Source organism: Cyclopterus lumpus, chromosome 4 (genome assembly GCF_009769545.1).
Source record: "Cyclopterus lumpus isolate fCycLum1 chromosome 4, fCycLum1.pri, whole genome shotgun sequence".
NCBI classification, from domain to species: domain Eukaryota; kingdom Metazoa; phylum Chordata; class Actinopteri; order Perciformes; family Cyclopteridae; genus Cyclopterus; species Cyclopterus lumpus.
In genome coordinates, this window is record NC_046969.1 from 18916761 (window position 1) to 18977708 (window position 60948).

The 60948-nt window shown below is 40.2% G+C and overlaps 6 protein-coding genes across 17 annotated transcripts in view; 2 read left to right on the forward strand and 4 right to left on the reverse strand.

Moving 5' to 3' along the window:
- mydgf (myeloid-derived growth factor) overlaps positions 1-357 on the reverse strand; it is a 7092-nt gene extending 6735 nt beyond the window's left edge. Inside the window, exon 1 of the mRNA XM_034531484.1 lies at positions 123-357. Coding sequence (XP_034387375.1) covers positions 123-284 — 162 coding nt within the window. The 5' untranslated portion in view covers positions 285-357. The remainder of the gene's footprint in view (positions 1-122) is intronic.
- Positions 358-5085: 4728 nt separating this feature from the next.
- Positions 5086-8792, reverse strand: loxl5a (lysyl oxidase-like 5a). Its single transcript, XM_034531130.1, has 6 exons — positions 7796-8792; positions 6971-7079; positions 6197-6334; positions 5611-5767; positions 5330-5425; positions 5086-5205 (listed from the first exon to the last, which is right to left on the reverse strand). Exons 1-6 carry the CDS (start codon positions 8790-8792, stop codon positions 5086-5088), a joined length of 1617 nt encoding a protein of 538 aa, XP_034387021.1.
- Positions 8793-13907: 5115 nt separating this feature from the next.
- On the reverse strand, positions 13908-17363 carry mibp (muscle-specific beta 1 integrin binding protein). 3 transcript variants are annotated; one of them, XM_034531098.1, is made up of 8 exons: positions 17118-17363; positions 16266-16356; positions 15888-15936; positions 15444-15618; positions 14878-14949; positions 14619-14725; positions 14423-14508; positions 13908-14182 (listed from the first exon to the last, which is right to left on the reverse strand). In XM_034531098.1, the coding sequence occupies exons 1-7, from the start codon at positions 17141-17143 to the stop codon at positions 14423-14425; spliced, it is 606 nt and encodes a 201-aa protein (XP_034386989.1). In that variant the 5' UTR covers positions 17144-17363; the 3' UTR covers positions 13908-14182. The 3 variants fall into 3 exon arrangements, with proteins under 3 accessions (XP_034386989.1, XP_034386988.1, XP_034386990.1); XM_034531097.1 differs by having other exon boundaries at positions 13908-14185; positions 17118-17362; XM_034531099.1 differs by lacking the exon at positions 15888-15936 and having other exon boundaries at positions 13908-14185; positions 17118-17144.
- A 1360-nt stretch (positions 17364-18723) lies between these two features.
- Positions 18724-27509, reverse strand: atcaya (ATCAY kinesin light chain interacting caytaxin a). The gene is made up of 12 exons (XM_034531096.1): positions 27416-27509; positions 25247-25305; positions 24666-24914; positions 23678-23851; positions 23447-23549; positions 23045-23176; positions 22658-22744; positions 22309-22407; positions 22110-22145; positions 21822-21878; positions 21643-21699; positions 18724-20834 (listed from the first exon to the last, which is right to left on the reverse strand). Exons 1-11 carry the CDS (start codon positions 27490-27492, stop codon positions 21669-21671), a joined length of 1104 nt encoding a protein of 367 aa, XP_034386987.1. The 5' UTR covers positions 27493-27509; the 3' UTR covers positions 18724-20834; positions 21643-21668.
- Positions 27510-30923: 3414 nt separating this feature from the next.
- On the forward strand, positions 30924-50076 carry zfr2 (zinc finger RNA binding protein 2). Of its 8 annotated transcripts, none has more exons than XM_034529975.1 (19): positions 30929-31050; positions 34925-35180; positions 35473-35590; positions 36422-36640; positions 37305-37630; positions 37856-38044; positions 38231-38468; positions 38872-39062; positions 39432-39551; positions 40406-40569; positions 41187-41313; positions 41454-41659; positions 42552-42720; positions 44005-44179; positions 46479-46567; positions 47139-47234; positions 47622-47733; positions 47994-48091; positions 48556-50076. In XM_034529975.1, the coding sequence occupies exons 1-19, from the start codon at positions 30998-31000 to the stop codon at positions 48739-48741; spliced, it is 3132 nt and encodes a 1043-aa protein (XP_034385866.1). In that variant the 5' UTR covers positions 30929-30997; the 3' UTR covers positions 48742-50076. The 8 variants fall into 8 exon arrangements, 7 of the variants coding, with proteins under 7 accessions (XP_034385872.1, XP_034385866.1, XP_034385873.1 ...); XM_034529982.1 differs by having other exon boundaries at positions 35476-35590; positions 40406-40551; XM_034529980.1 differs by having other exon boundaries at positions 40406-40551; positions 48556-50075.
- A 122-nt stretch (positions 50077-50198) lies between these two features.
- Positions 50199-60635, forward strand: matk (megakaryocyte-associated tyrosine kinase). 3 transcript variants are annotated; one of them, XM_034529983.1, is made up of 13 exons: positions 50199-50420; positions 50633-50668; positions 52612-52725; positions 52821-52936; positions 53377-53596; positions 54790-54883; positions 55000-55065; positions 55212-55311; positions 55536-55620; positions 56583-56656; positions 56832-57027; positions 57504-57590; positions 58788-60635. In XM_034529983.1, the coding sequence occupies exons 3-13, from the start codon at positions 52612-52614 to the stop codon at positions 59007-59009; spliced, it is 1374 nt and encodes a 457-aa protein (XP_034385874.1). In that variant the 5' UTR covers positions 50199-50420; positions 50633-50668; the 3' UTR covers positions 59010-60635. The 3 variants fall into 3 exon arrangements, with proteins under 3 accessions (XP_034385874.1, XP_034385875.1, XP_034385876.1); XM_034529984.1 differs by lacking the exon at positions 50199-50420 and adding an exon at positions 50976-51058 and having other exon boundaries at positions 50430-50668; XM_034529985.1 differs by lacking the exon at positions 50199-50420 and having other exon boundaries at positions 50430-50668; positions 52824-52936.
- The last annotated feature ends 313 nt before the right edge of the window (positions 60636-60948 follow it).

Genomic DNA, 60948 nt, shown 5'->3' on the forward strand with positions numbered 1-60948 from the left:
ACACACACACACACACACACACACACACACACACACACACACACACACACACACACACACACACACCTTTGTGTTTCAACGCTAGCTAGTCGTGTCCAATAAAACACTAGACAGTCACTTACAATCGCCTCGCTGAACGTGTGCACCACTCCTCCCGGTTTGACGTTAAACTCCACCGTCTTCGTCCGATCAGCGGAGGCATCGACCGGGACAAGCGCCGCAAACAACACGAACACAAGCACAAACGACAAAGTCTCGACACTGAAGTTATGTTGGGTGGCCATCTCTTCCTCCTCGGACGTATGGTGCTGTGTCGTTGTGATTGGCTCCCACGGTAACCGGTGCTCCCGTCGACTGTGGATGTCGTCACACCAGGACGTCACGTGCCAAAGACCAACGCAAGGAAACAAAATATGAAAAAAGATGAATATCTTGACAGCGTAGTAATACAAAAAAAGACCCTCCTGGCTGATGTCACTTAGAGATGAAAGTATTTAAATGTTAACAAATAAAATAATTGAATGTAACGTGATACCTTTCATGGCCACACGGTGTCGCCCCAGTTTAACCAATGCTGTCCATTTATTATTAAAATGCAGACAGAACCGTTACGAAAACGTCTGAATGTTTATTTGTAAGACAGCATAAATCAACATGAAATGTCGATTTGACGAATCCACCCGACTGCAGGTCCAGTGAGCTCACTTCAATCAATCCATCTCTATGACAACTGAGCAAACTTCATCCACTGAGTGGGTGGACCTTGAGTTGGGATTGTTTGGTCAAACTAAATCACAGTAGATGTTTAAAACGTAAAAGTATAGTTTACGCCATCCAACGTCAAAACCGATGCTTTACGGCATGTCAGAGAGTGAAAACTCCCACAAGCGTAGCTATGTTTGCTTATATAAAGCATACAGGAGGCCTATGTGTCTCTTTTGTACTGCCTGGCTGCAGCCCAGGATGTCATGTGCAGGTGTAAAAGGGAGAGGGCAGATATATGAGTTGCATTAACATGTCACTGACGTTTCTTGTCTCAGTGTAAGTCTTATCCAATCCAATCTTATTGCAGTTAATCAAACCTCCTTTATAACACAAAACAAATGAACAATATGATTAATTAAAATGTGTTGTTGAGATAATATCAGACTTTATTTCATCCCTGGAGGGGAAACTACCCACCAGTATATACAGGTAAAATCGTTTCTAAAAATTGCATATGGTTTATGGCCTGGTGTGTAATGAGTAGTGCATTGAGTGTAAGAAACACTAGAATTACATTGTATAAACAAAGAGATGTTTGTGCAGCCTGAAATTAACAGTATCGAACAGGAATGAGCATTATATGGCACTAAACGATAATATAAGAATATAACGCTTTATATGTAAAGTAAGATGACACACATATTCATATCAAACTACTATAATTCAAAAAATATATTTCAGTGCATTTAACCAAAAGTGGCCACATTCAAACAATGAAAAGAATATTTTAAAGAAAAAACTGAAAGGAAAACATATTTGCCCAATCCTTTGCAGCACTTCAAATATATTGATCACACTTAACACCAGCGCTATGGAACATGCTTCGTATCCTCTAATTGATTAAATAACCCTCTGATACAACTTGTGCTTGTGCCTCTTGTATTCATGTCAGCTGCACACATTATATGATCGTTTTTATGTACGCGTGGCAAACCGTCTACAAAATACTCTCGATAACAAATGCTGTACACGTACATTCCTCTCTTTTTCACAGTAGAACAACATGATGTGTTACAGGAGACAAAAACACTCTTGTGTCTGTTCCTACACGTCTGTATGTCCGTGTTTTTTTATGCGTATGTCTCTGGAGCCATAACGCGTTCCTCCCGTGACAGTTCAACAGATGTCCGGTACGAGGGGAGTTGCCTTAACGTTGTCTCACACTCATGTGCAAAACCCATAAAGCAAATTCAGACCAAAAATAACTGTAGGGTTTCAGCCGAATAGCCTGTCCGCCCTCTTCGCCCTTCTCCTCGCCCTCCCCTCCATCACCTCCTCCTCCTCGCCTGTTCGTAGCCTGATCCGGTCCGCCTCCCTGCCCAATCCCACTTCCCAGCCCAACAATAATACAATAACAGGCTTAATAACAGCATGTGTTCACTCAGACAGCCTGTTGAGTGTGAGGATATTTACACAGCAGCTCCGGGAGGAAAAGTACAGGGGTCATTAGGCACATTCTTCTATTTCAAATAGGGAAAGCTGTTAATGATGTGTAAATGGTGAGACTCAGGGAGTCCTTGTCCTGCAGGTAAACATTGTCTTCTTTTTATTAGGATGTCATTTCCTCTGTGCTCACACAAATAGCTTCTACTCTTTGCTATAAACAAACCGGTCTCTACAAAGATAAATATACAGACCAGAAGTCCAAACAGAGAAGCGCAACATTAGGACGGGGCCAGCCGGTGTCAAGTTATTTTACTAATGATGCGAGTTCATACTGCAGGCTCTATACATTTGGTAGGGAGTGTTAGAAATATATTTATAAATATATTCATTATGTCCCTGGTTATGTACGTATGTGTAGATTTTAAAACATATAACAGTTTGGAGTTTGGAGGTGGGGGGAGGGGCTGACACCAGTAGGCATGGTCAGAAGCCATCTTGCTCATAAGGTTTACAAATGTATGACTCAAAAGTCACCCAGACATTATCAGATGAAATAAACCTCAAAACCCGAAAAGTATAGTATAGTAAAACTATAACAAGAAGAATAGAGAAATCCGAAGCATAGAGGTCGACGGGGTTGGTATCGACCATTTTGCCGTTTGTGTCACTGCAGTCTCGCCTGTTGGCTCTGACGCTTGTTGACCGGCAGTCTCAGACAGTCAGGCCTCTGGGCAAAGCCTCACAGAGCTTCAGCCCGTGATAAGAATGGTTTAGCCGTGGTGCTGCTGATGTCAGCAGTTTGCAGTCAGGTTTTCCTGGCCGTCTGCGGATCTGTGGAATTTCTCTCCTCCTTGCCATCTCCAGCGGGGGAAGGCAGGGGCGACCGGCAGCTCTGCCCATCCTGCACGCCATGCAGGCTTTCGCACATCGACCTGCCCTGAGCAAACAGCACCTGGAGGCTCTGCCGTGACCCTCTGTCACTCTCTAATCCACATCAGTGACACACCTCGACGGCTCTCTGACCAAAGATGGTTTGGGCTCCATAGAGACGCCATATTTGGGTGAGAGGGTGAGTGAAAGCTGGCGTTATAAAATAGGTTTGACAAGATGTAACAAGAGAGGAGTTTTTATTTGACTACATTTTTCCAAAACAGATACAACAACAGTTATACTTTTCAGATTAATATTTCACCAACAATAAACAAATGATACGACACCAAATTAAACCAGTGGTTAGGAAATACAGAACCAACCCACCAATGCTTCTTATACAGTATTAATTCATTGACTATGTTATACATAATAATAATTCTGCCACAGGAGGCTTTCTGCTGCAGAACCAGTACATTTATACTTGAAGTACATTTTGATGATGTACTTCAAGAACTTAGGTAGATTTTAAATAAGTATTTTTGTCATCGTTGTATTGGTACTTTAACTCAAAGTACGTAAAGGATCTGAATGCATCCTTCACCGCTGTATGAGTGTACGAGAGCACTGAATATACACTAATGTAATGAATTCTCTAAAACCTTCGTCCGGGTTTCTTGGTGAGTGTGAATTAACAGATGGAGATCATCAACTTGGCAAAATGAGGACCGACATACACAGCATCCGAGAAACCGACAGCCGGCTGCGACCGTTACCTTGAGAGGGAGGAGAGATGCTGGCCCTGATGTTGCCATGAGACAGACTTGGAAAGTGAGTCAGTGAGCTCCTCTAGAACAGAACAGATGCTGCAGAGCAGAAGAGAAAATACACTCTGTGACCTTGGCTCCCAGCCGCCTGCATATTCATCTCATTCCAACATCTCCTACTCTACAAGGACTTTATGAGGATTTTACAAGTCAATACAGCCAAAAGCTTCAAAATCCTCCACCTTCACACTCCATGTTTAACATTAAAAGACCATGAAGGAATATATTCACGCTGGACAGCGCTGTTGCAAAAATAAACTAATGAATCGTGTTCACAAAGCAGTTGTATTTAGGTCCAAGTTGAATAAATGTTTTCTCGATCACTCGTCTCTCGTAACACAACATGACTAACATGCAACAGCAGGCTTGTGGTGTGAAGCTCCGTGCCTTTCGCTGACATTTCCGAGACATGTAAACGTGCTAAGTGGAATCGTTTCAGGTATTTCTCTGAGGTCAGTGACCTCAGAGAAATACCAGTTAAGTGTTATGTTTTTAAGCAGGGCATCAGTCTTCAATGGCACCTTTATTCGCCCCCCCCCCCCCCCCCCCCCCCCCCCCCCCCAAAAAACATAATTATTTAATACAACAAATGAATTATACCTTTTAAACAATGAAATACCTATTCACTAGATTGTAAAAGAACAGACTACATATTTGTGCGACATAAATTTACACAAAACTGCACAGAAATCATCCACGGCGTTCTGCTCGAAACGCATGCGTAAGAGTATTTGGCTCTTATATTTTAACAACACTTTTAAAGTCTTTCATTCACAAACAAAGTCAATATGAAACAGAGGAAGACAAATTGCTAATGAATTCCAGGGAAGAAGAGCACCACGCAAAATAAGCACCAATTCAGTCGCACAGTAATTTATCCAGCTTGAATAGCTTCTTTATATTTGTGAATCTCGCTAACACACGTTCTTAAAGTTCTCTGCACGCAAACAGCTAACAGCTCAAAATGTATATTCCTACAAATGACATAAGTTAACATCTAGCCAGTGTGGCTGTAGCAACAGTATATCAGATCACATAAATATAAACAGATTAGAAAACATTTAAAAGTAAAACTGCTGCACAACAGTGTACCGACACTCAAGAAGGTATCAAGTGTACGTTTCTGTGAGGAAATGTTTGTCTTCAGTCAGATCAGCTTCTGTGGAACAAAGAAAGGATATCAGTGATTCTTCTTTTGGACTTCTGATCTCAGCTAAAAAGAGAACGCAAGACTGACTTACACAGTGATTCTGCAGTTTCTGGCCTGGACGTAGCTTCCTGTGTACCTGATGTCGCAGCGCACCTCATTGTTGGAGAAGTCAGACTCCTGAACCATCTGAGAGGGGTTCACCGTCACCTGAGGAACCGTAAAAACAGCTATGAAGATGTTGATATTATTTTTGATTCAAGGTATTTGAAAGCACGCTGTTGTGAAGTGAATAATTAATCTGTTTGTATTCATCACGTCCTATTTCCTGAACCTTGAGTATGTAGTTTCCAGGCAGTACGTCAGTGATGTCGATCCACTGGCAGTCGATGTTGGCATGATAGGTGTCGTAGCAACCAGGACCGAGCCCCTAAGGAAAAGAACAACCATGCATTACTCTTGGCTTGTCGAGGAAAAGAGTTCATCTTACAGATGATTCATCACTGTAAGATGAACTCTTTTCCTCGACAAGCCTAATGAATAATAAAGAAATCGATAGACGTATGGATGGATCAATAGAAAAGTAAAGATAAGTCTTCGACCGGGAAGACCAACCTGTGTGTGAGAGGTGCAGGCAAAGCGCCGTCGCACCCCCGGGTCACAAGACGTGTCCTCCAGACAGAAACTGGCCTTGTGTCCCTCTGCGACCTTCTGTCCAGTGGAGACGTCCAACAGGTCGTAATTACTGAAGGCTTCCATGCTGTGGTAATGCCTGTTCCAAATGAGAGCTTTACTCAAAATGTGCGGTGGAAATCCTCATTTCTGTTGTCTTGGTCAGCTCATATTGATGGTGCAGTGGCCAAAATAGAAGAAGTGACTCACATGGTAACATTTTGGTGCATCATCCTTGGGTAATAATATTACGATTTCTCAGAGTTGTGTATACACGTTTGATTTCATATGCACCTTTTGTAAATGTGTCATTATGCACGTCCAAATGTTGCACATTGTATGACTTCGAGAGCCCATGAAAGACTACATCTCAGCACGGTGGCCGCTAGGAGACTAATACAATAATACAGACAAGTTTAAGACGGGGAATAACTGACACCATCTCAAATGCACAATTCAGTAAAATCTGGAAGATCAAAGAGTCTACACACCACTGTGCACGCATTTGATATACTACCACTGAACTCACTGGTGACAGCTGTGCCATTCCCACTCATGTCGGGGCTTCACTGGGAGGAAGTCTGCCGTTCCCTGGTTCTTCACTCGCTGTGGGAAGCGCAGCAGGACTCTGTAGTCGAGGTCCCTCACACTGGGATGACTCGCAGACCTGAAAGAAAAGGAAACAGGAAGTCAAGTTAAACTCCAGTGGCTTCACTGTGAGCTGAAATGACACAAAGGAAGACCGGCATCACTGAGCACACAGCTGGGGTGGACTTGCATCACCTTTTTATGTGTGATGTCTCCACATCACACACTTGACTGCACTCTGAGCTTCTCCTCTATGTACATAATGGGGCACATCACTGTGTAAGTGACAGGGCTGGTTTCTGGTCTTGCCTCAGTGGTTTTTGCATTCACCTCAGGAATCCTTTGCTTTTCACTTCAGAGCAGCTTTCACTTGGCAAAGTGGCCGCTCAGATCAGAGGAGGGAATCTCGGCGTCTGCCGAATTGTCTCCAGCCGCTCTCTCACTCAGCTATCGCTTCCAAATGGGACTGAGGCCAACACACATCCTAATGAGGTCACCTCAGTATCACTATTTCTTTAAAAGTGTATACGTCATTGATTGACATTTTATCACACTGCGGAAAGCATGTGCATAACAAAATGTCAATTAGGGACAAAGGGCAATACATGAATCATCAGACTAACACTAAATCTTGTATCTTCAATAATTAACTGATTTTATTGGTCTTGACGTCAACTGACATCAATTCTGTGAGAAGTCAAATAAATAAGTGCACCTGGAAAGACAGTTTTCTTCAGCGGCACAGCGAAGTGCGTACATCTGCACTCTCTGGATGTAAGAGGCAGCTTGGATGTAGTAAGGGTCAGGAACCAAGTCCGGGAGACCTGCAGAGAAATATATGTAAGGTAATGTAAATAAAACCACAACTCTGTGAAAACAGAATTTAACTTTTCATTATAGTACTTCTGGGGGGGGGGGCTTCAAACTTCTGGAAACTTCAATATACTCCAAGGAAGTCGGGACAGAAAGCATGAAATATTGACATGGCTTAATCGACAGAAATGTATGTGCTGATTTGGATTTGCATGCATGGATCATCAGAACATTACCTTGAGTATCTCACCTGTATCTATAAAAGTACAAAATCTATTAATATGATTTCATATTTCAAATTAAACAAGTATTATTGTTGAACAAGTAATAAACCTGAGTACATTTGATATTAAATACTTTAGCAGGTTACTGAATAGAAAAATTATTTACTCTCAAACTTAATAACTTGTATTCTGCACCACTGCTGGCAAACTACTAATGACTCCCGATTTATCAATCAGCCATTTAATTTCATTTTTGCTCAGAGGCTCTCATACTGGAGACTTTCATTTGGTCGTAAGGGTGCATTAACTCTCACTCCCATTAAAACTGCATTAGAAAAAAGGAGATTTAAATTTAAATGTGAGCACGATCTGTGCCTCAACGCCCAGTGCTGCAGGGCTAGTTCATTATTCAGACTTTGATTTCAGGGTGCCATCTATTAAGACATATCTTGATTTATATCTATGTCTAGTCTTTGGTTTCAATGTCTCCATGTCCGCCTCACCATTGTGGAAGAACTTGGTTCCATAGCCCGGTCCTGGTGGAGGGCGCACAGGGATCCTGTTTCTGCGGTCTGGTGGATAAATATTATAGAAAACTGAGTTCCTGTGATGAATACTGTGCGGGTCCCGTGGGTCACCCATGTCCGTAGTCCTTGTTGTATCCGGTCTCGGGCGAGGAAAGTGTAGTTCTACGGAGTTACTGGACAGCGCTGTGGGAGAAACATTTGACTCCGGTGTGATTCTGGTCAGGGAGTGCGCTCTTTGCGCACTGGTGGTGTCTCCCAGACGGGTTTGCTGCAGGATGCGACGTGTGTTCCCAACACCCTCAGCCACTGTGACCCGTCCAGCTGGGTCGGATGACCGGGCAGTTGATTCTGAGCTCTCAGATCTTATCCTGCCAGGTCGGCTGTGCGTAAAGTCCGGTGATCTTACCGGTGACGCTGTGGCCTGCTGCGAGCCATCTCCAGGTGTACTCCGGCCTCCTCGCGGGACTCCGCTGCCGGAGAACTCCTGGATGGATGGGAAAGCCGCAACGCTGCTGTTGGGCGGTGCCGGTTGTGAACGGACAACCACAAGCTCTCCGGTGGTTGCTCGGCTCTGTGGGGACCGACTGTGTGTCCCGGGTCGTCCCGAGGCGAGTAAATACTGACCCGCATCAACACCAAGAACCGACGCATCCATTTGATTGAGGTCGTTTTGTTGAATGTGTCCCCCGGCTGCGTCTCCATGTCTGGTTCCGGTGGATCTACTGAGTGCAACAGGAGGGTGAAGCCGGTTAAAACTGTTTTTAGTGGTCAGTACGAGCTGAGTGCGTCTTCTGTTCTGCGCAGGTGAGCGATATTGAGTCCCCGTGCTCAGCAAACTGTACACCTGGCCGTTATTTTCCCACTCAATCCGGTGTCTCCACGGTCCGACACGTGCGCGTAAATGGTGCTGACCGGTTCCAAAACACACCAAAATACCCAATAGGCAGATTGATACAAGCACTAACTTCTCCATGGTTCAATGTGGAGGTGTCTCTATGTGAAGAGGTCCAACACTGAGACATTAACGACGAACATTTGAGTTTGACCTGGCTGATGGGGGTGGTGTTTTGAATACACTCAACTCCGTCACGCAGTTACGCACGACATCACCACTGTGAGAGACTGCGCGTGGAGACGTCTTCAAAAGTTTGTAATGTGAGTTACTCTCAGAAAGAAACGTGTGTTCACATGTACAGCAAGAAACTACACTTATGTCCTATTTAACCGTTTCACCACCGTCCCACCAATAGAATCCTGGACCCAACGGCGCGCTGAAAGCAATTAAACCTGGTAATATCTGGAGGGAATTTCATTTCCTCGTAGCCTGTGTGCACATTGTGCATAGGCCACATTATGGGCTGCCAGAGTGTATGTCTTTAGTTGCTCGGTGTAGCGCACTGGGCTTTAATAAACCTGTTGAATCCCTACTCTGAGGCCAAGTCGACCTCTTCACCACATGATGGCAGTGGATCCTCACTGAGACCTCTTCACCACATGATGGCAGTGGATCCTCACTGAGACCTCTTCGCCACATGATGGCATTGGATCCTCAATGAAAGTTAGTTATATCTGACTATATGTATATATATATTTATCAAAGTGATGTGTGATGTCAGCAGAAATAACAATGAAGTGACTGGATATGTGTTCCAGGAGTCTCCCTGAATGAACCTTCAACCCCTAAATGGATGTATGCATATTTAGGAATGCCTAGCTTCTCTCCCGAAGCATGTCTGCACTTCAAATCTTGCTGTGTGACATACTTCAAAGTCAGGTCAAGCTGATATAAATAGATCACTATACATCAGATAGCGGCTGCAAAACCTTTCGATGAATATATCCCCCGCGATGTCAGGGAGCTCCAGCCTGTTCAATGTCTTTCAAGATTGTGATTGTTCAAATATGAAATGTACACGTTTTGGGTTGATAAACTGGTATTTATTGATAAGAATAGAAAAAGATACATGAGGCTCAGTACTCATTATTTTGTTTAAGTGACAGGTCAACAAGCCATCATACAAGTTACAAGCTGCGATAAACAAAAAATCTTTTTTTTTACGAGGATGTCCAGTGTTTTTCGTGTAGGACAAAAAGTGGTTTAAGAGACTGAGACCTGCTGAAAAATAAACCAAATAACTTTTAGTAATTCATAATTTTCAAAACGTGTAACATCTTATTTTATTCTAAACATGCAAACTTTCAAGGCCTGAAGGAATCCAGCGTGTACAATAACAGTCAAAAACATAGCAAACTACATCCACCAGAGGACGGTCACAGGTAGTTCAGGCTTATGTGGTGCAGGTTTTATGTATATACACATTATGATGCGGTTGTATATTGTAGTAGGTGAAAAGCCCTCACCTTTGCCTTTATGTTATGTCATTAATCATGTGGCTCAGCTATTCTGGCTGCTGGGACGTGCGGACAGACCGGTTGCCAGTAGCGTGGTTCCAGTCACGAGTGGTGACAAAAGCACCCAGCACACTCTGTATTAGCGGAGAACAGCATGTATAAAACCTCTTGTATCTGCACCAACACAACAAGAACCCCCCTCTAAATATACTCACACACGCTGGCAAGTTCTCAAAGCTTTTCAGCAGCATGTGCAAGTATAAATCCACGAGTGAGTGTGAGAAACAGGAGAACGTGTGTGTGTGTGTGTGTGTGTCAGGGCCGACTTCGTGCAGGCAGGCTGTAACTGGATGGGTGTCATTCCTCCAGCTTTTCGGGTGAGTCCCTCACAATTTACGCCCTTGAGGTTCTCCAGCCAGGGATACTGCTCTGTCCCCAACTAGTTGACACACATGATTTACACCCCCAGCCACCCAACACCAACAATGAACACTGCATGGCTTTAGTTTCCATTAAAGTTTCTTTGGAGGTTAAAGTTACATGGTTTGAACAAGAAGCCTGTTTGTTGAAAATGTTCAGATATAACCGTGAAATATGATGGGAAAAGGAACGGAAAAGTCACATTCCCCAAATAACTGAGATTTCCAGTCGGCTTACTACTATTTTTCCAGTCGGGAAAAATAACAATAAACTTAAGCTGTAGGCTACACTTTTTTAAAGTTCTTGTCTCATACTTTGCTTGAGTAGTTCACAGTTCTCCTCCTCTCCATTCCACAAGGAAATATTGTATAGCCTACTTTATATTTAGTTGTATTTTGACAGCCTGTGGACAAAAAAAATTGTACATACCAAAACATTTTGTTAAATAAATGTTGAACGGTAAATAGACTGCACTCTAGACCTTCAACATGTTGTTTGCAAAATAGAACTAAAGGACAGTACTTGAGGAAATGTACACGGTTATTCTCGACTGGATTTGAATGTGAACAATGCTCAAACAATGAGGCAAGGCAAGTTTATTTGTGTAGCACATTTAAAAAACAAGGCCATTTAAAGTGCTTCACATAAAACCATTAAAAGCATAAAAACATAATGCAAAAGAAAACAAGATTGAAAAACAATTAAGAACATTAATTGAAACATTCAAAACAGTCAAAAAAGCAAGCAATAGTGCAGTTAGAGAAATAAAATGCAGTAGTGAGATGCAGAAATTGATTGATATCCTTGTATCTTGTTCAATTAAAAAGGCAAACAGAAAAGTCTTCATTCTGGATTTAGAGGAGCTGAGGGTCTCTGAGGGTCTCAGCAGACCTGCAGCTTTCAGGGACTTTGTTCCAGATATGTGGAGCAGAAAAACTGAACGCTGCTTCGCCATGTTTAGTTCTGACTCTTGGAACAGAAAGTAGACCAGTCCCAGATGACCTGAGGGGTCAGGGTGGTTCATAAGGTAGCAGCAGATCACAAATGTATGTAGGCCCTAAACCATTCAGTGCTTTATAAACTAGCAGCAGGATTTTAATGTCAATTCTTTGTTGGACAGGAAGCCAGTGCAAATACCTCAGAACTGGAGTGATGTGATCCACTTTCCTGGTCTTAGTGAGGACTCCAGCTGCAGCTTTCTGATTTACTTTTTACAGAGACCTGTGAATGCACCGTTACTAGTCAAGTATACTGAAGATAAATGCATGGACACGTTCCTCCAAATCCTCTTGAGACACAAATCCTCTAATCCTTGATATATTCTTCAGGTGATAGTAGGCTGATTGTAATTTTCTTGATACGGCTGTTCAGGTTAAGGTCTGAATCCATAACTACACCTAGTCTGGTTTGTGGTTTTTAACATCAGTGATTGAGGCTGAGCGCTGACCTTCGATCGTTTCATCCTTGGGCCCAAAAACAATTACTTCTGTTTTATCTTTATTTAATTGAAGAAAATTCTGGCACATCCAGTTGTTGATTTCTTCAATGCATTTAGCCAGTCTGGGATTAAAGTGCAGCACTTTCAGTGGACTTTGCAAGTTCAATGCAATTCTTAATGCGTTTTGTCATTAACTATTCACACAAGTCATCCAAAGTGATGTAAACATGTAATTCTTTGAGTCAAGAGAAGTTGAACAGCGATAACATTGTCTTTTGTTTTCTTAGTTTAATTTTCGTCCTTGATGTATTCTCGGGCCTAAAGTATTGTGATACATACTGACATGTGGAACACACATACTGATTTATGTGTGATGTTAAGAGACACACCTGTGTGTGTTAACAGTCATTACACATACTGATGTCATTTTTAGCACCAGCAGTCTAGGCCATTGTGTTTACGCCAAGTCCATCTGCTACAGCGTGACAACAGTCACCGTGTCACTCAATTTCCACAAGACACGCACGTACCAACAGCGGATGTCATTAGGAATGGGAAGAATGGTTGTTATTTTAACTGGCGTCAATTAAATGAAGTGGAACAAATAGATACACTACAAGGCCTACTTCCAAATAGACGGAACCTGTAAGTTAACCGTTGCTCTGCTGCTTTAAAGATCAAGAGTTTAATAAACATACTTAAATGATCCAAATCACTTTTGCTTTCAGACTGATGGGATGTCCAAATGGTCCCTTTGTTCGTCGAATGAAAGACACATTGGCCGTCACTGTACTTTAAGAATACATGCGCCTACCTGACAGTTTCTTTATTTAGCTGTGGTATGAGGCGCTGCTCCCAGTAACCCTTGACAGGACAAGGTGTTCCCTCAGTGGAGGTGAGATATTATTCTGGCCTATTTATACACATGGAACCATACTTAATGTCAGCACATGCCTTGTGCGCTGTAAATCTAGTGTATGAGCCTGAATCTTGTAGCAGGGTTCATACACATTTTGATCAATGGATTTCCATGACATTAAACCAAATTTCCATGACCAAACATTGTGAAATCTCAGTATACATGAAAAAGTGAGAAAAGTATTTAAACTAACAAAGAGAATTCCAAAGCATACAATATACCTTAAATGACACAAATGAATAAGACAATAGTTTGATTAAAAGAACATTTATATAAATAATTATTTTACTCAAACTATTGTCCCTTACGTGCAAATCCATCTGTTTGGACTGTAAATGGTGGTTCAGGCTTTGGTCAAATAGAATGACATTGGCCCTTTGCTTCAACACGTTGGACAATGTGAGACTCTTGAGTGTGAGGAGCGAGCAGAGATATGCGCATTTGCTTTCGCCACAAGCTATCGGGGAACATTCGTTGAAATAGCAGGCTTTCATTTTCGGACGATTTAAAAGAATAATGCGAATTGGCAACCTCCAGGGCCCACATTACCTCCGCAGTTAGGACTTTTCCTTACAGCATCGGTTACTGACGCCTGCTCGTTACCGAAAAGAGAGACATGCGTAAATGAACAAATGTCCATGACTTTTGGGATTTTTTTCTCCAAGGACTTTTCCAGGCCTGGAAATAACCATTTTAAAATGCCATGACTTTTCCAGATTTTCCATGACCGTACGAACCCGGTTGTAGTTAGTCGATGACCTACTTTCAGAGCCACTGTATTGAAAAACAAAAAAGGTCCGAGATGAGAATGAACAACCCAAACTGAATGAACCCAATTAACCAGTGTTCTCAGTTGAGGGAAGCATAAAGTCTCAAAGCCATCTATTCTTTTCAAAAGATAATGTAATGTCTTTTTTCTTCTTTTTGTCCACACTACACAAAATAAAAAAGAAAAGGGATTCTAGTAGCGAATGCATTTATTTGGAGTAGAATGTGACAAATGGTCCAGTACAAGTCAGTGGTTTAACATAACAGTAACGTAGTAATGGTCTGGTTCAACAGTCACACAAAAAAAACATATCGACCATCTGAAGATTATAAAAAAAAGACAGTGATAAATTAACATTGCTTTGTTTCATTCTCAAACAAAGAATAAAATTAGAAAGACTTCATAAAAAAAAAAGAAATCATGGGACTATTTACAAGCTCTGTACAGGGATGGCGAGGAGTCTTCCTGCTGCAAGAAAGCCAGAAAATAATAATACCGTTAGAGGTTGTACACTGAACATCCTTTTACATTTGCAATCATGTGTATACGCTTTTATTTTAGAAAACCTATTTTGTCCTTTTCAAAAGCGGAATAATTTTAGCTGAAGAACAGAAACAATGAGACGGCCCTCCAATAAAAAAGAGGCATATTTTTCAAACTAGGACAGTGGAAGTTGGAAAAAGTGAAGCACTTAATCCGTCTTACCTATAAACGATTGAGCAGATTGTTCTGAATGTCCTCATACGCCTGGTTGTAGATCTCCTCTTTAGACTTCAAACCATCAAGGCACTCTGTAACAGTTACAAAGTTGACCGGTTAATAAGTTTTAAAATGAATACAACAAAAACTATTGGAAGTTTACAATAAGTTACACATTATTATTATTCAACAGTCAACATACGGATATTCAAGCCACTGCGCTCCATCTCTCTCCTGTGCTTCAGGTACATCGGCCACACATGGCCATCAAACAGTCCGGGAGGGTCAGGGACCGTATACTGCCGCGTACTAAAAGTAATAAGAAACCGTTAAAGCGTGCACCTCCTGTGAAAGGATTATAGGGAAAAACAGCTGACGTCAATGAATAGAAAAGAGGAAATGAGAGAATGTATTCATTAATATGCAGAAAAGGTAAACACTTCATTTTTGTGCCCGCCCACCTTCTCCTTCTCTTGCACTCCTCGTACGGAATCGTGATGTAATAGCTCTTATCGAAAACATCCAGCAGAGGTCTAGAGGGGAGATGAACAAGGTTAAATAAAGTTTTACAACAAACTAAAGAGGACATGGTCCCGTCACTACGAATACTGTCTCTTATCTGAATACTGTCTCTTATCTGTCTGCAGAGTGCTTGGCTCACTGCTGGTAACCAACCAGCAGTGAGCTTTGAGGAGAACTCATGGAGCCTATATCTGCTGAAAGCCTTATCTTTAACTGCAGGACCTGCCCGTAGGGGTCCGTGTACCAACATTAAGCATTCAAAATGAACATGAGACATTACAGAAATAACACATCTAATATTTAGAGCCATACATTTCTCAGAATTTTGCAATAAACAGACTGTTCTCCTTCACTAAAAATGATGGAATGCAAAAAAAAGAAAAAGAAGGCATTATTCATTTAGCACCAGATTAAAAAAAAAAAAAAGACAAAAGATGGAACCTTCCATGCAAGCACCACCTCAAAGATCTCAAACACACACCAGAGTGAATGAATACCAACTCACGGGTAATTGTAGAGCAGGAAGCCCTCCACGATCAGAATGTGGGTCTGCTCGTCTGGGTCGGCCACGTCGGATGCAGACGACAGAGAGACTCCGTGGGAACGGGCGAACTTCACTGGGTTCTCAATCCAGCCTTTCACTGTGTTGGTCATGGCCTCCATATCCATAGCCGTTAACACTATAGAGCAAGGTGGATAAAAAAAGAAAGCGATGGAAAGGATAGATAGTGAATTAGATTAGAAATTAGTCAAGAAGATATATATATATATATATATATATATATATATATATATATATATATATATATATATATATATATTTGAAATGGGTTTTGCATTTTTTTTTTTCAAGTTACTAGAGTATATCAGCTCAATGTTGTGCGATGTATGCATGTTGGAGGGAGAGGGGTATACAACGAATCATATGCAGTCTTCGGTGAAGTCTTACCATCCCATTGTCTAAAGCCGTCCTCCCCGACTTCTATCTGATCGGGTTTCTGAAATAACATTGACCAATAAAACATTGCTACAACCTCACAGCTCTAAACACAAGTAGACACAGAAGAAAAGGGAGGCGTGACGCAAAGGGTAATTAACTAAATGACACAGCTGTGAAAAAGAGGGAGCATAAACCCAATATAAAGGGAAGGTGCTAATGGGGGGAAAAAAAGTAGAGAATCGAGGCATTTGGCCATGTTAGCATATTTTGGGCTATGTAATTAATATATATATATATTACGCTGCATCTCTAGTGTGGGGATGGGAGGTTACTTGGCAGCACTCACAAGGAAAGGTTTGTCTAACTTATCCATTCACTGAGACTCACCTTGAAGAAGTCATCTTGGTGCACAACACAGCAGTTGGGCAGAGTCTTGATCAACTTGTTTGTCAGAGTGGTTTTGCCACCATTGGTGACTCTAAAAATAGAAGAAAAAAAAAACGCAAATTAATATTGTGTTGCCAGCTACAGATATTTAAACTAAAGCATCTTGATTTGAAAAGCAATCAGTCAATAGACATAGGGTGCCATTTGTTTACATGGTATCAGTAACTCAGAGTTAATTCAGTACACAACAAATTTGTTAATGTGTGATAAAAAAAAAAAGAGCAAATGCTCAGTTTTTATAAAAACATGGATTCACGTAATTTCCTCAACAAAAAAAATAAAATTATATATATATATATATATATATATATATATATATATATATATATATATATAATAATAATAATAATAATGAATAAACGATGAAATTAAGCTGATTTTGGTTTGGGGACTAGTGTTGAATCTCCCTCCACTTTTGAACAGTGTCGCGGTGATTTTCAAATGTCCCGCTTGTTTTATGACAACAAACCGGACCACAACGTCACTAAACTGGTTCAACACGTTCTGGCGCGCAGCTGATAAAACATTTACCGCACAGGAACCCGTCCATCAACCAGAAGATACCGGAAGTCTCCGTTTAGGTGAGAATAACTTCATCTGGACCACTAGTGTAACTTATGATACCTCCACGAACAATAACAACAACAACGTACCATCATGTTAGTCAACAGCCTCCAAATGACCACCGGGTCAGTTCAGCAATAACTTGAACTCGTGTTACTCATGTAACGTTAACTCTGCGAGGGAAATGTTATCCGATAACGAGCCATTTGATACAAATGTAAAACTCACCCGCCAATTCCTATGATGTATTTCATCTTCCCTTCCCGACAGTCGGAGTCAGTCCTGCTCAGTCCGCTGAAGAAACAGTCAAAAGCACTTTTAAACTAATTTGAGGATAGAAAGCCAACAAAAGAACCGCTTCAAAAAGAGTCGTAAATGTTAAGCCTGATAGCGTTTCTCACTCCCGCTCCATTGAATGAGCACACCCACTGCAATTTATACCCAAAGCGTAGTATTGCGTCACCGCTCCCTCCGCTTCCTCGTGGTCGGTCTTTTTTAACTAAGTGCTACGTGCCTCTTCGCAGCAGCCAATCAGGGCCCACAGAGCTCATGCCACCAGCCAATCACAGCCCTCAAAACTTTCATCGTTTACATGTTTCCCAGCACCTGCTCGTGTCCAACACAGCGCGGATCAGCAGCTCGTACCGTTACATTATATCCACCTGATGACCCGACGTGGAAAAGTCCCATTGACGGTGACTTATTGATTCGTACAACATTGAATTGTTTACCCGTGAAACTAGTTTAACGTCTGTGAGAACAGTGATAAAACAAATCAGTGCTGAAACTATTAAAGCCGGACAATCTGTCTACTGATCATATGTTTTGTTTGCAAAATATTGATCTAAACTGACATTTAGGAGGTGCTTCTATAAATGTTAATTGATAAATAAAGTAGGTAATTTTACTCTTTGATGAGTACTTCTTCGGCCAGTGGTATTAGATTTTTTTAGGAGAAGTAGCATTACATTACAATACATTTAAATGTAAATGTATTCCGCTATAATATATATTGCATATTATTATTAATGTTGATCATAAGTAGGTCTTGTATTCAAAATTATACTAAATTAAAAAAAGACAAGCAAAAGTATAAATATAGCATCAAAGTATTGTGCAAATACCTCAACATTTAACTATAGTGTAACATACTATAGTATAATATATATCATATATGTAATAGACTAAAAACAACTTCATTACTCACAAAAACCCATCACATGAAACAAAATACAGAAACCGAAATTTAGCTTGACCTTGCAATATCTTATGACATTCATCTTTGACTTGAAGTGTGTAAGGGAGAAGGGTGTGATGGGTGACCCATGTGATTAAACCTGATCACAGCCCCGTCCAGATATGGAGGCGTGACGTCTCACTGAAAGGGCAGCACCAAAAGTAAGGGGTCTTCTGGGATGTCCTCATGCTCCTGCACATCCAGATGTACACATTTACTGTTCTGAAGCGGTTCACAACATTTTTGTTGTGCACCGCCAGAGTTTATACACACAAAATATAAAACTCTTCCGCCATATTGGCCATGAATTCAAAGCCATAATTGCTACTTAAATCTGCATTAACTGTTTTTTGGCCACTTGGGTGCAGCTGAAACAAGCTGGAAATACAACACTGAAGTAAAATCCACTTTTTAAGTTAATATGACAAACCTGTACAGCAAAGAGATGCCTAATTACCATAACATGATTTGGTCTAAATATAAGTTAGTTACATAAAGTGTATGTCTATAAGTTTAGTTTTTCCAGGCCAAGCTATGTATCTGAAGAGTATTAATAATCTCCCAAATGAGTACACAGAAAGTGTGAAATACAAATTTTGGGAGGAACAGTTTATTCAGTTATATGTACAAGGCAGCATCGATCATATAAATCTAAAGCACAGAACCATGAATGATAGATCATCTTTCCCATTTAAATCTGAGCAAACGTTTTACAGCAGACAAATGGTAGGCAAATAATTTGTAATAATATAAATATTGTGCTTTTATCGTCAAAAGGAACATTTGAACATTTTGGAAAGGTCACATAAACCATTTCTATGCAAACCTTGCTTATATTACTGGGTGAAATTTGATATAATACACCTGTAAACTACAATAACTATGAATGGACAGGCTGCACTTTACATTCTGTCAGCTTTTCTAGATTCTTAAAAAATAATTTGGTGCAAAAATAGGCACTCAGTGCAAACAAACCTCAAACACAAAGAATGATGAGCTTCAGTAAATAAGCTGTTCAGGGACGGTCAATATTTGATGAAACTGCTCATGTTTGGTTTACTGGTTTAAAAACAGGAGTAAGCTGAGCTTAAAAAAAAGGCAAAAGAAGTGAATTGAGATGGCACTTTAGAAACAAACATTTCATGAGACTAGTTTTCTGTATGAAACATAAACATGTTCATTCCTAACCGCTACACAACTGCATGCCATCAGCAATTCTACCTAACAACACAAAATATGCTTTCGGAGAACTTTTCTCCACCTAAACATACCAAATCCAATAGTGCAAACAAAAGGTAGCCAGGCATTACAATTGATGCAGTTCTTTACAAAAATAAAAAACCTTACTTCTCTGCCCTCCTGCTACAATAAGTTGGACAGATGGAAGACACGAGAGGAAATCAATGTCACCTCAGAGAACATCCGATCCCTTATGCATTCGGATCTGCCGAAATGCACAAAACCTTTGAAATCATAAACAACATCTTTACATAAGCTACAACAACTTTATGATTCTGGAAAAATAACAACATGTCATCAGAGGCCACTGAAATACTTAATAAAGTTAGTGGTCATGAACATGTTTTCACAGTCTAAGCTGACAGCAAATGTTCCCATCCGAAACAAATCAATAGGAATTATATATATGCACAATTTAAACATTAATATGCAATCATATGTACAATGTTTGTGTATTGTGTCTTGATTATTGCCACTTTTATACAAAATTATTGCAGATGTTTTCTCTATAGTGGGTTAGTATTATATGCGTCTTATACATTTTATATGTAATATGATTACGGGCCAAATTTTCATTTAAAGCGCACAGGTTTAATGTTGTATGACATATATTTATGTGGCCATAACCATGTTTCACAAAATAAACAAGCATTGTATTTTACAACACATATATTTCTTTAAGATCTTTTTTATATGGGGTTTCCAGCTCACAAATGCAAATACTGATCATGTTCCTGTATTTTCTACACATGAGACGACTGAGGCACACCATTAACACGAGTTACAGTACAGATGTTAGTACATCTGGACATTTTCAAAACGTCACTACAGCAAAAGAGAGAGAGCGTGGGAAGGCCTTATGATACAGCTGGTATGAGGCAAAACAAATAAAGATGAAGGCATCTGATGCATTGTTATTTCCATACACACATTATATTCACACAAACCAGCATGAATATGAATGCATTTCTGGTCTGGCGGTCACAAACTGACCCAAGATCAGCATCTGCTACATCAATAATGTTTCTGTTAGACATCTCTAGTCTTGCCAAGTGTTGCATATTTAATAACATATGGTCACATCAGTTGTGTCCAAATGTCAGATTTCAATTAATTTTTCTATTTTCATTTAATTATTAACAAAAACATATATGATATATATATACGATGATATGATATTACAATGTGGGCTACAGAACAGGTCCGACCACACGGCAGGTTAATGAGTCGATGAACCCAGCAATAGTTTCCAGAATGAAACACTTCCTGCAGCGACTTCCTTTGTACACTTTCAAGTTTGCAGAAAGGAGGAAGGGGTTCCACACAAAGGGTTAATAAGGTCACCATCTTCACAGCACACATCTCCAGCTGGATGTTGGTGAAACAAGGAAGCATGTGTAGACTCGTTGGACCCACTGCTTCATACGGGTAAAAATCCAAAGGTTCATGCTCCAGACGTCTGTCACGCACTGCATAAAGATAAGGAAATGATTGTGGATGATGAAAGCATGGCATTTAAAAGTTAACCAAAATCACAACTCTCAGTCTCCTTTTAACCCTGAAGTTATATGAGGTTACTATTATTCCTATACTAACTAAGTCACGTTTTGCTCTCTGTATTTCATCATTTGGTTTTCTTGGTACAACCTTTTTCAGAGAGACAATCAATTTCCCTCCCTCTTGCTCTGGAGTGTGTATTGAACTTTATTAAATAGAGCAACACAATATTTTGGTTTGTATTTTAAATCAGTCCAAGCAGGAAGCCTACACTAAAATATACAGGACCATCAGTATGAAGATCAACTGAAGATGAACAGGGAACTTCAGAGAAGTATCAACGGTGTGCAAGACATCACAAACTACAGAGACATATCCTCCCTGACAATGGAGGACTATTAACTGTATGAATGTGAATCGGAGAACATCATTATCTCTACCCATCATTGCACACTGTTTCTTTGTTGAATACTCTACATGCCCAAGGCCTTTTATTCAGCTAAAAGTACACTTGAATATTCAGTTTGATTATTTCTGTTTAAGAAATAATTCACACAGTTAGGCTACTGTTTTTCCAAATGGATAAATACATGATTGCAATATAATAGAATAAATAACATTGTGTTTACTTGACAGAAAGTGTACACTGGAATGTGTGATTATTGGCCACTATTTAGACATCTGTGTGGAGCTAAAAAGGGCTATGTGGCATATAGTTTAAAACAGAAAGCCATGCACATTGGGGCTCCTAAAAGATATACAACAGCGGATGATTATTACCTCTACCTGCGAAGCTGTCCTTCTCATTACTCATGATTTACATACATCGACTTCGGCCTGAAATTGAGAAAAAAAAAACCTGTTAGAAAGTTGGAGGGATGACAACATACCAAAAACAAATGATTATTTAAAGGTCCGATATGAAAAATCTGATTTTAAAATACAGGGTCGATCAGTACCTCTCAGATTTTTTAATTGGCTGCTGCTGGTCCTGTTGTCTGTGCTCCTGCTCCATCCTACACACACACACACACGCACACACACACACACACACACACACACACACACACACAATGAGAAAGAGAGAGAGAGTTATTGTAGGCATTTGGGCTGATGCCCATTTGGTTGTGAATGTAAAGGCAGTCTTCTGAAGCCAATTCATTACATGTAAGTGCTTTAACCACAGTTAGTTTCAAGTGCATTCTGTATGAGCCATATATATATATGAATGAGAGGCTGATCTTTACCTTTCCCTCCTTGCTTTAATCCTCTCCTCATCAAATCTGAAAACAAGTAACACTGTTAGACCCTTCAGGTACTACTGTTATTTAACTTTTATTTAAACACATTACTCTTGTTCTTCGCCAGATGCACATGAACAATCATCTTAAGGCTGGACGAGCTGCTACGGCTCGTTTTCTCCATCTAGTGGTCAGAGATACTTACTGCACCACACACTCGGGGACATGGACATGGTCCATGGGGACGATCTCTGCCAGTTCATCCAGGCTGTGCACATACTGGATCTTATTCATGAACTTCACACTGCAGCGAGACAGCAGGACAACAACAACAATATGGCCACCGTTACAGTCGCTGCATCACTGATATCTCAGTTACAAAATCCTTATGATCAAAAGCCCGCTCTGGTCCTCATTAGTTCATTACTAGAAACATAATTGTAACTTGTGCACCGAGTTTTGTGGATTCAGACATAATTGTTCAGTTGTTGGTGTGTGTGTGTGTGTGTGTGTGTGTGTGTGTGTGTGTGTGTGTGTGTGTGTGTGTGTATTACCTGATAAAGGGCCTGGATATAGCCAGGACGGTGCGTATGAACCAAGTGGGATGAGCAATGACCAAAGACTTCAGGTTCTTCCTCAATCTACCGTCACAACATGAAGAACAAGCCCAGTTCAGTTAACTCAGTTCAGTTAGTGTTTAAAGAAATAAATATTAAACTGATAATTATAAAGGTTTTTCTAAGCAGAGTGCTTTAACTGTAAATTGTGAGTCATTCTCATACTGTAACTTACTGACAGCAAGTGACAGCAGCGAATTAATAGCAAGTTGGGCCTAAATCATATTTTAGTTCAGACCAGTCATCTTTTAAATGAGTGCGAAGACATGTTTTATAGACAGCATATCACAAATATAATATCTGAATAGTTTCTCTTTTTACCACCTTCTGTCAATCATTTGGTAGCATTTCTTGAGCCAACCGATCCCGGGCATTTTACTCCGAGGAGTGGCTCCGTTCATGTAGATGATCAGGTAGTCTTCAGCCACGAGCATCTCCAGACTGCTCACCACATACCTGGAGGAGAGGGAAGGATGTCATGTGTCATATATAAAACACAGAATAACCTCAAAACAGTTACATGAGAGGGTACAGCATCGTGGACGGATTATGAGATAACAGACACTGGGATGATCAAGACATGCCTGCTTTTGAGCGAGCCGTGTGACTTTCCTCTCAGACATGATAATAACTAGGCAACTAAGTTCTGACTCAGGTGCCCAGTATACACATTTGTCTATTCACATTCAGTCAAAGCCTGTTCTTGAACACTTAAGAGTCACTCACAGGAAGAGGTTCTCCATGATGTAGTGGTAGTCTGCACAGCTGCTGTCAGGCAGGTAACAGGCAGAGAAAACAATGATGGCATTCAGACCCTCGCCATAATAACCTGATGGGAGAGAGTTTCAGTTAATAGTGAATTATGCTTCTCTGCATATGAGTGCAATGTAAATGACAGCAACCATCTTCTAAGGACTCTCATGAGATTGATTTAATCAATTCTGTCCTTTCACTGACCTCCATGTGTGATGACCCGGAGGTAGGGCCTGATGACCTGCATGTCAATACGATGCTCCTGTTCTCCGATGATCACCGACCTCCAGAGGCGTCCGTTGTTGACATTCCCCTCCTCATCCACGTCTCCCGAACCGCCAGCGGGACCGGCTTTGGCCGAGGCCACCGGCGTGTCATCTGGACGAACACAGAGCCAGATTCTGTTCTGAAATATCTGAACTATATAGCCTGTGTGTAACCTAATCTTAAATCAGTGTTGAATGATTGATTTTTTAAAAACTTTTAGTCTGAACAAAACTGAAGTTACATTTTGTCTTGCTGTCTGAAGATTACCATGTATTAAGGATTAGGACTCAGGATTGTGGGTTAATTTAGAATTAGTTATGGGTTGAAGATATCCTAACACAATGAATCTAAAAGTAAAACGGAATAGTGTCAAGTATCAAAAGTAAAAGTACTCGTTATGCAGAATGGGGTCATTCCCCACAGTGTTGTATTATTAAAGATTCTTATACTATATTTATTTGACTGACAAATACATGTAAGAGCATTTTAGGTTTGGAATTTGTCAATGTGGGGCCAATTTCAGGCACATTGCATACTACCAGGTAGATTAGCAGGATGGGACTGTATCATATCATATATTCTATAAAAAGTAAATGTAGTGTAGTAAAAAAGTAAAAAATACAATATTTCCATTTCAATAGTTAAATTAATAATTCAATTCAATTCAATTTAGTTTATTTTGTATAGCCCAATATCACAAATTACAAATTTGCCTCAGAGGGCTTTACAATCTGTACACATAAACCATCCCTGTCCCAGGACCTCACATCGGATCAGGAAAAACTCCCCAAAAATAACCTAATAAGAGGCTATTGTTTTAAAGAAAGCTTTCGAGAAGTGTTTTTAAACATGTAGCTGATTCAGAAAACTTCATAAGATATCTCTTTGTCTATATATATATATATATGCGTTTTTAACCACTTACCTTCCCACTCCAGCTCGTTTCCATTGGTGATGAACTCCAGCGAGTCTGTCTCGTCAGGCGTATCAATGTCATCAACGTTGATGTCCAGGTCATCCGGTGTATCCAGGAAGTCATCCGACAGCAAAGAGCCCTCGCTTTGGTCCAGTGAAAGGTTCATCTCCGGGGCAACCAATGTACGCCGTTTGCGGTGGGACGAGGACATTGCGCCTCCTCCTCCAGGTGAGCTCACATTCAGGGAGTTAGGGGGAGCTACAGACGAGGAGGAGAGGAGAAACAGATCAGAAGATGTTAGTGATGTCATAAAGTGGGGCGACTATGGGTCAGTTGTTAGCATGCCCGTCTTTCAATCAAGGGGTTGGCAGTTCAATCCCCGCCCTAGTCGATGTGTCCTTGAGCAAGACACTTAACCCTGCATTGCTCTCCGTAGCTGTGTCTACGGTGTATAATGTAAAGTGTCTTTGAGTATCTTGAAAAGCACTATATAAATTAAATGGATTATTATTGTTATTATTATAAAGCAGGGTTATTATGGACTTTCCATTTTTATTGTGTTATTATCAGTGACCCCCGGTGTTACTTACAAGCTCTGTCGTCTGTGAGACCACAAGAGGGATCCATGTCTCCGTACTCTGGTAGTGGTCTGGAGGGAAGCATACAACCAGCATATGAGCATGAGCAACCAGCACTGAGCATATTGAGCATAACATATCATATAAAGCCAGTCATGATGTTGCTGAGAACAGAGGTTCAGCAGAACATTCATGACTCTTATGGATCTTTAATATATTATATATATTAGCTTTTAGAGGGTTTAAATGTATCTTGAACTTCACTTTGTTCTCCAGCAAACAGCCGTCTCTAACTATGGCCTCACAATGGAATGAGACATTGTGATTAGGATGATGTTCAATGGATCAGTAAAGGTGGGTGTTGTCACTGATCTGGCTAAGCACTAAAAAGAGGAGCAAGCAAAAGACGAGAGATATGTTAATTAACTTATCTCTGGGGGGATAAAGGAGAACAGGGGAGGAATAAAAAAGAGAGAGAATAAGTGGAAGAGAGAGCAGAGGCCAGAAGTATGTCTCAGCATACACAAACAAAAAGGTGCAGCTCTCTTTCCCTTTATGCTACTTGTTATTTATCCTGCGCAGCAGGAGGAGCGAACTGGAGATCCTGCCGTGCATATGTTTGTGTCAGTGGGTGTTTTTTTAGAGTAAGCAAAACTATGCACATGAGGACAGACGTGTGGTTTTGCATATGAGCAACAACCAATGCAATCAGGCACCTGGAAACAGTTTTTTTTTTTACAATGAATTGGTTCAAACGCAAGAGAGAGAGTTACAACGCAGTGTCATTCAGCAGAGAGATTCTTTGCTGCATTCCTGTGAAAGCCAACTGCCAGTTCCTCCCGGACAGTGTGTGCTCCCCCTGAGCCAACATCACAGGCTTTAGCCCAGACCCCCCCCCCCCCCCCCCCCCCCCCCCCATACCCCTGCAGTGATTATAGTCCAAAGCTTCCTTTGTCAGAAATGAAACCAATTCTATAAACAGATTCATGTGGATTTCTTCTTTTAACAAAAGCAAGATAATCTCTTTTGTTCCAGTTTATAGCAGCATTGTCCTTCAGCTACGAACAACAATAACAAGACAAATCAATGATGCTTACCTTCTGGAAATAGCACGGTGCTGCTTCTGTCAAGGCGGATTCAAATATCTTTTTAAGCTCACACACCTTTAGATTTAGTTTGCTTACTCATTCCCTGTTTTCTCAGCTGATAACAGACCGTGTAGAGCAGAGCATCTCTCAGAGGATGCCTTGATAATCCATTTGCTGCTGCCTATTCCTCCGTCTCTTTCTGGCTTTAACCAAAACCTGCCACCATTTTCCTGGCGATGCTGTGTTGTTGATCAGTGACTGCTCTTGCGTCAAATGACGTAGCCTTGAGACCATTTACAGAGGGAGCTGCACCTGCTCCCTGGCTTCCTGCCTCCCATTCTGACGGAGGAAGAGGAGGAGGGAGTAGGAGGAGGGAGGAGGACAAGGAGGAGAGGAGCCCAGAACTGACTGTCATCACACTTCTCCCCTGCTCTTTTTATACCCATCAAGCTATGTATCTCCACCTCTGAACATCAAATTCCCACACTCTTTAAAACTTTTAATTGTCCACCATTTATCTTCTTTCTTTTTCTAATCTTAATGTGAACATGAAATGCCACTGCGCTCAAACAGTGGATGTATATACGCTTATTGTGTTGATGTGAACTGTACAGTTGCACCCTGTACAGTTCACGTCAACACAATAAGCGTATATAGATCCACTGTTGCTTAAACAATATCCAGAAACAAGATAATGGCTGTCATAAATATAGGTAAGCTTTTATAAAATAAAAAAATGTAAATATTACAAAACTACAGCACTGCTTCTCAATCCACCCAGACAATATTGGGAGTGATATGGTGCAGCCAGTCCATAAAACAGACCCTGTTTGGCAATTATTCCATAATCAACTGCACAATTAATCCTAAATAATGAGATTATCATCCATAAATTAAAAAGTGCTGCATATTCATCAACACACACATTCACAAGAATGTGCCGTTTAAAGGCACACACAGACACACACAGCCCTAAGAGATGCCATAACCACAGATTTTTGCTCAGCTGTTTCAGAGGTTTCCGCTTTCAAAATCATCCAAGCGACATCAAAAGAACAGTAAATTAGATTAGTAGAAAGTAAAAGGATCCCACCTGGGGAAGTCTTCATCCTGCCACTCGTCTTTCACCTCCAAGTTCTCCATTCGTAGAGTTGCCTCTGCGGTGCCCATCCCCCTGGGAAGAGAGCAGGGGCCTGGAGGTGTGAAGAAAACTGTTTATGATTGAACTCCATTTACAATAACAAGGGAAAACTGTCACATTAAATGAGTGTACTTACTAGGCAGTCAGCTTCATGGCTGCACTGCAGGAACACGTGTGACTTAGAGGAAAAAGGGAAAAGTCAGCATTGTTGGAGGATTCTATTCAAATACTTTTGCATTACTTTTTTGGGGCTTTAACCACTCGTTTAGTCAGATGTTTTTTTATCCCCGACCCCGGAGGAGCACATAAGAGAGGCATGTGACTGAGTCGAACAGAGCCCACTTTGAGCTCAGCTCTCCTCAAAGTCAAATATCAAGTACACATTTCTTCATGGGTGGAATTCAAGAGGCCAATGAGGAGGACGACATGCACATTTAATCCTCCCTCACTGCTCCTTAATCCTGCTGCACTGATGTGACTGCTGCCTTTTACGCTCAGGCTTTATGTCGCCAATAGTATTAACAGAAAAACTTAAGATCTAATATTCATTTGTTTGTGCTCAAGAGTTTAAAGAGAATCCACATTCTGGTGAATGCCTTTACAATGATCACACAGTGACTGTATAATCAACGGTGGCATTAAGATGCACGGCACTCTTCTGAATCATAGGATTTAATGCTGGAATCCATGTGCATTATCACACCACAACAGTGGCACATCAATAACAGCAGCACAGGTGTGTTTTGGCTGGTGACCCGAAGGAGAGGAGCACTGTGGATATTTAATTGGCCTTAAAGTCCTTTACTCTTTGTAGCTCTCCACTCAAGTATATAATATAGTCTGCAACGTCCGAGCAGGTTCTGCTGAGTGACAGAGGATTCCCAGGTTTGTGTTGATGGTTTTCCCTCCAGAGAAAAGGTCAATTATAAGTGCTTGTCAGAGTCACATTAATGCAGTTCAAAACGTGTTAGGAGAGCGCAACAAAAATACTGTTGTGGGAAAATAAAATACAGCAAACCCTATGTGAGCCTGACATTCTTGTCGACAATGCGTAATGTTGCCATGATATAATTACTAAAAGGAGTGGAGTGGTTTTGGCACACTTGTGGCTTAACTGGAAGACAGCCATCTCTCACATAGAGGAAATAATTCATTTTTACAGGCCTTACATTTCACATAAGGAACAAAGCAAAGATAATAGATTGGACCATGAAGCAAAATCCACTTACGCTGTCTGTAGCAGGTCAAAGTCACATAACACCCAAAGAGACACACCCCATAAAGAAAGTGGTTCAGCAAGAATAAATCATTCATCATCATTTGTGAAAGACAATTAGGTTTCTTCTTTCTCACACCATGTTTGACAGACTGGGAGAATGTTGACAATGTAATGCAATTATAAGTGAAAATATTCCAACAATCTACACAATGCTGTATGGAGAAATTGACATTTACCTTAAAATACTCTGGTTCTAATATGCTACCCATCAATCATTCTGCTTGCAAATTCCAATATTGCAACAAAAAAAACGTTTTATTTCTGTATTAAATGAATTGCCACCAAATGTGCAAAACATCACAGATACCTAAATGGATTCCATGTGTTAGTGGGCAGCCTATTGTACATGCAAGCTGTCTAAGGTGTCTGATTTGTGCAGTGAGCAGAATAGAGATGCAAGGACGTTAATTCAGTGACTATACTCACATGAGCGGTGTGAGATCCCCTCAAAACCTCTCGCTGGTCTGTGTGTCCTCCCTCCTCCTCAGTCACAGACGCAAAGATTCAAGAGGAGAAAGTCCTGATCCTCCACATCCACAGAGAAGCAGAGGTCAGGCTGAATTTCTCTTCTCACGCTCCCTGTCTTACACTCATTCACATGCGTGCACACACACTTGTGCATAGACACAGTCTTAGTGTCCTCGATGTCAGCCGCTAGCCAGCAGCAGGTGTTTGAAGACAGGGGGCACCTCTGTGGTGGACTCCCCCTCTTCTCCTCCGCCTCTGGCCACCTTTGTTGGAGAAAGACTGGCCGTGAAGAGCGAGCCGACAGCCTGCCTCTCAGCTCGTATACTTCTACGCCACCAAGACACGAAATTCCTTTAATCAGAATGCATCTGCTCTGGCATCATGATCTCCCTCCCCACCGCCTTCTTTTCCCTGCTTGTAAGTCCAATACCCTTTTCCACTTCCAAATATCAATTCAAACCCTTTCATGATGGAAAAATGAGCACCAGTATATGTATCCCTTTACCCCATCAGATAATCCTGCTTTTATTTTCAGTGGTCCTCTATGTGGCTGCTGTTCCCTGGCAACAGCATCTCTCTCTCTCTCTCTCTCTCTCTCTCTCTCCATCCATAGCTTCTCCCCTCCTTCTCTGTCTCCTTGCCCCACTCTCCTTCATAAACCCCAACTCTCCTCACACATGAATTATTCAGTCCCTTTCTTCACTTTCACCCAACCAATCATATCACCCCTGGCCCGTTTCCCTGCAACTTGTGCTGCTGGCTGCACATTCCTATAACAGGCCTCTGTTGCCAGCATGCCCTAATGATACATTAGGGCATGCTGTTCCTGGTCTACTAATCACACTATATATATATAATGTTTTAATATGACATTTGTATCCCTATAGAGATTAATGGTTTATCTGTTCTCAATTGTGTGGTGCTGGTGAGGGGACGTTTAAAACCCATCGTCTTTATTAGCACTACATTATTGTTTCCAGGATGTTTAATATAAATATGAATATGATGTTATGTGGATTTGTTCTTGTCTACTAACTCCGTGCCTGGTAGTTAGGTGTTGATGAGATATATTATTTCTTTAACATAAATGTGTCAGCACGCGACATTCAGCAGATGCAGCAGAATGAGATGATTCCTTGTTCGTTACTTCCGTCTTCGTGTAAACCCTGTTTTTACGGTTATGGTTTATAGAGTCTAGGATTAGGCAACAGTAACAGATGAGTATCTATGATTTTGCAGTTGTTTCCTTTGTAAATCAGGCTCAACGAATTGACTAGATTTGTGTTGTTTTGTATTTTTTTATAAAATACATTTTACGATAATCACTCTTTTATTTTTCCTTTTTTTCCTCTATTTATTTTGTTCAGTTCTTTGATCCCTTTCGCATACTCCTAACTTTCTACTGTTTCTTCAAACATGAGAAAAAAAAAAAATTCTTAAAGATAATTAATAAATAATAAATCGTCTTCTAAGATAATTTTCTAAATTATTGGTGCGCATGCGTGATCTGGTTACGGAGAATCCTAAGAACAAATATACAAACAAATTAATGCCCAAACTGTAAATTCACTGAAACGATACATTTACACAACATTTTCTCGCTGAGTTTATCGTGTATATCTCACTCAGTGTCTTTAAGATATGTTTTTATTTTGTTGTCTTACGCAGTTCCGGTGAAGCGGAGAGGCGTTCCCATTGGCTGCAGTCGAGGGGGTGAACTATCTTGACCGATAGTTTCAGGGTTTTACTGCTGATTGCCAATACCGTACTGTACTGGAGATGCCAAGATGGCTGCAAGCAATTATTTCGGGTTCACACATGGTGCCGGTCCGCAATACAGGTAATTCAAGACATGCAGGTTGATGTCAGTGTGTCTTTTGTGTCACATTCATCGGCCTCCGGTGTATAACAGTCGATGAGACGGGACTACACAGCGAGCTCCGTTTGACCCGCTGCTTCGGTGAGCTAACATCAGCTAGGTTAGCTGAGTTTGCAGGCCAGCTCTTACCGACACGCCGCTTGACTCAAGTGAACCCCGGTGCGGTCCTCTGCGGGTGCTGACGGGTCAACGCTTTACCACGTGAACGACTCTAACGGCAAACTAAGCGTCCGAGCTGGGTTAGTTAATCGCTGTGACGGGTGGTATTTTGGCCGGTGTTTAGGATTAACAACCCTGGCTGTTCCGAAGCTGTCTCACAAACGGTGCACCTGTTATAGTTAACGTTAAATAACGACACAGGGGGACTATCGAAATAGATTACGTCACGTGACTTATGTTGAGGTAGGAAATGAACACCGGTCACCTGTCAAACTCTTGGTAGGATAGATTGGTGTTTGGCAACTTTGGTTGACAGGTAAATAACTCGTCATCTTGACAGGTAATTTATTAATTGTTTGACTAGCACTCAAGCCAACACACCTGTTCAGTAGTAGACTCATCTTTACAATACAGAGTGTTGCTGTATTCATTTTCTATGTTCACATGTTTCCCTTCGTCCATTCACCAAAGTCTGCATTGGTGACCAAGTCTTAACTTGTAATGATAATTCCTGATTGAATATAAAACCTCACCAAGCCTCAAACATGGCACTGTGTTGCAGCTGCAGTAAGGCTTTAGTCTTCATGAGATGCATTCAATGCAAGTTTACAGTATTGGGCAATATTGATAACATCTGCTCTCATCATGCTGCAAAATCAATAATGATTGCAATACAGTATATTAAAAAAAATTAGACCTGACAGGAAGGGCTAATCCATCTCACTAGCAAGAAATAAAGGTTCACGATAACTTTGATGCAAAAATCTAAAACGAGTGCCGTATTGCTGTAAAGCAGTTTTCCCCATTTGTTGCAAAATGTCCCATGATAAACTCCCACTCCCAGGGATATCTAAGGGATAGCAACAGCAAACAAGTATAGATGATACATAAAGAAAAACCCTGTCAAAGTGGTCAGTGTCCAATGTCCTATATAATTAATGTCTTTATTACTGTTCTGTTTAGGGCTGCAAAATGGTTTAATTGAATTGGAGCCATGCACTGCATTCAGCAGCACTGTCTTTCATCACATCTACAGATATTTTATTAGCATGTCATGAAATAGGAATTCAGTAAAATGACATCCCTCTGCTTGCACTCTTACATTTCTGGCCTTTTCAATTAGTTGTTCGCTTCCTAAGTTTACACACAACATAATTTACTATGTACCATATATGAACCATACCACATTCAATGGAAATGTTTGAAAATGTTAAGGACTCGCATACTGTGAACCCTCCATTCAGTCTTCTACCTTCGGGTAAAAGACTGCGCAGTATCAAGACTAGAACATCTCGACTCACTTCCACAATAGCACTTATCCTGAAGCAATCTGCATCCTACAGGCTTCACCGGTTGTATAAACAAGCACATGTACTTTAACATGTCACTTTAAGGGCATGAACCATCTGGTTGCACTATAGTTTTTATTGTATGGTTACAGAGTGCTGAAGGGATGATGTATTTTTGTAGGCCAACCACAGAAGTTTGCATCGCGAGGGTTTGATCGTCAAAAAGCCAATGGGATTGTGGACTATTGCACAAAATAAGTTCTCTGGCAAAACACAAACTTATATTCAGCAAGAAAACCTTCACAAATGAACACCACTTTCTTGATTTTTAAAAAAAATTTTTTTAAGTAAAGGCAAGTAAAAAGCTAATGTGAGGCTATAAACACACTACTACACGGTAGCATGAGCGTGAGTATACACAACAGAGACTAGTTTAGCCACTTGTTAGCAACCGCCTTTTTTTAGATGCATAAAAGTTTCAGAATTGACGAGGGGTATTAACTGACACATTTTTTAGTGTACAACAAAATGTTAAAATATCTTAAGCTTGTTTGATTTCAGGCATCTACCCAAAGACCTGTAAAATAATTGACTTTGCCACAAAGGATGTATGTGCAAAGAGGTGAACTAATTCCCAGTGTTTAGGACTCTGCAGCACTTTATTGTGGCAGTGCGTTTTTGTTGTGTGTGTGCTCTACGATTATATGCTTTGTTGTTGAGCGCATCAAAACAAATTCAGAATCGACTGCGCTTGATGTGGCAAATCATTTAATTTACAGTCAATAAAAAAGTGCAGGCATCCCATGTCCAATCTTAAAATATTTCCTGACGTTTGCGGTTTTGGTAGCAGGGATGTGTCACGCCCGGGCCACACTGTTTGTGCGTTGTGAAACCTCTTGCTTTTTATTTTGGCGCCAATGTTAACAGGTTAAAACAGCCACTCAGCCTTTGTGAGCCTATTTTTTTTTTTCATGTACTGTGCAAAAAATAAACAGTCAAAATAATCTTTTGACACTATTGACACCATACGATAAACATTACTACAGTTTTGATTTGTGTATCTGTTAGAAAAACTTGCCCGGGCATCCACCACACTTATTTAGGAGAAATATCTGATTCACATGTACTAGCATCATCCAACTAATAGGTTGTTGAAATTATTGCTCACATTGTTTTTTCTCTTTATTCAAACTGAGTTTCCTGCATAAATTATATTGCGCAACTGTTTAATATTTTACCCGAATCCAGTGAATTTTTGTTAGATAATATGGTGTCATGAATACTCCCACAGCATTTTGAGTCGATGCTCTTTCGTGACCTTGAGAAGTCATTTAATTTTAGCTCACTCGTGTTTTGTAGACTCTGAAAGCTTAATAAAGATGCTGATATCATCAGTTACGGATGCCGTTGGCGGTAGCTGCTGCCCCGTCCCAAACCATGCCAATAACAAGGCTGCTGCGGAGTTGTCTCTGTATGCGGATCAAAATAAAACGGGTGGTCAATGCTGTGCCGCTTAGTCAATCATTTAATATTCTAAGTGATCACAATTTTGGCCACCATGATTAATTAATCTTGCTTGGATGTTGACGTTTTGCTTTTAATTTGTCCCTATTTTCAGTGCCTATATTTAGCCATGCTAGCGGCATGACAAAGCGGCAACCTCCGGTGCTGAAAAATGAAGCCAATGCAGACGTGCCAGAAACTGCCGTCTTCACATGACTCACCCATTTATATTCAATATTTGATATCGTTATACATGGGCATAACTGCTGGTTGGTTGGTTAGTTGATTGGTCTGTCCACCACTTTAGTCCAGACTGAAATATTTTATCATCTATTTGATGGATTTTTATGATATCAAATAGATATTCATGGTGCTCGGATTACGAATCCGGCTGACTTTTGTGATTTCCCGACTTTTCCTTTTGCACCACCATGATGTTCACATTTGTGGATTTGAGTGATTCATCTCAACAACTATTTGATGGGTTGCCCGGGAAATATAGTACAGAGCACCGACATTCCTTAGAATGAATGGTAATCACTTCGGGGATGCTCTGACTTTTTTAGCTTGCCAATATTAGTGATAATATAAATGCTTATATATTGTTATAATGTTATGCTTTTGCTACTCAAATTCAGAATAACAAATAGAAGATGAGATTTGTGTCTGGGAATGTCTTCTTAGTGTTATTTTAGAAATACTCATGTGCAGTTTTGTGACATATGTATTAATTCTTGAACTTCCGACATGGATTGACTCCAGCTCTACTCAATGGTAAAGACTTAAATAGATAACTTTAATGTTGTTCATAAAGATGTAGACATAAAGCAGTTTTGAATTCACCTTCTTGCATCACTAAATGTTCCTTCCCTCTCCTCCTTCAGTGCCCAGCCTCCCCCGGCCTATTCCCATCCTTCTACAGCCAGTTACAGTGTCCAGCAGGCTCCAGCTGTGGCTCATGCAGTGACTGCGTCCTATTCTCCAGCTCCAGTCCAGGCAGCCAGGCCTGTGGTCACTGCCCCTTACCCCACCTATCAGAGCCACCAGGCTCCCCCTGACTACGCATACAGGCAGCCAGACCCCCCGGCACCCCCACAGCCCACCACCACCCCTCAAACGTACCAGGTATACCCGGAAACGGTCAGTCGCTTTCTGCTTCCTTTATTATCACGTTGTCTCAGTTTCTTATAGCTTGATGTAGTCATATTGGATGTAATGCAAAGAAATTTGTTTTGGGTCAAATAATGTGATTTTTAACCACTAAGACACTGGTACAGACAGCAACGCATGCCTCTTTTGTGCCAACCTTCACTGGGATTGTCTTGTATGCCATAATAATTTTACAGTGTGGCTCTAATGCAGTAATATTAAATCTGTGTTTTTTAATCTTGCTGCTTTCCAATTTGATTAAATGCTCCCTTGTAAACACCAGCAGGACAACTACAGCTACGGGCGTCCTGCAGCTGTGACTACCTATGACAATAAACAGTACTACCAGACGAGTATAGCTCCGGCTCAGAGGACACACACAGAGAATTACTACCAGACTGGTGAGTCAGTTTATTTCTTTCTTTCACGTTGCATCCACATTTACAACCATTGTTAGCCTATCTGTTTACAGCTGATGTTCTACTGCATCTGTGAAGAAAGTTGTATAAACCCTTAAGTGACTTCACAGGGAGCTGCACAAAATCTGATGAATTGCCTCGAATGATGTCACTTGAGTCGGTGTTGGTTGGGGCTCAGGATGACAAGTTTGAAATTGAAAAGAATCTGGAGGGGTTGAATTAGAAAGCAGTGAGTTTACCAGACCTCTGTAGCCCTCTCTGATTGAGGCTAGCAGCTTGAGATTATTATTATTGTTATTATTACGACATTAGTTCTGATCGACTGGTTGAGTTGTGGGTAATGTTGGCGCCAGGTTTCGACAAGGAGGACGAATGTGTAGACAAAGGCGATATTGCTGGACTGCTGGGTTATATACCTGCTGAATAGTTATTACATTATTGATTACAGTATGTGTGTGTATTTTGAATATATAAAAGTTTGTCAGTTTTACAAAAATATATTATTTGACTGTTGGATAATCAGAGTTTCAGATCTAATTAACAGTGTATAACACTGACACACACCCGTCTTGCTGGGCGATTTGTGGGTCATCAGTCCTGGTATTGTTTATTCATTTTTAAAAATGTGATATGATATACCGTATGTGGAATGTGTTTGTTGCTCATTTGCTTGTGAAATGAGGATCCTTCCTGTGCTGCCAAAAGCTCTCTGACAGGATGGACGTCTCAGACTTCTTTTGCTGTGCGCTCTTCTTACTCTAATACCCTTCCTCTCCACCCCCCTTTGTCCCCTACCTTTGCCTGTATCATCAGGAGTAAAGAGCGCTTACAGTCCAGCCCCCTCCACAGTGTACAGCCAGCCTCCTCCCCCCCAGCGTCAGGTAACGGCCCTCAAGCCTCTGGCCCCCTCTGTGTCCACCAGCTACAACATCTACCCAGTGTCCACCAGTGTCCAGCAGCCGCCCACACCCATTTCATCCTACACCCTCGGCTCCTCCTTCGGCTCCACTGTTGCGGCCACCACCTACTCAGGTAGGATAAGACCAGACCCAAATAATGTTGCTAATGAGCGGTGCACAGAAAAGAAAGTCTTGGCCTGGATATCAGCTGGCGACACCAGAATCCCAGAATTATATTACTTAAACTGATCCGTAGTCGGACCAATCGACGATGGGTTCAGAGATTGGAGTGTGATTATGGTAACGATGGCCTCTGAGTTCAGTGGAACGGTGTTCCCACAGTTTTTCACTTGATGGCTCACTTTACCTCAGTCTTTGAAGGGAAGGATTTAGCGGAGGGGCATTCAAATGGTTGCAATCTGAAAGTGTCACAGGGAAATGCAGTGCAAGTTTCTGAACTACTGTAGCTAGTGAGTTAAACTATCACTCTGCTGGTTTTGAGATTATCAAGTACCTCCTTGTGAGAAGTCGGAGAGAGCAAAGGTGTGAGCTGATTCCAAGAGGCAGGGACAGGTAGATACAGACGTATGATACCTTGCTAATTCAAGCTTCTAATGACCTGTTTTCACAATGTTTGGGATTGACTTTGTCCGCCTTGGTCCAAATGTTGGGGCAATTGCACTGCCGCTAATTGCTTGCATGACAGCTTACTGATAAGGGATTCATATATTGAATGCTTCTCTTCTCTCTAATAACTCTTTGTCCTCACTGTCGTCCTCCTGCTCTCTCACCTTCAGGCATTAGCTACTCCAGTTATGACTCAACTGGCTATACCTCCACAGCCACCCCCTCCTATTACCAGCCTGCCCAGCAGACTCTCACCCAGCCGCAGCCTCCACCTCAGCAGCTGCAACAGCCCCTGCCCCCCATCCAGCCGCCACCGAAGCAGCTGACGAGCTCTTCCTGGAGCAACTCAGGCAGCAACATGGTGACGGCTCCGACTGTAAACTCCTACAAAAAGCCCACATTTCACCAGAGCAAGCTGCAGAAGCCCAAAGGGCCTCCCAAGCAGCCCCAGCTCCATTATTGTGACATTTGCAAGATCAGCTGTGCAGGCCCTCAGGTAGAAGTTTATAATGAGCTTTACGGAACGCTTTTAATAGAAAAGCTTTATTGTGTTCTGCATTACTGAGCTTTGAATAAGTCATACAAACACACACACAATTAGAACAAAAACATTACAATATATGTATCAGCAGTTGTCTGATTAGATTGTATCATATTGAGTCTGTATACTGTATGTATTTGGAAGCTACATCTTGCTAACTGGTTTAATTTACTGCTCCAGACGTACCGGGAGCACCTAGAAGGCCAGAAGCATAAGAAAAAGGAGGCAGCCCTAAAATCTGGGGGGCAGACTGGGGCCAGCAACGGGCCCAGGGGGGTCCAGACTCAGTTACGCTGTGAGCTATGTGACGTCTCCTGCACCGGAGTGGATGCCTACGCCGCACATATCCGTGGGGCCAAACACCAGAAGGTTAGCACAGCTGTGATAGGTTTTCTTAAATATGGTCGTCGCTAGTAGATATTGACATAACAGTGTTTTATTGAACATGTTCCATCTCAGCTGCTGAGTCTTGGAACAAAACCTGCCACAGGGATTTGGGATGTGACTGAGTATTAACAAGCTTAAATGGTTGTATCTTCCTCTGTCCTTGGAAAGGTGGTGAAACTTCACACCAAGTTGGGCAAACCTATACCTTCCACTGAGCCAGTGTTGGTGAATTCAGCTCCAGTTATCACGACATCGACAGCTGGGAAACCTCCAGTCTCTACATCCACTTCTGCTTCCGTCTCAACCTCTTCAACTTCGACTGTGACACCCAAACAGGCGGCTGTAAACGTCACTGCCAAAACGGCACCAGTCAAGAAACCAGCGCCTTCCAAAATAACTGTTGTTTGTAAGTTTGCTAATTTGTTATGTTTATTATTAGAGATGATTTTCTCCCCCATCGTACCCATTTAACTACCAATCTGATAATATCTACATCCATAATGCAGCTGCACAGTACTAGACATTCAGCCAAATGTACATCATTTTGACAGCTGCGGCCTGCTTCACATCAACTGTTTAAGTGTTGTGTATCGCTCACAGTGAGAGGAAGTGTTAAGGCCAGAGCATATCAGCATATCATATGACATGTTGTCTGACCAAGCTGTATTTGTTCCAAGTTTTAAAAATGGGAATTACTGCACACATTTTTTACATCTGGAATAGAACAGGGGATAGAAATGACTAGAAATAGATGTTTATTAGCGCTCCTTACATTAACTCTAATTTGTAATATTTTATCTGTTGCATAGCCAATAAGCCCATCAGAGCTCCAGCAGCTGCAGTGACGCCTGTGGTGGCGCCGGCGGTAGTGGCAGCTGCTGCCAAGGTGGATGAGTCCATGGAACTTGGGAGAATGGACCCTCAGAGTGACGATGAGGACTGTGACAGAGCTGGAGGCCAGGGAGACATCCAGCCAGTAGGACACGACTATGTCGAGGAGGTACGCAGGAAACGGGAAGAAAATGTGTGACAACCTATCAGTATATCGGAGGGATATATGTTGGTTTATATGGAAATTGAAAACAGTCGAAAAGTAAAAAGGAGTGTGATATCATTTAAGGAACTATTTAATTTGTTTTATATACTCAATTGTTTACAGTAGTCTTCAACATGTGAGTTAGAGATATTTTGAACAGTTTTAAAATGAATAATGTCTAAAACATACTTATTGTAAAGATTGGTTTCATGTTTTGCATTAGGCCCAATTTCTCAAGCTTCAATGATTATTTTATTAAGAGTAAAAAATCTTGCATGTAGGGTTCGTTGTCCTGCATGATGTGTATTTACATGAACTATCTGTCCGTTTCAGGTCCGTAACGATGACGGAAAAGTGATTAGATTCCACTGTAAACTGTGCGAGTGCAGTTTCAACGACCCTAATGCTAAAGACATGCACCTGAAAGGCAGAAGGCACAGACTCCAGTACAAGGTGAGAAAGTTTGGGCATCACTGAGTCCATTCCAGTCTGACTGGTTATACAGACTGAACACGGCTCAGATGCATACTTTCAAAGGTTTTTGGTGTTTTAAATTACATGAACTGTCAAGCAGGGTTCTGTTCACAGCAGAAAACAGTCCAATCTCTTTTTCCTCCTTTCTTTTATTGGTTGGACGGCAACAAAACAGGGTATTTCATATTCATATCTGATCTGATCAGGAGTGAGTTAGAATGGATCCACTGGGTTGACAGACGCACAGATACATTGCATGGTTTCAGCAGACTTTCTTTCTCTGGGTTATTTTTGTGTGATCGGTATAGACAAACATGATGTCAGTTACATATGTCTATTTTGTCAGATGGTTACACAATAATTAAATGGGGATTTGATCACTGGTTATAGATGCTTCCTTTTAACTGCACTAGAGTAGGAATGTAAAGCTAACTGCAGCTACGTTGAGACGATCAATGAAATTGCTGAATAAACATATAAACGCGTCAACCCGTATTATGGGATTGACTGTATTGATGCACAGAATCAGCAACTAAAAAGAGAAGAGAAGTTGGCCTCTGAAAGGTCCCGTGTGGAGGTTTTGACCTCTGTGGAGCTGTTTTTCTACGAGTGTTGCACACATGAAACACATTTCTGCCAAGTGTGTCACACTGTTAAGACACCAAGACTTGATCTTGTCTCTGAAGGTTGCCTTTTTTTAAAGAAAATGAAAAGATCTTAAACATGCCAGCGTCGTGTGGATGGAAGCCTAAAGGAATCAGCTGGATCCCATGTACACAGACTTCCATTATATTCTTGTTACATTCACTTTACATTTCTCTGTCTCTCTTTAGAAGAAAGTTAACCCAGAGCTTCCTGTGGAGATCAAGCCTAGTAACCGGGCCAGGAAGCTGCAGGAGAGCAAGCTGAAGAAGCAGAAGCAGAAGGCGGTGCTGAAGAGACAGAGAGACGATGAGCAGCGCTGGCACATGGAGATGAGGTCAGACTTGTGGCCCAAGTTAGTAACCTTAACTTATTCCATCTCTCACATTCAATTTGCAAGTTTCCATAGTTGGCACAGAATAGACTAAAAAAAGAAAAGATGCATTCATACGGGTAATGATAAAGAGGAAGTCCTAAAGCTGACCAGCTGAGTGTTAGTGTGACGCATGTACACAAGGAAAAAAATGTCTTACTGTTTTCTTGTCATTCACATCAGCTTTCTTGCATGAATAGTAAAATATATTCTCTCAACAGCCAGAGGAAGTCATATTTATCAAATTATTTAAGAACATTCTATCATGAAAACTGTACAGAGAGATTATGGTGTAATTCAGTAAATGCCCTAAATGCAAAAAGGAAATGTTTGACATCCTAGTCCTATGCTTTAATTGTTGTTACAGGAGGAAATGCCCATTTTGTAACCTTGGAATATTTTCAAGTAACATAATGCTTTTGAGAAAAAAACTCTGTGTAATAATGATCTTATATGATCAACGGTATTTCAGAGTTAACGTTTAGTTAAAGTGCTGTCTTTTGGACTAATTTGTACCATTAATGGCAGCCATAACAATTCCCTTTTGTAATAAATGACTTTTAATGAATGACAATTAAAAACTTTCCCTTCTCCTGCAGACGATATGAGGAGGACATGTACTGGAGGAGGATGGAGGAGGAGCAGATGTACTGGGGGGAACAGAGACGCAGGATGGCTCCTCCACCCCTGATGAGCCGCCCTGGTATGCCAGTACCTCCTCTACTGGTGAGCACCGCAATTGCAGTTGTTTTCTTTGTTTTGTGTTGTATGAAAAAAAAAAAAAAGGAAAGAAAAATGAAAACAAACATTCACTCAAACCTAAATCCAAGTGTGATCAATCTCTCCATTTCCTCCCCCCTCATAAGACGTGTGTGCGTCGGCCAGACTCTCCTGATGACCGTCACATCATGGCTAAACACTCGACTATTTACCCAGTAGAGGAAGAGCTGCAGGCTGTTCAGAGGATTGTTTCCCATTCTGAGAGAGCCCTTAGACTGGTGTCAGACTCCCTGCTGGAGAAGGAGACACCAGCTGTTGATACCGCTGCTATTGAAGGAGAAGATGAAAAAGGGTAAAAAGTTATTTCTTGCAGATGATGCACATTTATCTTTGAGCATGTTGGTAAAAACAAGGATTAAGGTACCTAAGCAAACTATCCTCAACCACTGGTGGACATCAGGGCTGAGGTACTGCTATATGTTTTGGTAATTTACAAAGCTATAATTTATAGTTATTTTTATATCTAAATGTGCTCAGGAATTATATATATATATATTATATAAAACAGTTAGTTAAACAAAGCATCATTTTGTTAATACTTATGTTTGAATATCACCACTCTAATATCAATACATCAACAGAGACCAACATGCCACTAACGTTCCCTTGAATGCAGACAAAAAAATGGGTCGTTTTTTCATTTTTTTTTTTTCATGAAAGATTTATGTGGGAGACAACCTGCAACAGTAAAAGCTCCAAAGTGTGTGGAGAGGAAATATGAACCTGAATACATTAAGTTTGTCAGGCAGTGATGGTTAAGGCTAAGCAGAGGGGGTGGCATCACATATCTACAGCCCAATTTATTTTTCTCGCCATTTTCCTCCTTTTTTTTGGGGTTATCCTAGAAGATGGTCCTTTTTTTTTTTTAATAATCAGAATTGGGCCATAAGTTATAAAAGGTTGAGAACCTCTGGTTTAAGCAAATGGTATCGTACCGTTGCTTGTGGTTTTAATGTAGGTGTTGGTCATGTGGATATTGGAACATTTATTTATGAATTATAACTTTACCACCTTTTATAAATGAAGTGACATGCCATTCACAATACACTACATTAGAGCTACAGGTGTATACTCATGTAAAAAAACAGCCAACGTTAAATGTCCATTTAGACCCGAGTCTCTGTTTGTGATCCATCAAGTTGCTGCAAAAGAAATCACTTCAGCTGAATTGTTTCTCTTGACAGTGCTGAGAACTCAGGACGGCTGCTAAAAGGTGTGATGAGGGTGGGTATCCTGGCCAAAGGCCTGCTGCTTCGTGGAGACAGAAATGTTGAGCTCATCCTGCTGACTGCTAAGAAACCCACCATCACTTTACTGAAGAATATCGCCAAGAATTTGCCCAAAGAACTAGAGGTAAGGAAACGTCACCAGCTAGTTTAGGACATCGGTTGAGGTTGAGGGAGGGAAGAATTGTGGTAAACTCGGAGTTCACAACACTGACAATCTTACATTTTAAGTTTTAATATCAAATTATTATAGGATTTCGTGACATGCAAACCTGGGTGTGGGATCATACAGATGAGCTGTAAATCCTGACAAAAATGGCAGGAGAAAGCTTCTATAGACAGTTTTAGCAGTAGTTTGTTAAAAAAAGGATGTTGCAGTAGATTTTTTAAAAAAGAGGAAATTGTTATCCACTGCCTCATGACTTGTCATAAGGGATGGCTGCTGACGGACTGAGAGGTTTAATAGTTATGTAAAAATGGAATAGGAACGAGAAGTTCTTCCTCAATATAACAAACAAACAAAACATCGTGGTGTAGTATTTGTAATACTCCCACGTGTCGGCAACCAAAATCCAAAGAAATTACACTGCTAAATAACTTAATCCTAGACTGGTTTCTCTCATATGCTGAGCAGCTTATTGATCATTGGTGAACATGGACAGCTGTCCCCCACCGCCAGAAACAACACAGCAGTTTGTCCTTCACTCTTGAATCAATGATTATGATAATCAACTGTGACAGTAAAATCAATTGAGTTGACGCTGTCATTTTAGCTCTCTGTAGATGTACAGTAAAACTTTTGGGAAAGTTAATTGTATTAAACAATTTAGTCGGTTTCCTTTTTGTTATTAGAGGAATTCCTGACTGTTTATTCTTCCACTTAGAAATACTGTGTGGTTTCTGGCTTTGGGAGAGATTCCATGTACACAAATGATTGAACTGCTTCCAGCCTAAAGAGAAAAACTTTATTTAGTGACCATTTGAGTTCCACAAGACAGAGGATTGGCGCCAAATACAAGGTTGTGATGTGTTGTAATTCCACACTGTTCCTCCCTCCTGCTTTAGCTGTAATGAGTGTTTCATTAAAGGTGCTTTTGACTGATCTTTAGATTCACTGCCTGGTTATGACACCTGAATCCTACAGAGTGAGATGGGGCCTTTTCTTCCTAAACTGCCCCGTTACTTTGCTAAATAATACAACAATTTAAGAAATTGTTGAGAAATATATTTGTGCGTATGTAACAGACCCTGATTTAAATAAGGGAACTACCTTTAAGAAAAAACAATTGAACAACCCAGGGTTAAAAACATACCGGTATTGCCCCATAACCTCGCCAAACGAGGCGATTCTCTGCCCCTACACCCCTCCTCCTCTGTAGTGAGTAATCCCAAGTGTCCTTTTAACCGGCAGACATTTTCTGAAGATCAGTATGAGGTGCAGGCTCACCCCGAGGAGGCGAACATCGTGATATTTTCAAGCAAGGAGCCCAAAATGCAGGTGACGATTTCTCTCACCTCGCCGCTGATGAGGGAGGACCCTGCTACTGAGAAGGACAAGCAGGCAGCAGGAAATGCGGCTGAGAAAGGTTAGAGAAGCCAAAGCTTTCAGTACCACAACCAAATGTAAGCAATGTGTGTAATACACTTATATAGATATAGATACCCCTTGATACACCCTTCCACCCATAAGTAGCCGAGATGTTGACGCTGAAAAGCTCCTAAATTACATAAAGTATGAAGTGGGACTTTTAACCAAGCCCACGTATAAGTTGTTTCTTTCTTTAACCCCTAAAATAAGGATTAACTTGCACATTTATTTGTCCCACTTTATTCATTTCCAACCATTTTTTGCAGTTACGCTAGTCCTCAATTTCTTTATTTCTTTTCCACAACATGGGAATCAAAAGCCGAGCTCTCCGACCTTTCTGTGCCACTAGGTTGTGTGTTTATCTTGTGAACACATGCTCAGATGAGACCTTTGGGACACTATAACAAGAGACTGAAGGTGATGATCAGTGTTCAGATGATGCCTAGGGATGAAAATGCTTCAAATGATGGTACTATTTTCACAAATATCCTTATTTTGAAACTTGCTAATCGTTGTGCATTTTGGTCCCGATAATTCCGGGATTTTGAGGTCCAGTGACTTCCCGTTCCCTCGTCTCCCATCCCAGTATCATTCTGTTGCATTATCACTGGCGAGGTGTTGGAGTGTCATTTTATTGCCTCACAATGATTAGTATTGAAATACTAAGATGACATTATTAAATCCATTGTCACTGGTTCACCCCTCATTGAACAGTAAATATAATAAGATCATTGTGTTGCAAACACTCCTCCGCCTGCGCCAATAACTCTCAGTATTTTAATGTGTCGTTTACATGTTGGAAAACATGGTAGAAATGTTTTCTGTGGCCGTTGTGTTTTATTTTTACAATGTTGCTTGGGTTTGTTGATCAGTGTCCCTACTTCTGTATCAGCAGACCTCGGCAAGCCAATGGCTGATCTGAAGACCACACTTGTTCACATACCACTAAGAACAGAAACATTAAAGGAACCAGGTTGCCCATGTTCATTAAGCTTTTTAGAGGAGGAAACTCAGAGGGGCTCAGCTGCTGCTAAATCATACTCCCCTCTCTAAGAGGCATGATAAATATGGGTCTTTGATTCTTAGTGGTATAGAAGTGTAGACTTCAAAAAAGTGCCTTTTTTTTGTTATGTATTTTCCCTGTTGCTGCTCCAGTTCTAGTGAAGTGTGGAAAGCCTCAAGGCAGCTCTTGTGGAAAATTACATAATCGCAGTCGTCGGTAACCAAGTTGAATGTCGTTATAAGTTGACTTTAGTATTTCCTCAAACTATTTTATTAACACCTAAATCCAACAAACACCGTTTTTAGTACTACTAATTAGGTTATCTTGGGCTTTTGTCATGATCTGACTTCACCTTAATTGGTTTGCTTTTTTATGTTGGTATTGTCTTTAAAATGTGGAGGCATGAAGGATAAAGTATTCTTCCTACTTTATCTGCGTAAGAAGTTCCCTAGTTGCAGAGGAGTAATGGAAACATTTGTTATGAATTGTAAAAAAAGAAGAAAAAAAAAATTGTTAAAAAAAGTAGGGGGGGAGAAATGTCTAAAGACGGGACTCAATGATCAGATCCTGAACTGGAGAAAGGTTACACAATATTGAAGAGATCTTGAGTGATCAGACTCCTTTTCAAGTAAGAGGGACATTTATGTGAGTAAGACTGAAACCGGCTGATTGTCATATGATAAAACAGTCTTCATGCGTCTTTCTCATGTAGATATTTTGACTTGGCATAGCAGGAAAACGATAACCTCATTTTAAGTGTCAAGTGCAGCGGCATGCTCAGTATCACGTCCTGGCACCGACACACATGGACATTAATAAGGTTATTAGTCACGCCTGTGTTTGACAAGTCAAAATGTCTTTCTCAGAGAAAGATGCAGTCAGGCAGACAATAATGGGGTCACTAAAATCAAAAGGTCTTGTCTGGTGTAGACATGTTAAACAAAAACATTATTATAAACTCCACCACCAAACTCTCTGAATGCCTTGGATTTCCTACTTTTTTGCATGCCTCTCTGTAACTTTCCACTCTTAAGAATATCTGCAAAACACAGAAACACTGTAGACTTCCTCCTTTTTCATTTGATGATCAAATGCTTTCATTTTTTTTCTCATATCTCCCTCATAATTGTTTTCACAAAACAAACCGTATTTGTATTTTAGGAGTCAAGGAAATGTCTGGACAAATCTACATGAACGTCCAGCGTTTTTATAATCTTAACACTTATATATTGCATCGCCATCATTTGGGGTTTGCATTAGTTTGAGTCATGAGCTAGTGCACGCTTCTTCACAGGTGTGGCTGAAAAGGACCCGACTGATCTTCTCAACAAGAGGAAATGTCTGGAGTACCTGGCTGCTCTCCGGCACGCCAAATGGTTTCAGGTAAATGCATCACAAATATGTCAAAAATCCTTAAACAAAAAGAGGCTAATTTATGATGAGATATTTATGGTATATAATGTATTATATTGCAGAAGTGAATGAGTGGAGGAAACCGATGTCACTTCCTGTTGAGGCTAAAAACAGACCATGGGATTTTGTGTTAAAGCAATACCAATACGCAGGTCACTTGTAAGCAGACATTGCTCAGAGTAATTTCTTCTCTGGCTTTACAAAAGAGAAACCAAGCAGTTTTTACCAATGTGGCATTTAAGATTATTCACATTTCGTTATCTGAACAGTCCAACAATAATCTCTACAAATTCTTAGTCAGCCTCTGACTTGAATAGTTGTGATGAAGAGCATGTTCGGCCATCTTGTTCTCAATTATTAATATTTAGTTTTAGTTTTGACTACAATCATAAATGTTTTTGCCTTTTTTTTTTTTTCTTCAAATACACAAATTTAAAGCCACTAGTCATATATTATAGGGTAATTGTCACTGTTTCAGTCTGTCTAAAAATAAATGCCCCTTTTTGTTAATGTCGTCCCCCCCCCCTTTTTATTTCTGAAGGCTCGTGCCAACGGGCTGCAGTCCTGTGTGATCATCATTCGGTTGCTGAGAGATTTATGTCAGCGGGTTCCCACATGGGGAAAGATGCCCGGCTGGGTAAGAGGCTTCCACTCTCTATTTTTATTTTTTTGGTGTAGTATGAATCTTCTCCTAGTGAGGTTTTATAATATAATTTGTCATATCTGCATGCATGTGCATTGTTGTACGCTTGATTAGGCTTGTCCGTCCTCTTCTTTTTTTTTTGTATGTCCGTCTCACCTGATGTTGTCTAAGAGAGAACAATAACTTACTACATAACTTACGTAATTTACCAACATTCATTGTGCTATCAGTGTTTAATCTATGCTGTATTCCGTGTGAGGAGATTACCCCCAAATGTCTTGATCAGGTGTTTTATGCTATAAGGGTATACTTCAATCAGCTGTCTGGAGTGTCTTCTTCCACTCAGTGGGTCTGCTTCCCTTCGTGCTTTACTCCCTTCAGGCGATGGAGCTGTTGGTGGAGAAAGTGATCAGCAGTGCTCCAGGCCCGCTGAGCCCAGGAGAGGCCATGCGCAGAGTCCTGGAGAGCATCTCCACAGGCATCCTGCTCCCAGGTCAGACCAATCTTAATGTGATGTAAATAGATGGATTATTTTACATTATAAAGCACTTTTATCACTTAAAAAATGAATAGTTTCATGTCTTTAAAAAAAATATATATATATATATATTATCTATTGTGCCTTCCTCTTGTGCAACAAAGTCATCTTCTGTCAAACATGAACTTTAAAGGAGAAAAAATCACTATTTTCTGCTTCTATTAGCTAATATTAACTCATATTATCAACTTATTTAACTTATTTCCCTTATTCAGATGGACCAGGTTTGATGGACCCGTGTGAGAAAAACACTACAGATTCTTTGGAAAGCATGATGCTTCAAGCCAGAGAGGACATAACTGCCAGCGCACAGGTAATCAGACGGCATTATTACCATGGCTACCGGACAGCATAGATTCTGATTGGCTGGGAGGTGTGGATTCACTTTTATAATAATACTTAAACGGGACGTTAGTTTGTTTTAGGTGTTTGTTTTCAGGACAGCACCAGTGTGAGGTTTAGCTAAAGAGCTTGATTAGAGAGTTATTTACCACCAGAACCACACAAACTTACTGTGTTTTTGCTGACATCCAAATCAACTAATGGTCAGAGGAATGAGAGGACTTTTAAAATAACATTATCCAAAGTGAACCCTTCGCAGTGTGAGGGACATCTGCTGCAGGGGAAAGGAGAGAGGACACACACGTTGCTGCATGTCGTACCTTCTCCTCTTGTTTTCTCTTTGCCATCAATTGTCAAATAAAATGTCAATACAGTTATGGGCGGAAAAAAGTGTTTTAAACGTACATGTCTCTTTCCTGTTTTCTCTGGTTTCAGCATGCTCTGCGGCTGCTCGCTTTCCGTCAGATCCACAAGGTTCTGGGTATGGACTCGCTGCCGGCATCAAAGGCCAGCGCTCGCAACCGCAAACGTCGGCGGGACGGCAGCGACACGGGCGACGGGGACGGGGACGGGGAGGGGGAGGGGAAAAAAGACAAGAAGGAAGAAGCAGAGAGTGCTTGACCTCTGCCTCCAGAGCAGAGGCGTGTGCTAGTTTAGAGACTAGTAGAATGTCAAAACTTTCAACTTTTCTTATCTTGAAAATAATCTTAACACGCAGCTACACACACATGAATATAACTGACTGTACATGTGACATGTCTACCCTTGATTTAAGAGGAGTAATGTGTGGGGAGGAGACTGAAGCTTGAGAATCTGTACTACAAATCCTTCTCGTATAGTAATTTCCTGCAGGTTTGGTGTCTTTTAAAGTGTGCAGAGAAATGTGGCACAGTAAAAAATCACATAAGTGACTATAATTGCACACTAACTACTGACCCTCCCTCCTGTTTATTCACAATAGTTAAACCACTACAGTTAAATCATCAGCACCTTAAGCTGTATTTTCAGCAGACTCTGAACTCAACTGCTTGAGTCCGGACTCTCTGAACTAATGTCGGTGCATGACATTTGTAAAACGTTTTTTTCAGTCTGTGTTGAACAAAAAACAAAGATGGGGGTTCCAGTTTAGAAGCTTTGAAACTGTGGGAAAGGTCCCAGAAGACGGACTGTGTTTTAGATCTACATAAATACAGTACTGTGATGTTCGTTGTGCCTAAGATGACACGGTAATACAATAGTGTGACGCTGTTGAGCTCACCTCTAAAGTCGAGTTGAAAGGCTTACACTAAAATCACTTCGCCTTGAAAACATGTACAGAAACGTACAAGGACTCAGAAGTTCAGCTTTTTGTGTTTTTTCTGTGGAGGTCACACTGGAGAGCAAATCTGAGGAGAGAAGTCTTATGTTGCACAGTCTGTAGCATGCTGAGGGAATGAAGCACTTAAGAAATGACAATGTTACTGAATGCAGCCATAATCTTATCATTTGAATAATATGCCTAGTAATCTTTTTTCTTCCAGAGTACGGTTAGCAGAAGAGAAAAGCTTTATTCCAAGAAATAAGACTGAATATCTACTGTAATGATCAAGTAGTCCTTTGACTTTCTTCCTTGTGCCTGCATTATGTTGTGTATTACAGAGAAAGGGGGACATGTATGAGTTGTTTGTTTTGTCAGATTGATATTGATAAAATGTCACAAAGATGTGGGACGAGGAAGGGGCAGTTGTACAGCTCTTTGGCTTAAAAGTTGATGCGAGAGCATTAATGTGCCGTTTTTAGTTTGATTTTCATCTATCAAGAGCATCATATAAGTATTGCTTATTTTATTTCTGAAGGAAAATCTATTTTGTGTTGTTTAAACGGAAAGGGTGAACATTGCTGTCCTTTTTTCTTCTTTTAATGTCTTTGTAGTGTTGCCTAAACATTAAGGGGAGATATTAAAACCCTTTTAAGCCATTTTGTGTCCCGGGCTGTTTGTGGAACCAAATAAACGCTTTCCTACATTTTCAAGAGACTGTTTCTAACAGGAGAAGAAGAAGAAGAAGAAGAGGAGGAAAAGTCATCTCCGGCGTCACTTCTTGTGTCGCCTCATGAAATATAAACCACATTTTCTTAAGTACTGAGGACGAGGTCCGACAGATGACACGTGAACGTTACAGTGTTGTTTTCAAGGAAGACATTTGACAGAAAACGTCCCCGCCGGTTGAGTCGAAGAGGGTTTTAAAGTCGATTTCCGGCTCTTGTTTGCGGACCCAGCTGCCCTGAAGAGGAATGCTCAACATCTGCCCGGAGAGCCGCAGGTACTGAAACATTCATGTCAAGTAACCAGACTGAACGAGCTCTGCGGGGCGTTTTACTTTCCATGTATGCGACACATCCTGCAACCCGCTGACGTCTGAAGCGGCTCGGTGGTGCGGTTGGATCCGCAGCGTCTCGACAACAGCTACTCTTAGAAGCGCTATTTATGCACAGTTTAATATAATGTCATGTTATGTCACTGTGTTGAACACAGAGCTATCCAACCCTCCTGCCCTGCTGATGGCTGAAGGTAAGCCTGTGTGCTGTGTGCGACCAATTATGTGCTTTGGCTTTAAGTCGGCATACATACAAATAGCTGAATCGGGTCCCCTTTAATATCTGGTGTGATGTTTTGGTAAAACATTGGGGCTGTTGACAAGTGATGTTCAACAATAGAAGTAAAATACATGCGATTATTATGAATCAAACAAACTGAAGTGTGAACTAAAGTCAATTAAAAAGAAAGTTGAGTAATAATAGAGTTTTAATATAATGTAATGGGCCGTGAGATGATTGGGAGTGCATATTGTATTGTAAAATATATTCTATATCTGCAGTTCTCATTGGTTAAAGATGGAGCATAATCTTGATCTGGATGCATGTATCATGAACACCATTACTGATTAAATGATAACATTGGGTAAGTCTATAAGGCAGAAGTTTTTTCGGGATCATATTATATTGGAGGGATTCCTAATGATCTCCTAAGACAACTCCTACAAAGACTCATGCAATTGTCAGTGACTATAGTTACAATAGAGACAGCTCGCTTAACCTCGGATCTTTAAGTCTTGGATTTAAAAGAAACTGTTTTTTCAAGATCAATCTTGAAACAAACTGACTAAAATAACAGCCGTTTTCTCCATTAAATATACCAAATGACATAGTTCGTTGAAGAAAACATAACTATTTAATTGTCTTGTAAATATGTATATGTGTATATATATATATATATATATAATGTGTGTATATATATATATATAATGTGTGTATATATATATAATGTATATGTGTGTATATATATATAATGTGTATATATATATAATGTATGTGTGTGAGTATATATATGTGTGTGTATATATGTATATATATATATATATATGTGTGTGTGTGTGTGTGTGTATATATATATATATATATGTGTGTGTGTATATATATATACATATATATATATATAGTGTGTGTATATATATACATATATATATGTGTGTATATATATATGTGTATATATATGTGTGTATATATATACATATATATATGTGTGTATATATATATGTGTATATATATGTGTGTATATATATACATATATATATGTGTGTATATATATATATGTGTATATATATATGTATGTATATATATCTGTATATATATGTATATGTATATGTGTGTGTGTATATATATGTATGTATATGTATATATATATACATATACATATACATATATATGTATATATGTATGTGTATGTATATGTATATATATACATATACATATACATACATATATATACATATACACATATAAGTATATATATATACATATACACATATGTATATATATACTTATATGTGTATATATACATATATATATACATATATATGTGTATATATATATATATATATATACACATATACATATATATATACACATATATATATATACACATATACACATGTATTCATATATATACATATATCTATCTATATACATATAGATATATATATATCTATATATATATGTGTGTGTGTATATATATATATATATACGTGTGTATGTATATATATATATATGTATGTGTATGTATACGTATATATGTATGTGTATGTATACGTATATATGTATGTGTATGTATACGTATATATGTATTTGTATGTATACGTATATATATGTGTGTATGTATACGTATATATATGTGTATATGTATACGTATATATATATGTATACGTATATATATATGTGTATATATGTGTATATGTATACGTATATATATATGTGTATATATATGTGTATATGTATACATATATGTATATGTATGTATGTACATGTATATGTATATATCTATATGTATATGTATATATATATACAGCATATACATATATATGTGTGTGTGTGTGTATATATATGAAATATTTTACAGGTTTTTTTTAAGTTAAAAGTCTGACTATTATAATTATTAATATTCCTCTGCTCCTGAAGATGAACTGGGCTGCAGGTACACAGTGTGTGGCCAAGGGGGATCACAGGAAACCCAAACCTGGAGAACTGGCTTACCACAAAGGAGACATCCTCACTATCGTTGATGCCAGCACGGTACCGTCACGTTTAAAAGGAGCTACAATCTGTTTGCTCAGTTCATTTTTGTATTTGTTTCCTCTCATTTGATACAAGACTTTGCTCTTTTCTAGAAGAAGGGATATTACAAGGCCAGACTCAACACCTCAGGAGAGGAAGGACTCATAAACGCCACCAATGTGCGTGAAAGAGAGGCTCTGTGCGTTGACCCCAGCCTCAGCCTTATGCCGTAGGTCTCCTCTTCCTCTCATTTTTACACTTTTTTTCTCCTTCGTGCTGCTCCAGGAGAGCTTGAAGGACTGCCATGTCTATCTCACATCAGTAGGACGCAGCCATGACTATCTCACATCAGTAGGACGCAGCCATGACTATCTCACATCAGTAGGATGCAGCCATGTTTACATGTGGTTAGCCACAAGCAATGTGACTGTGACACAGAGACTTTAGCCGTTTGCTTGATCAATGTTGAAAACTATTCTTGTGACCAAATGGTGTGGTTTAGATGTGCTATAACAAAGATTGTCTCTGTATTAATCACTACAACCTCCTTTTCTGGTGTGTGAACCACTGACATGTTTGTTAGAAAATGATCATCTGTATTTGAAACTTATGAGACAGATGTTTTTTTTATTATTTGTGTGTGGCCCACTCTGTGCTGTCTTTCACCAGTTGGTTTCATGGGAAGATCTCGGGTCCAGAGGCGGTGTGTAAGCTGCAGCCGGCTGAGAGCGGCCTGTTTCTGGTTCGAGAGTCTGTCCGCCATCCCGGCGACTACGTCCTGTGTGTCAGTGTCTCCGGAGATGTTATCCACTATCGGGTGATTTATCAGGACAAGCAGCTGACCATTGATAACACACAGTTTTTCTACAACCTCATTGACATGATAGAGGTAAGCGGCTCCTGGTTAGATTCAATTTAAGTTGTGTAATTCTATATGTATGCAGGACAAACAATATAAATACATATATATATATATATATATATATATATATATATATATATATATATATATATTTAATGATTAATTAATTAAGTAAATATATAATATAGTCAATATATTGTTAAGATATGCATTGCATTAAAAATAAATAGTTGATAATTAGTTGAACGTGCCTTTCAAAAGTGTATTAATTCCAGTTTATTTTGCTAGTTTGTGTAATTGGATAACTGAAAACTGCTGTAAATACAACTGTAACAAATATAGGCACCATGTTTCCAAAATCATTGGAATCATTCCACATAATTTGTACCAAAAAATCCGAACATACGTCTTTATTTGTTGGGGACCACGGCACTCTGATGCCTGCTGTATTTTTGGTCAAAGTGTTTGTCAGCCTGAAAACCAATCAGCATAACTGACGCTAGGTTAAAAATACATATTTCATGTTTCAAAAGGAAGTGGAGACCGGAAAACACACAAAGCTCTTTTGTGGTTTATCTGTATTTGGCCTGTGTCTGTGTGAGGGTGCATTGGAAGCTTTGCTGCAGTGAGGTTTGTGGATAGAATTCACAGAGATGGCCGGCTCTTATCAGGGAGCCACAGATGGCTTCAGGCCTGAGTCAGACCGGCTGACTTACTCCTGGAAACAGAGAAGAGGTCCAGATGAATATTTGGGCTGAATCATGTTATAAATGCTATTTTGTCTCAGTGCTGACATTACAAAACCGGGCTGTGATGTGTCGCAGGATCATAATTTACTTGTGTAATTTTATTCAGCTGCCACCCTTCGTTGCTTTGTATTTTGTCGTTAGGAATCCTTACAGTGACATTGAAGAGTATCCATACATTACCTGTGTTGTGCAGTTTTTCTACCTGTGAGAAATGATATTGGTCATGGTCATTGCTTTTTCTTCAAGTGGCTTCCTGAGTATTGTGAAGATGTTAATTTCTCAGTTACCATGAGCTCATTATTCTCTAGAGGAAATATTGAATGTACTCTTCATTCATAAAACGTATGTATGTGGCAACCTTTACACAGCACTTCACACAGACTGTGGAGAATGAACATGCCAAATATCACATATAATAACATCTACTGTAAATAACTGAATATCTGTTGTTGTGTGTTTCCATCTCTGCAGTTCTACTCAAAGAACAAAGGCTCCATCGCTACAACTCTTCTGAAGCCCAAACAAAAACAAGGAACCAAGTCAGCTGAGTTGGAGCTGTCCAAAAGTAAGTCTGAGGGCAAGATAACTGCATCTATACAGATCAAATATAATACCAACAATAATAATTATGAAGGCTTATAAAGGTGTAAGGTTCACAGTTCATCTCTCGCTCCTCTCCAGCTGGATGGCTGCTTGACATTACGAAGCTCAAACTGGGAGAGAACATAGGAGAAGGGGAGTTTGGTGGTGAGCTTATTTGATTTTATTTACTCCTCTTATTATCTTTGTTTCCAACATCACAACATTTATAATTAGAGATGTCAACAAATATTTCCAGAAAATAATATTTCTGTTTTAGTACATATGCACTAAACACTGTGTGTCAACCCCAGCCGTTTATGAAGGAGACTATATGGGCCAGAGGGTGGCAGTAAAGACCATTAAATGTGATGTCACTGCCCAGGCCTTCCTGCAGGAGACCACAGTCATGACGTGAGTCTGAGGACTTCCTCCATTTAACTTGTTCATGTTTTGGCAAAATACTTTGACGAGCTGTGAATGCAATACTAGTAAAACCTGGTTTTAGTGAGTTTGCTCAATGAATAAATTCTTAATGTTAGCTTGTACAAGTGATTATATCATTTTGAATCAAATGTAACTTGTTAGTATTTTAATTACTGTTGTCACTGTCTTTAATGAGAATTCACTCCATACAGGAAGCTCCAGCATAAAAACCTGGTGCGATTGTTGGGGGTTATTCTTCACAAAGGGCTTCATATTGTCACGGAGCTCATGACTAAGGTACAGTTAATTTAATAAACTGGGAGCAATAAAAAAAAAATAGGTAACAGAGTAAATTAATATTAAGTATGGCTTAAAGACGCCTTGTTATATCACACAACAAGGCAGAAAATGTAATCACATATATTAAGTGAAAGCCTATAGATATTCGCAAACATAATGACGCCAAGATAAGTCATTGGTGGGAAGCGTATTGGTGCCATGTATCACAGAAAACTCACCAGCTATGAATTTATCTACATTTTAGTGCAAATTCACCACCAGCAACCAGTGAGAATAAATAGTTATGTGGGGTTTATTAGTTTACAAGGGTTGTTTTACTTTCTGTGAAACCAAATAATCTGGTCAAACTCCTGGAGGACAGACAGAGGGGTTGTGAGGCGTTACGATATCTGCAGGTTTGCACTGATCATGTATTTGCTTGTAATTTGGGTACTAAAGTGTGTATGCTTTGTGAAATCTAATTTCTATATATTTTTTTAACTGAGTGAATGACTTTGCGTCTCAGGCTCATATTTCCGTGTGTTTTTATTTCATGTATTTTATTGTGATGTTCGGTTTTGAGCTATTCCCTGAATCTAACACCACTTTCTCCCATGTGAAATGATAAATGTCACCTTCAGTCCAAAAATCCAAACAATTACAGACCGCCTGCTGCCACTAGGAGCCACCACTGATGCAATAATTTTCCAATGAAGCAACTTTAAGGAGTCAGAGTCTGACTTCCTCTTGTGTTCAATGACAGTAGGACAAAATGCAGAAGCTCATTGTAGTTGCTTGGCCTCAAGTAAAGTCTTAGAATGACTTTAGGTGACATTAAAATATTAAATATTTGCAATCGGTTAAGCGCTGCTTGTTGTATTTCTGTCTACATCTAGTATTTCTCATAATACTAACTAAGAAATGTTCAAATATAACCTTATGAGTACTTTATATATGTGTTATATGTGTTTGTGTTGCAGGGAAACCTTGTCAACTTTCTCAGGACAAGAGGGCGCTCAGTTGTAAACACGGATCAGCTGCTCCGCTTTGCTCTGTGAGTTCAAACTTAAAGATTTTAACGTTCTATCCAGCAGAAATGACAGCTGGTTCCATAGATGAAAAAACTGCTAGTAACTGTATATACTTTACACTGTTTGTGCGCGTTCAACAGTTTCATGCACAACATTGTAATGACAATTGTTTCTGTGTGTTTACGTGTATGTGGTCAGTGATGTGTGTGAGGGGATGGAGTACCTGGAGTCCAAGAAGTTGGTTCACAGAGATTTGGCCGCTCGTAACGTGTTGGTCTCTGAAGACAGCCTGGCCAAGGTCAGCGACTTCGGCCTGACCAAGGTGGACTCGAAGGTGTCGGATAATGCCAAACTGCCGGTCAAATGGACCGCCCCCGAAGCTCTGAAGAAAGAGGTCGGTTGGAAGAGTGTCACTTCTCTTCAACCTGGGATTTGTTTTCATGTATTTATATCTCTTTCTGCCCCTCTGTGAAATATCTCTGTCTCTATGAGACCTCTTTTTAGTATTAAATTATTTCATATAAGCTTAAGCTTAAGCGTTAAAATTTTTTTGGTCCCAAGATTGGCCTCGCAACGCGTTTTGAGCTATTTTCAACCATGAAATGCCAATTATTATAGATTCAGCATTGACCAGCATTGACGTGTTTATCACAGTACAGTCATAACTTTTAGTTTATAATACAAAACACACAGTTACTCTAAAGCTTCAGTATTAATCCATCAATAAAGAGTAAGTTGGTGTAAGGACCTGATGCATATCTTTCAGTTTGTCAGAGTGTACTACTTACTGTTTCATAACAACAAATTATTCCTAAAAGATGTATTCGTCTCCATGTTTTGAATGTTTCTATATTTGCTCCCATGATGCAGAAATTCTCCACAAAATCAGATGTTTGGAGCTACGGTGTTCTCCTGTGGGAGATCTTCTCTTACGGTCGTCAACCTTATCCTAAGATGGTAAGTAGCACCAGAACACGTCACTGTTATATTGTCATGATATGTGGGGAAGCTAGCATGGCTCTGTCCAAAGGCAATACAATCTGCCTAAAACTCATTCATTAACTCGCCTTTATGTTTATGTTTAAGTTGAACAATTCCTTTGAATCAATCAGACAAAATCAATCTTCCATCTGTAAAATCAATAAAATAGCAGATTTTGAGAAACGGCACCCTAAAGAATATGAAATGAAAAATTAAGACTTCAGATACATCTTTCCTCTTCTGTCCTGTGGCCAACAGGAAAGAGTATCGGGCTGGTTAAGGTCGCTCTGTGTCATGTTAGGATGTTTAGCAAGTCACAAGTGTGTCAGTTTAAAGCTACCAGGCCTTGAGGTCAGATTCGTCTCTAGACCGTCATCTTCTGGATCGACTTACGGCGTCTGAGCAGGAAAGGTCACGAAGATCATAGAAGTGCGTCAGCAAGGCTTGAGGTTTACTGTACATTGTGCGCGACAATTAGAAAAAGTAATCTTACGGTTCTTAGCCTAGCTAATCTACTTTATAAACTGTTTTGGCATGGAGGAAGAGGGAAGCTACATCGTACACATAGACTTCATAACAGGCAAAAACAGATGAAGCAGTTTGAAGTAACATGAGGGCTGGATCATGGCGTCACTGTAATAGAGAGACTTTGGAAAAGAAGAAAATAATGCTACTTAAACACCACTCTGTTTGTCATACCAGGAGCTCTCAGGTAATCCGTGCTCAATGACTGCTGAGGCCGGCGGGTCAAGGACGACATCAGTATCAAACAGCATGAATAGAAGGGACAGTTAGAGTGTGTCTTTTGCACCTTACACAGTGTGGTGTCCTTTTAAATGCTGATGATTACCTCCTAATTACAACCTGTTTGTATATATATACACAGGTTGATCTATTTGGATCAAGTGTGTGATCCCCTTAATTAAACTCTTCAACTGGTAATTTCGTATCTGTTGCCAGAGAGACCAAGTTTGTGTGTGTCTGTTATTAGTATTTGTGGTTTTACCATATATATAATAAGACAGGCAATGACTCAAATGTTTCATTTCACACACACAGTACGGATAAGAGTCTTTTTTTGATGTAGTAATCAGGGTTGTGGATATTTATAAAAATTCACAATTTATGAATTCTTCACCTCCTTTTTATTCCCTGTTGCTCCTGTTCATGTAGTCTCTGAAGGAGGTGAAGGAGAGGGTGGAGGGGGGCTATCGCATGGAGGCTCCAGAGGACTGCCCCCCCGTCGTTTATTCGCTGATGAGGATTTGCTGGGAGCAGGAGCCACGCAGAAGACCTGCTTTTCACAAACTGAGAGAGAAACTTGAGCGAGAGATGGGTAAACACATCCCCGGGTCTGAGTGCCGGGATGGGATCAGGTCTGGTTCTGGATGCTGATCTTTGTTGTGAATCTTTGAGCTCACAATGGTGGTAATAGACTGGCGGCTGATGGACAGGTAACACACGCATTGTTGCCTGCTTCTGATGGTGTGCATCACACAAGATGGCCCGGTGGAGTTCCTACTGGATTTCCTTTAATCTAGCAGATGGGACAAGACACTCATTATGCGACTCTGCTCATCACATAATGCTGATGAGAAAGGGTTTCGCGGTTGGAGCCATGAATATGTTAAACTTTGCTTTGGTCCATTGCCATGAAACTTTGTACATACATCCACGGTCCCCAGAGGATACATCCTAATGACTGCACCTTGCACGGTCAACAAAATCTGTCCACAGACAGGAAGACATATAAAAACCTGGCAAAGAACTTAAAATAGCTTCTTTGGTAGTTCCCATTACAGAAGGTGTCTCCAGGACCACATTTTGCCATGATCACAAACACACACACACACACAAAACAATGTCAGCCACACATTGTTGCGGCTGGTAGTCAATCCTACAGGACAATGCAGAGCCACTGTCTGAAGTCTGTTGACACTGTTTGTAATGCCACACCAGACCCCATGAAACTCCAAAAACCATCAATGTATTGCTGCAGCTAGCAAGTATTGAGTCGCCAAAGACAATGGTGAGTGTCAGTATAACTCCATCATGTGTTGGAAGTACTGCACATTGAGTTTGAGTCTCCCAAATTACCTTATATGTTGCTATGTCGGTTTAGTAGTCAGGTTTTTTGCCATATAAATATGGTACCTGTATGATCAAAGATCTACGTTAAACACAGGTTATTTGTATTTAATGTCTGGAAAACACGTCTGAAGATGATCAAACATACGTACGGGAAACAACAAGAAAAAATGTTTATCTGGGATTTAGTCACAAATCACCCAAATCTGCTTGTTTCCTGGCATTCATCTTCAACAATATGCCATGGATTCAGGGCTTAATATGTCAAACATATTTAATATTAATTGTTATTGTTGGTTTATAGTAAGAGAGGGATGTACATCCTTTTTAAAAAGCAGTGTTCTTGTCTGTAGGGAAGATTGGGTTGCTCATTTGCAACAGATACTCTGTGAGCCTGAGTTCACTAGCTTTTTCACTTTTAAGATGAATTTTGTTTTTTTCTTTTCCAGATTTGTTTCTTAGAAATCAAATCTCATACTATTTTTGACACTTTGTCCATCACACTCCACTAGACAGCATACTTGGGGCGGGGGCTTTGATTCAATTCATTCAAATTCAATTTATTCCGTAAGACTAAATCAAAGGAAAATGCGGCATTTATTACTACTTTCTCTTCCCTCTTTATAAGGATTTAGAGATTATAAGATTGACTTTGTGTTATCCACCATCCTCTTGGGATCTCTTTGGATTTTTGCAGGTAAAGAATGTTTTCTGTATTCCTAATCTTTGATCATCACAGCATTATTTTACATCTACCTTGATATCGATGTATTCTATTTATTACTGTATAACTCATCAACTGCTTTTTAATAGAAAATGCAATTAAATATTCTAATGCACATTCAGTTCTAAACCTACCACAAAATGAAACCTCTTTTTTGGATTGTTGTCACGTCACAAGACCAAATAAAGATGTCATTTGACTTAAGTCTACGTAAGCCTGGTATTTGTCTCTGTCCCAGGAGACGGACCCCAAATTGAGGCTTGATCCTCCGTCTCTTGTTATCGTATGGCGCAAGCGAGGGTCTGTCACAATTTGTTCAATCTGCTCTGTTTTCCTGGAGCTCTCTAAAGGGATGAGCAGCAATTTTCTGGACAAGGATTTATAAAGGAACCACATGTTTAACAAAAATGATAATAAAAGATTTGATGGCAGATGAGTTAGATATTTAAATGATTTATTTTTGAATAGCAGTGGTTTGTCAATGTGTATTTCTATAGCACTGATGCAAGACTATCAGGACAA

What these genes read in the sequence shown, in the direction of transcription:
- loxl5a (XM_034531130.1), bottom strand. Translation starts at nt 8,792, where the DNA reads ATGGAGAAGTTAGTGCTTGTATCAATCTGCCTATTGGGTATTTTGGTG. An exon ending in AACCAAGTTCTTCCACAATG is followed by an intron (nt 7,080 to 7,795) that starts GTGAGGCGGACA and finishes ATTTCTCTGCAG; the next exon opens with GTCTCCCGGACTTGGTTCCT. An exon ending in GAAGAAAACTGTCTTTCCAG is followed by an intron (nt 6,335 to 6,970) that starts GTGCACTTATTT and finishes CTTTTCTTTCAG; the next exon opens with GTCTGCGAGTCATCCCAGTG.
- mibp (XM_034531098.1), bottom strand. Translation starts at nt 17,143, where the DNA reads ATGAAATACATCATAGGAATTGGCGG. An exon ending in ACCAAGATGACTTCTTCAAG is followed by an intron (nt 15,937 to 16,265) that starts GTGAGTCTCAGT and finishes ATGTTATTTCAG; the next exon opens with AAACCCGATCAGATAGAAGT. An exon ending in GCGCAGTGGCTTGAATATCC is followed by an intron (nt 14,509 to 14,618) that starts GTATGTTGACTG and finishes TAACTGTTACAG; the next exon opens with AGTGCCTTGATGGTTTGAAG.
- atcaya (XM_034531096.1), bottom strand. Translation starts at nt 27,492, where the DNA reads ATGGGCACCGCAGAGGCAACTCTACGAATGGAGAACTTGGAGGTGAAA. An exon ending in CCGGGTCATCACACATGGAG is followed by an intron (nt 23,550 to 23,677) that starts GTCAGTGAAAGG and finishes CTCTCCCATCAG; the next exon opens with GTTATTATGGCGAGGGTCTG. An exon ending in TACCAAATGATTGACAGAAG is followed by an intron (nt 22,745 to 23,044) that starts GTGGTAAAAAGA and finishes TTGTGACGGTAG; the next exon opens with ATTGAGGAAGAACCTGAAGT.
- zfr2 (XM_034529975.1), top strand. Translation starts at nt 30,998, where the DNA reads ATGGCTGCAAGCAATTATTTCGGGTTCACACATGGTGCCGGTCCGCAA. An exon ending in GGCACGCCAAATGGTTTCAG is followed by an intron (nt 46,568 to 47,138) that starts GTAAATGCATCA and finishes TTATTTCTGAAG; the next exon opens with GCTCGTGCCAACGGGCTGCA. An exon ending in GGGGAAAGATGCCCGGCTGG is followed by an intron (nt 47,235 to 47,621) that starts GTAAGAGGCTTC and finishes TACTCCCTTCAG; the next exon opens with GCGATGGAGCTGTTGGTGGA.
- matk (XM_034529983.1), top strand. Translation starts at nt 52,612, where the DNA reads ATGAACTGGGCTGCAGGTACACAGTGTGTGGCCAAGGGGGATCACAGG. An exon ending in CTATCGTTGATGCCAGCACG is followed by an intron (nt 52,726 to 52,820) that starts GTACCGTCACGT and finishes GCTCTTTTCTAG; the next exon opens with AAGAAGGGATATTACAAGGC. An exon ending in GTCAACCTTATCCTAAGATG is followed by an intron (nt 57,591 to 58,787) that starts GTAAGTAGCACC and finishes CTGTTCATGTAG; the next exon opens with TCTCTGAAGGAGGTGAAGGA.